This window comes from Enhydra lutris, unplaced genomic scaffold (assembly GCF_002288905.1).
Source record: "Enhydra lutris kenyoni isolate GAN:26980312 unplaced genomic scaffold, ASM228890v2 scaffoldscaffold30, whole genome shotgun sequence".
Lineage (NCBI taxonomy): Eukaryota > Metazoa > Chordata > Mammalia > Carnivora > Mustelidae > Enhydra > Enhydra lutris.
Window position 1 is genome coordinate 1,209,041 of NW_019154114.1, and position 72,089 is coordinate 1,281,129.

The following is a 72,089-nucleotide window of genomic DNA, read 5'->3' on the forward strand; positions in this document are numbered from 1 at the left end:
TTTTATGTTTTATTATGGGTAATGAGGGAAATACAATTTTCATAGGATAATTACATTTTTATATTTATTTTAAAAGAAAACTATACGAGTCAAAGTGTGGAAGATAAATTTGCACTGAAATTGAATGCTGCTATATCAGTATCAATATTGTATCAGTAATATAATAACTGTTTTAATCAGTACAAATATCAGTAGTTAGACTACCACAGTAATTCATGTGTTAATTCTGGTAAGTAATTATAAGTATGAAATAAGACCACAGAAATAGAGCAAGTTACAGAATAGTAAATGGAAAGAAAGCACATATAAAAGCACTTAGTTGGGGGAGGGGCAGTCCAAGAGAGCTCACTAGTTCACTCCATGCAACCTGTATGAGAAGATTTACATTGGAAGCAAGATGTAAAGAAATATGTGTGCTTAGAGGAGTAACAGTAACTCAGCTTGAATTCCCCTATCTGGTATTTTTTGCCCTTCTTATTCTTTTAAAATAGTATATATTTTGAAATCTTTAGATCCTTCACAATTTGTTGAACCATATCATCACTGATAGTACTAGAATTTAATAATATTTGTTCACATTACTGACTACGAACGAGGCTTTTAGTATAATGTTATTAAGGAAATTCTCACACAAATCAATGCCTACTGTTCAGAATGTAATACATTCAAGCAGACACTTAAATCTTACAGAGACAAAAATATGTGTATCGGCTTGTCCTGTCAATTTTTAGTATTTTGTGTTTTTAAAAATTTCTTTTGGTATAAAAATTTTGAAACCCTCCCTGACTCTTTCATGTGCTTAAGCAAAGTAAGTGTCTATGATTCCTTTGGAAGATGCTTTACAGATGGACAGGGCCTCTGTTTTTTGCATTAAATAGAACCAAATGCCGTGCTACATTTGTACAGCAATGAACATTTATGCAAATCCAAAGAGTAGGCAGGTGCAAGAGCAAATTTCTTAATGCCATTTGCTCTGAAAATTATATAAAGCTTCTAAATCTATGCTTTTTATAGTAGCTAAAGGAATTTTGTTTGGTATTTTTAAACAATAACACCTGCTCTGGGCAGAAAAGTAAGTTCCCATACAGCAGGAAGTGGGCAGCTCTTGGTGGGGAGAGGAGTTCCAGAGCTTGTCTCCAATAATGAGACAATAAAATAAAATGTATTTTGAAAAGGCTGGGGTGGGTGTTGGAAGAAGAAGTGAGTGTGTGGCGGCGGCGTGGGGGGGGGGGGAGGAGACTGTGCCTTTTGCACTGACAGATGCAGACAAATGGCAGAAATTTACCCCAGCCAAGGAGATGGCAGAAGTCCATAGGACTCCATCTGGGGCCCGTTTCTTTGGCCTCTGAAACCTGGCAGGTCTAAATTTCCCTTTCTCTTTCCACAGTAGCTTAAAATGAGAAGACCTTTGTGTCAAATTCTCTGATCGACTATCATAAGCTAGTGACTGCCATTTCTCTTTTGCTTGATGAATGTGCCTCCATTATTTCCAACCGAATGCCACAGAATCAATATTGATTAATTAAGGTCAATGATTTGTTCATTCGAATCCCTTTTACCAAAGCTGAATTCTACCTGATAATATATTTTGATAACATCCTTATTTCCAAAAAGATGCAGAATATCTGTTTTTCTTCTTTTAACATAATTTCAATACATAATTTGTTAATTTATTTGTCTGCTTTCAAGGGTGCTAGTAATTCACTGATATGTTCATCCTTCCTTTAAAGAGGTCTTATCTTATGTTGGCAAGAAACAGTGGTGCTAAAACTTAAGAAACTCCTATTTCATCCTAGCTGTGCCATTAACTTCCTTCACTCACTCAGTCACTTAATATAGTTTCATTGATTTTCCTGAGTATAATGACATTATGGCTATGACAGCATTACCCCATGCATGTCAAGGTTTTTCAGCTCTTGCAACCTTCTGGACTGATGTCCCATTCTTGTTAACGCTTCCCTGTACATCCCCCAGGAAACTACAATGCATAATCTTTAGAAGGAGGTAGGTTAGTTACTCTCTAATAAAGGATAAGCAAGGGATAAAGAGGTTATCAAACAAAGATAAGCAAGGAATAAGAAACCTGCTCCATGCCCAACATCACACTAGGTGTCAGAAATTCTGAAATGAGTAACGCTTAACCTGAAATCTTAGGAAGTTGGAATCTTCCTCAGATATGAGTATGGGAATATATCACAATAATAAAATAGAACGTACCTATTTATTATATCAAATGAACGAATAGGCATTCTTGGTGGTGATTCTGTAATGATAGCATAATTTGCTAACTCTGTGGCCTTGAGCAAGGTACCTATTCCCCTAGGCATTATCATTTCTTCCATTTGCCTGCCCAGATCCACCCATGTCTTAATCTCAGCCTTGATATATTTGCTTTTTCAGATCCTTCTATGCAGGGTACATTTAAACCAATTGTTTCCCTCAACTAACAGTCCCAACCCCTTCAAATGTGGTCCTCTCCAGAGGCTTTTCTCCTATATTCTTTAATTACCCTTGTTCCGCTGGAGTCAAGGATGGCATCATCTCAGCTCCAAAGTGCAGGAAGGAATATCTCTGGCATTTTCTATATATTCTATCTGTATCTTTTTAAAATATTCCTTTTAATAAGCCCTCTTAAAATTATAATAGCTTTAGTATGTCAACTATTTTCTACTGGTATCCTAATTAATGCACAGTTTAAGCTGAAAGGGATATAGAGTTACCCATGAAAGAAGGATGGCCCAAAAGGTAGCATTTCAGTCAGAAGTATATAGGAAAATAAAGTACCCGAGGAGAATAGCCAGTAGTTTGAAGTCTTAATCATATTCTTAAAATAAGAGGCTCAGGGATGGGAACTTACATATTAGGAGCATCCTCAAGATCAACACCTGTAGTGGAATAAAGGTAGTGGGGTTGTTCAGAAATAGGAATCTAATTGTGATTGAATTGTAGTAAAAGAATCAGAAATAATATGGGGAGCTCTGGTGACGGATTGGCCTTTCAGAATTGTTCTCTCTTAAAAGTAAAGCAGCTAGACCCTGACAATGACCAGTCAGAGAATACAGGTATGGTTAGGAGGAGGCATCGGCTTGGGTAAGGTGGCTCTGTTTGGCTAAGCTAAACTCCCCAAGAAAAATTAACTGACAGTCTTTGAGGACTGCCATTGAGGAAAGAGTGACTTAGTGCAAAATAGATCTGAAAGGTTGGGACAACACAATATCCATTATTACACTTGGTATGGAAGGATATTTTAGGTCATGTTTTGGGGAGTATCAAAGGAAAAGGGGGAGATATTAAAAAGTGTTTTATCATAAAAAGTCCAGCTAGCTGAAATAACTGATTGTAATTAGTAGTAAGTTATTTACCCTATCAGGGACTCATTTGACCATAACCCAATATCTGGCAACATATCTGAGATTTTTTTAGAATTTTAACTTTTTTCATTGTATCTAGTTGCTACTCTCATGTATGTCAACATGAAAATAAGAATTACAAGATCAAATATGTGTATATCCACTGGTATGCTTAAATGAGCCCTATATTAACCTCCCTGTTTTAAAGAAAACAAGAGGTAAATGGCTTTTACTAAATGCCTACCCAGGCCAGTCACCGTGGTATTTCCCAGCCTGCTTAAGTATGTTGTGCTTCTATATTGGAGTGTCTTTTGTCTCTTTTGTATTATCATTACACGTGTGCATTTTTCAGTCTGGCTCTGCTGTCAAGATAAAACTATTGATTTTTTTTTTTTTTTTTTTTTTTTTTTTAGAAAGATTGACATGGGTTAAGATTCCTATTCTACTACTTAGTTGTTATGGGACCTCTGACTGATTCATTAAGTTAACCTCAGTTTCCTTATATGCAAAATAAATTCTCTCAAATTCTATAATGTATATAAATGTCCTGCAGAGTGCATGAAAGATAAAAAGTACTCAATATTGTATGTTACCTCTCCCCTCTCTTGACACATATTTTCATCTTTCAGTTACTTTTATGCTTCCCTCTTCTCTGGCTTTCTCCTTTTTTCTCTGGTGTGCTTCTTGAGAACAGAATATATGCAGAGTCCATCTTATTTTTACAGTGGCTTAAATAATGTATTATGTTTAACAGTGTTTCTCTAACTGCAATCTTTGGGCCACCAATAACAGAGTCACCAGTGTTCCTAGCTCAAACAACCTGATTCAGAATACTAGAGGTTATACCTATGGGTTTTATCAGCATTCCTAAGCTAGTTTTATATACTTATCTTCTAAAAACTATAAAAAACTGATGAAAGAAATTGAAAACATTCCATGTTCATGTAATGGAAGAAAAAATACTGTTACAATGTCTATATTTCCCAAAGTATTCTACACATTTAATGCAATCCCTATCAAATACCAATAACATTTTTCATTTAGAACAAGCAACCCTAAAAAAATCAATCCCAAAATTTGTATGGAACCACAAAAGGCCTCTAATAAATAAGGCAACATTGAAAAAGAAATCAAAGCTAGAAGTATCACAATTCTGAACATCAAGTTACATTACAAAGTTGTGGTGATCAAAACATATGGTACTGACATGAAAATAGACACAGAGATCAAAAGACCAGAAGACAAAACCCAGAAAAGAACCCACCATTATATGGTCAATTAATCTTTGACAAAGCAGGAGAGAATATCCAATGGGGAAAACGCTGTCTCTTCAACATTGTTGGCAAAATCAGACAGCAACATGCAAAAACTAGACCTCCATACACAAAATAAATTCAAAATGGATGAGAAACTTAAATGTGAGACAGGAAACCATTAAAATCCTAGAAGAAAACACAGGCAGTTACCTCTTTGACTTCGGCCACACTAACTTCCTACTAGACATATCTCAGGAGGCAAGGGAAACAAAAGCAAACATGAACTATTAGGACTTCAAGATTAAAAGCTTCTGTACATCAAAGGAAGCAATCAACAAAACTAAAAGGCAACTTACAGAAGGGGAGATGATATTTGCAAATTATGTATTGGATGAAGTGTTAGTATCCAACATCTATAAAGAACTTATCAATTTCAACACCCCAAAAACAAATAACCCAGTTAAGAAATGGACAGAAGACATGAAAAGACATTTTTTCAAAGAAGACATCCAGATGGTTAACAGACACGTGAAATGATGCTCAATGCCACCCATCATTAGGGAAATACAAATAAGAACTACAATGTGGTATCACCTCACACCTGTCAGAATGGCTAAAATTATCAACATAGGAAGCAACACAGGTTGGCAAGGATGTAGAGAAAGGGAGACCCTCTTACACTGTTGGTGGAAATGCAAACTGGTACAGCCACTCTGGAAAACAGTATGGAAGTTCCTATGACCCAGCAATTTCACTACCGGTATTTACCCAAAAGATGCAAAAATACTGTTTTGAAAGGATACATGCATCCTTAATGTGTATTGTAGCATTATCAACAATAGCCAAATTATGGAAAGAGCCCAATGTCCATGGACTGATGAATGGATAAAGAACATGTGGTATAGTTATGTAATGAATAAATCACAGGAACAAAAGGCACAACATAGAGACTACAATCTTAATATTTTAATAGCATTATATGGGGACAGATGGTAGCTACACTTGTGGGGAGCATAGCATAACATGTAGAGACGTTGAATCACTTTGTTGTAAACCTGAAACTAATGGAACATTGTATATCAACTATACTCAAATAAAATTAAAAAAAAAGGGAATGTGGTATATATATGCAATGGAATATTACTCAGTCATAAAAAGGATGGGATCTTGCCATTTGTAAGGACATGGATAGAGTTAGACAGTATTATGCTAAGTGAAATAAGTCAGAGAAATGAAAATACTGTAAGATTTCACTCATAAGTGTAATTTAAGAAAGAAATGAGTAAAGAGAAAGGGAGAGAGGAAGGCAAACCAAGAAACAGACTCTTAAGAATAGAGAACAAACTAATGGTTACCAGAGGAAAACTGGGTGGGGGATGGGCTGAATAGGTGATGGGGATTAAGGAGTACAATTGTGTGGAGCACCAGGTATTGCATGGAAATGTTGAATAACTATATTGTACACCTGAAACCAATATTATACTCCCTGTTCACTAACAGGAATTTAAATAAAACTTAAAAAAATGACAAAGTTACTATTATATATGTGAAAACTTGAGGATCGCCATCCCAGGTTATTCATGATAAATATTTGCATAAATATGTGTACCAAAGTTCTTCTCTAAGGAAATGCTGGTAGTTAGTAATAAAAAGAAAGATAAACTTGACTCTTTTAATATGCTGGCCCTTTTGTATAAGTGCTATGAAAATAAAATGATGAGCAGGGATGTTCATGCTAGATTTGGTTAACTATGTCCTATGATATTTATTTATTTTTTTAAAGATTTTATTTATTTTATTTGACAGAGATTACAAGTAGGCAGAGAGGCAGGCAGAGAGAGAGAGGAGGAAGCAGGCTCCTTGCTGAGCAGAGAGCTCAATGCAGGGCATGATCCCTTGGGATCATGACCTAAGCCAAAGGCAGAGGCTTTAACCCACTGATCCACCCAGATGCCCGTGTCCTCTGATATTTAAACCATAAGGATGCTGGATCAAATTAGAATGCCCACACAACACCTTATCCAGATAATTTGATCCACTGAACTCTTCTCAAATTTTTCTTATTTAAGAAATGAGAACTAAAACTTCCTAGTGTTTTTGGCACTATCTTAGGTCATTTAAGCTCTTCTGCTGTAAAGAGACACAACATAAATGAGACTCAGAGGTTATAAACTGGAGGCTTACAGACACCCATATTATTAAAGAGTTTTGTTAATAGAGATTTCTGTCATCCCACTTAATCATTTCTCTGCTTTGAGGGTTGAGTGGCTACTGCATAATGCTTTTAAAATCTTGATCAATTTCCCTTCTCTTTTCTGTTTTTCATTTTCTGGTTTTTTTTTTTCTGTTTTGGATTTAAAGGTGTTCCAAGGAATATGATAGATATCCTTCTTGTGTACGCTTGTTGATTTCACTCTAAATTTTGATGTTATATGCATTGGTTTATCTTTAATCTAGAACTCCTTTTTTTAATCTCTTCATATGAAATGAATCTGGTTCTTCAATGCCATATTGTATATTATTTCTGGGACTATGATAATGCCACTTTTGGGAACAGGTTGTTATTTTCCAGCTACACATGATTTAACTTTCATAAAAATAATTAACTACCTTTATTTCCAATACTCTGAGGGATATTTGAAACCAGGAAGTCCTAGAAATTGATGTTGGGACCAGATTCTGCTGCACAATGGAAATAAACCCGACTCTTCCTCAGTAATGTGTATACAAATCAAATGAAAATGAAGATTCTGTTGTCAGAATCAGGAATCATCACCATTACAAACTGAGTTAATGACTCTCTAATATAATGCTGGTCATGCTCAACAGCAGAATAAACCTATACATATGTGTTCCTAATTAAACACTGTCTACCCAAATTTATCCCTAATCAGCCTTATTTTTATTTAATAAGTACTGTTTTGTCCATGATCCCCAAACAGTATGTTTTATATGATGGGTGTTTATTTGAATCTTTTCTGGTATGTAACTTATCTTTCTTTTTTGTTTGTTTATCTAATCCCTATGATTCCCTCCATTCCACAGCCTCAGCCCTATAGAATGCAGCCCACATCATGGCCAGTCAATTAGTATTCAGCTAGAAATGCACCAGCACTTCAAATAAGAAGGACTGTAATACCCATGACCAAATGATATTCCTATTCATCTTTCAATGTATGAACTACATAGTTAAAGGAGTTTCTTTATATATTATCTATTTTCTCATGCTGAGTCCTATTTGAATGCAGAGTACAAAACCAAAACATGTCTTTGAATTTTGTGGTCTAATTGCATCCTCACACTTCACAATGGACTATGTCAAAATCTACCCAGATAGTTCAGCATATGCCATTAAGGCAAGAGACGAGGTTGACCTTGGCATTCTGGACAACTGTTAAGTGGTCCAAATAATTTAAGCAACAAAGTTAATATGATAGGAAGTCTTTACAGTATACTTGAAAAATATCATTCTAGTAAATTATGTTTTCTACAGTGTTGGTTCAAGTCGAGGGAGTTGAAAAAGTTGTATATGGTTTATAAAACAGACTTCAACTGCATTGGGGAAAAAAAAACAACTAAACTGCTAGAAACTATCCATGATAGTATCTTCTTAACACCTTTTCCTCTTGTTCTTATTTTATTTCTTTAAACTACCTTTATAAAAAAATTATGTTATAAACCAACTATATGAGAAATCTTCTAAGACCTAGATATTCAAAACAAACTGTTTGAAAGGAGAATCACAGCACAAATTTTACTTAGAAAAACCCCAGAAATATAAGCAAATTATCATAAAAATATATGTTAAGAAATACATATACTATACAATATAGTATACATACAATGTATGCATATAATTGCAGCACCAAAGCTGTAGTATGGACTCTAGTTGGTAATCAGACTCACAAAATAAAAATAAGTTTTTATCAAACACTATGTTTACTTAGCTTTATAAAAGTATACCAGGCAGTAGATACAACAGGTATAGTACTGTTACCGCACTGAGAGACCGGAGAGTTTCTGGAGTGAGTACACATTTCTTTTGCCTCCTTACCTGTGCAGGCCATATATGGCTTCCATGAATAAGACCCAAGGTGTCTGTGGGTCAATTTGATACAGAGAAGCCATCCCCTCAGTTCTCACCAAACTTTTATAACATTTGAGAGATATAGGTCCAAGACTTGCTTGACTACCCAGCTTTACAAAACCAGGTCTATTTCCAAAGAGGAAGTGAGGCAGAACAACTTTGTATTTTATCTTAACTCTAAAGTTTCTAAGAAAACATTACTGAGTGATGAGGAACACCAACGTCAAGGTTGCTCTCAGCCAGGCCTGCAGAGACTAGGGCTGATATCAACCTGTTAGTCACAATTATAAAACAACAAAGCAATATGGTAAATGCTAATATATAGGCATGTAAAATTCTATCAGAGGAAAAAAAAAAAAGAAAAAGAGTTTAATCCTAAGTGGAACACTTAGGAAAGGCATCATACAAAAGGTAGCATTTGAGGGTTTTTTTGAGAGAATAAAGAGAATTTTTCGTAGTTGGACAAGGCAACTCAATCGCTCAGGCAATTGAGACACAAGATAAAATAGGGAGGAAACTAGAGAGACCTGCAAATATTTAGGAGAAAAGATTTGGGATTTCAAGAGGTTAGAAATATTTTGAGTACAGCATTCAAAGGAAATGAAACTAGAAAGGCTGGGCCCAACTGATTTGACTTTGTGGAATTGAAAACATCAATATCTTTTTTTGTAATTAATTTACATGTTTAAATCTGCCTTGATTTATGTTTACATTATTTAAAAAATCAACCTGGGTCACTCATAATATTATTTATAATTATAGACAACAAAAATAACCTTAATTAACAAAAAAGAAAATATTAAGTATATTTTACCATCTCCACCTTAAGGATCATGTATGTTCATTGACTAAAATGCATGTGATGGACGTATGTAATGAGAGCTGCTACTATACACGCTTTATCAGACCTTCCTGAAATAATCAGGAGTTGAAAGAACCAGAAAAAGAAGCCCAGAAGTACCACAGTTTCCAAATTGGGAGTTATGCTCCCTGATGCTTTATTATCATAAAGAATTCCTTTGTGTCTTATTATTTACTGATGTAACTTGTCTTGGGGCACAATTAGAGGCTTTGTATAAACTAGATATCTGTTCAGCCCCGAAAATATTTTAAAAATATTTTTTCTTACTCTTAACTGAACATTAACATCAAGCCAAATTCCTATGGTTTCTCTGACAGTATTGAAATAAGACTATGTCAAAGGGACAAAAAAGCCCGAGTTTAGCCCCAGAGAATTAAGGTGATTTTGTTCTGAAATCTCCTGCATTGTTATCTTAGTACTATGTCCGTGAAAAATTTATATTGAACTGATGTGATTTCTTAGGAAAATGATTCAGTTCTAATAGATAATACTAAGATCAGTGCATTAATTAAGTATAATTTAGAAGTAATTAGGGTGATACCTGTTACATTCTTCTAATACAAGCTTCCACGACTAAAATAAGGTCTTTATCTAAAAAAAAAAAAAAAAAAAAAAAAAGGTAGTAATTTGGGGGTTTTCACTTCATTCTTTAAAATTCCAGTCAGACAAATTTAGATATATTACTAAAACAAATCCATTCCCTCAAATACATTTAAAAGAAAAATACTTATATAAAGAATCTCCTTTTTCACTTATTGCTTCATTTTAGAAATTAGAAAAATGTGTACTTTTTCTGGCAATTACTTCTATACTTTTTATTGACAGTTTGGGAGTTCAAAAAATTTGAGGTAGCACATAATGCTATCTATACCCTACAACTTAGATGCATTCACATCAATACTTACATGTTTAATTACTGAAATTTTATATTTTAAAATGAATATCTTTTTTCTCACCTAACATGAAGATATATCTTTCACTGAAGTAATACTATTCTTTTACATAAAAACACTTTTGGTGCCTACATAATATTACAGTGGTTGAATGTACCATGCTTTATATTGTGATTTTCAATTTTTTTGATTCATAGGTAATTTTCAGTACTGAACAAGTTGTAGTAAACATATTTGAGAATACAGATATTCTTTTCCTGCTTTATTTTTTCCTTAATATTCATTTTTAAGGTAGCCGAAATATTTATTTTAGAAGTTAGCAAAGCAAAAAAATTATTTTTAAGTTAGCATATATATATACACACACACACACACACACACATATATATATATATATATATGCCATTTGTCATTATGGGTGAATCCTTTGGTTGATGTCTCCTAATTTTAAAATAACTTTTATCAATCCATCGTTTCACTTGATTTACTCAAAGCTGAATACACAAGATTTCTTTACAAATAAAATTACAGTGATTTCATATTGAATACAGCTCAATTTGCTTTACAGTTCTGCATGATGAAGAAAAGTGATTCTGAAAAAAAAAGAGCAAAAATGTAATTTTTCAAATAAAAATACATTTTTTAATTCCCAGTTAAATTTCTTTAGGTTAGTCAAGGTCCTAGCAAGAGGAGGAGACAGATGGATCATTCAAGCTGGCTAATTTGTAACAAACTCAATTAAGTCACTATTTATCAAGATATGGGGCACCTGGATGGCTCAGTAGGTTTAGTGTCTGCCTTTGGCTCACGTCAAGATCCCGGGGTCCTGGGATCAAGCCCCACATCAGGCTCCTTGCTCAGAGGGGAGCCTGCTTCTCCTTCTCTCTCTTCCATTCCCCTCATTTGTGCTCTCTGGCTCTCTCTGTCAAATAAATAAAATATTAAAAAAAAAAAAAAGATGTGATCACAATACAAGCTTAAAAAAAAAAAAAAGAGCGAAATACTCTAGATCTAACAAGCGCAGAAAAATACAATACCAGGGCCGAGGAAACAAGAGGAGATGGTGATAATTGGAACATGGTATGAGCTATGTGGACAAAGGGACCTATTATTAGTCCATGTTAAGGGACACTGTGGCCCACCATCAACTGGCATAGAAGGATTTGTGGTAAAAAAACACTGAGTCTCCTCCCATCCCCTGACCTCATATAGTGTCTCTCTTTGGCCAAACTGATATAGCCGGCAAAGAATACAGGAGATGCCAATATAAACCAGTTTCTGGGGGCAGAACAGGGTAAAGAAGAGTCAAGAATGCATCTGGATTGGCAAATAAAATCTACCTTCATCTTAAAAGATTTCTATTATGCATCCGTTGGGGGAGGGGATTATTGCTTTGTGAACAAATAATTACTGTGTGTATTCTTTGCTTTGCAAATCTGAGTAGAACTCTGTATTATAAAGCAAAATGGGAAAAAATTTTTGAAAGATGCATTGGTAAACTTCAGCTCTGAGAGTAATTAAGATGTTAACAATTATAGCTTTTGCAGATGATTTATTTATTTAGTGCTTGCTATGTACCAGACACAGTGCCGTGTGCCAGGCATGTACTCTCTTATTTGAGCCCACAGAAGTCTTGGAGAGTTTAAGTGTGTTGTTCACAGACACGCAAGATAGCAGAGGCAGAGCCAAAATTATAAGCATATGTGGTGTCTAGCACTAGCACAACTGAATAAATTGCTCTACGTGCATTTGACACTATCCCTCCCTTGGGAAAGACAACTTCACTGTTTTATCACCATCTTTCCTCCATTCATCAATCTCCCTTTCCCAAAAGAAGACAGTGATCATATTCTGTTTTTGTTTCTGTTATTCTTAACTCTCCATCTTTTCCCATTTCAACCAACCCTTCCTTCCAGGCATTTGTTTCTGGTATTTCTCTTTGGAAAGCAGATTTTGAGATGCCTTAACTATGCAGGATTTTTAGAAGAGAGTATTCCTATAGTTAACATTTGAGAGAAGAGAGCATTTATTTGATGGAGAGCTGGATGTCTGTTCAGATATGGGGACTGAGCCTTTTACCCTTTAGTGCTCATTTGCAGTATGGTGGATGCCACAGAAAAGAGGCCTGACACTGTAATTGCCATTTTCTTTAGCTGAGAGAGTCATGAGAAGAAATGACAACTGAGGGCCAAGGGTCAACTTGGCAGCACTTCCACCAGGTGAAAAAATGAGCCTTTCACTCCTAAAAGGAGACTATACAGTGCATGATAGCATCCACTATAGTAAATATGAACCTCATCTTTAATTTACAAGTGAAATAATATAAATTATGCACACATGTTTATACACATGTATTCTACTATATGCATAAATGTATTGTCATAAATAACAAATAAGAAGATTACAGCATAGTCGTTTAGACAAATACAATAACACCTGATAAAATATTTAAGCTACGTACTTACAAACACAAAAATGTATATGTGAATTTCTAGCTAAACCTGTATTATTCCTAGATCGAAAGGACTCATTGAAAAGATTATCAATTGTTCAACCACAGAAATCAATGTGTTTATACACTAAATTTGTTTTAGCTTCTTGAATTAGGGCAATTAATTGTGGTACATTATAGGCACAATTTCTGAATTCCAGTATCCAAATGATTAATGATATTGTAGATTCTACATGTTTATCATTACTTAAGAAAAGAAAACCTCTGTGAGTAGTCCTGATATTCTGCACATAGCTGGACAAATTGTTCATTTTTTTATATTCAAGGTTGCAAACTGTCATGCATGAGTTTGACTCTTCCCTAACTATGGCTTTCAAATAGTTTCTTCTGTAGCCAAGGAAAGTGATATAGAGAAGTCAAGCTGTTCATTTAAGATGAGTTCTGGGAGGCAAAACCAGACCAGAATAAAGCTTAAAGAGCAGAGATTACAAAGAAGAGAAAAGGAAACAGATGTATACTGTATATTTTATTCATTTTAATCTTCACAATATACCCTAATCAAGAGGTATTTTCAAGTGAAAATCTGAGTTAAAGATTTTAGATGAACTTGCTCATGGTCACACATGAAATATTTTTACAGAGAATTTAAACTTCCTCTTATTGACTGAAAGTACAAGTTGTAATCCATTATTCTGGTTCACCTTCTAGAAAACTCTTTGAGATATGCCTGTATTTGGGATAGCTAACTGGAAGGACATATATTATGAGTGCACTAATATAATACCAGTTTGCCTTCTCTTCCCCCTTTCTCACCTCCGATTCTTGATGTGGATTTGTGACTATTCCTCTTTAGAAGAGAATGGGTATAGGTGTATGAAAAACATGAACTCTTAAAAATGTTAAAATCTAGAGCAAATGAACCATTAAAGTGTTCAGATAAAAGTCAAATGAAGCTTCTTGTGATTCACTTGGAGATTTGGTTTAAGATTTTTCCATTTCTGGACAAGCCTGCACCTGTCCACAGATTCTGCTTTTCCTCCTTTAATAATTCAGCTGCTGACAGTTGGAGCTTTGCTTCTGCTTCATTAATCTGCTCCTGGGAAGTAGTATTTTCTCAAAATTTTGGTGACATTTTCATTTCTCATCTTAAAGGATCCCTCTCCACCTCTTCCAGAGGTCGCACATTTCCACCAACTCAGACAGATGGACTGGCTCATTCTTATTCAATCTGGCAGTGTTCAAAATCAAGTGCTCATTTTTTCCCTTTGATTTACCACTGCTCATTTACATCTTTGCCCATTAGATAGAAGTGCCAGTCTCATTCCTATTCCTTTTGTCTCTAAATCACAATCCACTGAGTTTGCATCCTCAGAGAGTTTTTGGGTTTTTCTAAGGATATAAGGGGTTCTTTTCATTATCAATGAAATGTTAATCAAGTGTAAGTAATATTACTATAACATACTGACTCCTTAAACAAATTGTAATGCAAAAAGATCATGGCATATTTCAAATGTATATCAATTTATTTTTCAGTTTCAAAAGACAGTCTATTTAAAACCTGATTTTTTTCCCCCTGTACTTTAGGAGGTTTAATTCTGGGCTCTTGTTTGGACACCAAAGTGTTCAATAAGTAACCTTTTATGTTTGTTTTCCAAACTCCCAAACATACTAATGGCACTCATACTGATTCTTATTTATAAAGTCAAATATTATAATACATGCTGATTTTTCTTTTATGACTAAGAATATTTGAAACTATCAAGCTCCACAAAATAAAGGATGAATTCGGAGAAAAGATTTAGAGCAAGGCTCTGGTGCTTACTGACTATGTGACATTGAGTCAGTAACTTAATCTTTCTAAGACTCGTTTTTATCCTCGGCTCCAAAATAGTACAATTGTCAATGACTATCTCATAGCACCACTGTGAGTACCAAACGAATCACTGCATGTAAATTCTTTTTTTTTTTTTAAGATTTAATTTATTTATTTGATAGACAGAGATCACAAGTAGGCAGAGAGGCAGGCAGAGAGAGAGGGGAAGCAGGCTCCCTGCTGAGCAGAGAGCATAATGCAGGGCTCCATCCCAGGACCTTGGGATCATGACCCTAGCCGAAGGCAGAGGCTTTAACCCACTGAGCCACCCAGGTGCCCCCACTGCATGTAAATTCTTAACATAGAACATGAAACACGGTGGTTTCTTAAAAATGCTATTACGGTTGATATGAAGAGTTTTAGAGCACAAGACAGATTGCTCTCCAATGATAACTTGGTTATCCACTTTGAGTTTCAGAGTTTCCATCTTTGACTTGAGAAAAAGTAAACTAATGTTATTGGCTGGATTGTGTTCCTCTTCCCCATTCATATACTGAAGTCTTGAACCCCCACTACCCTAGAATGTAACCACATTTAGAGATATAGTCTTTCTTATATTTTTAAAATTTGTTTGAGGGAGAGAGAGAGTCAGTGAGTAAGAGAGAGAGTGAGCCTCAGAGAGAAAGCACAGGCATGGGGCAAGGAGGGACAGAGGCAGAAGCAGACTCTCCACTGAGCAGGGAGCCCAATGCTGGGATTAATCCCAGGATGCTGGGATCATGACCTGAGCCAAAGGCAGACACTTAGCCAACTGAGCCACCCAGGCACCCCCAGAAATATAATATTAAAGAGGTGATTAAATTCAAATGAGTTCTGTAGGGTGAGCTCAAAGCCAATATGATGGGGATTAGTATAGGAGTATATATGAAAGCAACTGATTTCTGTACATTGACTTTGTATCCTGCCACATTACTGAATTGCTGTATGAGTTCTAGTAGTTTGGGGGTGGGGTCTTTTGGGTTTTCCACATGAAGTATCATGTCATCTGTGAAGAGAGAGAGTTTGACTTCTTCATTGCCAATTTGGATACCTTTTATTTCTCTTTGTTGTCTGATTGCTGTTGCTAGGACTTCTAATACTATGTTGAACAAGAATGGTGATAGTGGGCATCCTTGTCGTGTTCCTGATCTCAACGGGAAGGCTGCAAGCTTTTTCCCACTGAGGATGATATTTGCTGTGGGTCTTTCATAGATAGATTTTATGAAGCTCAGGAATGTTCCCTCTATCCCTATACTTTGAAGCGTTTTAATCAGGAAGAGATGCTGGATTTTGTCAAATGCTTTTCTGCATCAATTGAGAGGACCATGTGGTTCTTCTCTCTTCTCTTACTGATTTGTTCTATCACATTGATTGATTTGCAAATGTTGAACCATCCTTGTAACCTAGGGATGAATCCCACCTGGTCATGGTGGGTAATCTTTTTAATGTGCTGTTGGATCCTATTTGCTGGGATCTTGTTGAGAATCTTAGCATCCATATTCATCAGTGATATTGGTCTGAAGTTCTGTTTTTTGGTGGGGTCTTTGCCTGGTTTGGGGATCAGGATACAAAGCCAACATACAGAAATTAGTTGCTTTCTTATACACTAACAATGAAAATACAGAAAGGGAAATTAGAGAATCGATTCCATTTACTATAGCACCAAGAACTATAAGATACCTGGGAATAAACCTAACCAAAGAGGTAAAGGATCTGTACTCAAGGAACTACAGAACACTCATGAAAGAAATTGAAGAAGACACAAAAAGATGGAAGAGCATTCCATGCTCTTGGATGGGAAGAATAAACATTGTTAAAATGTCTATACTGCCTAGAGCAATCTATACTTTTATTAATGCCATTCTGATAAAAATTCCACCAGTATTTTTCAAAGAGCTGGAGCAAATACTCCTAAATTTTGTATGGAATCAGAAGAGACCCTGAATCACTAAGGAAATGCTGAAAAAGAAAAACAAAACTAGGGGCATCATGTTACCTGATTTCAAGCTTTACTACAAAGCTGTGATCACCAAGACAGCATGGTACTGGCATAAAAACAGAAACATAGACCAGTGGAACAGGGTAGAGAGCCCAGATATGGACCCTCAACTCTATGGTCAAATAATCTTCGACAAAGCAGGAAAAAATATACAGTGGAAAAAAAGACAGTCTCTTCAATAAGTGGTGCTGGGAAAATTGGACAGCTATATGTAGAAGAATGAAACATAACCATTCTCTTACACTGTACACAAAGATAAACTCGAAATGGATAAAAGACCTCAACGTGAGACAAGAATCCATCAGAATCCTAGAGGAGAACATAAGCAGTAACCTCTTCGATATCAACCACAGCAACTTCTTTCAAGATATGTCTCCAAAGGCAAAGGAAACAAAAGCGAAAATGAACTTTTGGCATTTCATCAAGATCAAAAGCTTCTGCACAGCAAAGGAAACAGTCAACAAAACAAAGAGGCAACCCACAGAATGGGAGAAGATATTCACAGATGACAGTACAGACAAAAGGTTGATATCCAGGATCTATAAAGATCTGAAACTCAACACACACAAAACAAATAATCATGTCAAAAAATGGGCAGAAGACATGAACAGACACTTCTCCAATGAAGACATACAAATGGCTATCAGACACATGAAAAAATGTTCGTCATCACTAGCCATCAGGGAAATTCAAATTAAAACCACATTGAGATACCACCTTGCACCAGTTAGCATGGACAAAATTAGCAAGACAGGAAACAACGTGTGTTGGAGAGGATGTGGAGAAAGGGGAACCCTCTTACACTGTTGGTGGGAATGCAAGTTGGTGCAGCCACTTTGGAGAACAGTGTGGAGATTCCTTAAGAAATTAAAAATAGAGCTTCCCTATGACCCCGCCATTGCAATACTGGGTATTTACCCCAAAGATACAGATGTAGTGAAAAGAAGGGCCATCTGTACCCCAATGTTTATAGCAGCAATGGCCACATTTGGCAAACTGTGGAAAGAACCAAGATGCCCTTCAACGGACGAATGGATAAGGAAGATGTGGTCCATATACACTATGGAGTATTACGCCTCCATCAGAAAGGATGAATACTCAACTTTTGTAGCAACATGGATGGGACTGGAAGAGATTATGTGAGTGAAATATGTCAAGCAGAGAGAGTCAATTATCATATGGTTTCACTTATTTGTGGAGCATAACAAATAACATGGAGGACAAGGGGAGATGGAGAGGAGAAGGGAGTTGAGGGAAATTGGAAGGGGAGATGAACCATGAGAGACTATGGGTTCTGAAAAACAATCTAAGGGTTTTGAAGGGGCGGGGGTGGGAGGTTGGGGGAGCCAGGTGGTGGGTATTACGGAGGGCACATATTGCATGGAGCACTGGGCGTGGTACATAAACAATGAATTCTGTTACACTGAAAAGAAATTTTAAAAAAGGAGTAAATATGGGCACAGACATACAGAAATCAAGCAACCATGTAAGGACAGGGTGAGAAGGTGGCCATCTGCAAGCCAAAGAAAGAGGTCTCAAATGAAACCAAATCTGTCAACACTTAATCTTAGATTTTAATTCAAAACTATGAGAAAGTAAAGATCTGTTGTTTAAATGACAAGTCTGTGCTGTTTTTATGGCAGTTTTAGGAAATCAATATTATAATTATGAGGTATACCATATTTCCCACACATAGGAGGCACTTAATATTTATTTCATTTCCCCAAATTATAAGATTTATGACTTTCTTTATAACTATTTGTGTAAAGTTTTTTCTCTTAAGAATGTAATCTCTTGATGTCAATAATTATATAACCCCTACTTAACACTCTTCCTTCCATAGCAAGTCAGTGACTTGCAACTCGTGCATTGATGATTATTAAGTAAATAAATGGACATATGAATGATAGTGATGCTGAATTGTCTATGGGAAAACTAAAAGTTCTGTTTGGACCTCATGTGGTTAAATTTAACAACTTTATCTCCAGCATTCTGAAATTGCCAGATGGTTGTAGCCATTTTAACATAATACTAATTGGCAGCCTAGAAACAACACATTACAGGGATATTTTCCCATGTAACTCTTCCTATTTGCACAGTGTGAAAATGTTCACCTCACATTTACATAAAAGCCACAGGAATATGGCCTATTTAATATTTTATCTATGTCTTTTCCTTTGTTATTTGGGGTGAAATTATTAATGTAGTACAGTTAAATATTCTTGCCAGCCACAAAATAAATGCAAACATGCATAGATTGGTAATGCCTTACTTGAAGTGTTCTATCAGTACTTTGTAGAGAAAATGAAGGGGTTTGTGCAACAAGTCTGAATTGACTGGAGACAATCAAAGAATATCAACATAGCTGATACCATGCCTGTACATGTATAGCCAATGAAAGGTTAAGAACGCCAATACACAGAATACCATCTATAACACTGGGAATTCACAATCTTTTTGTGAAATCCCAATTGGAAAATAACAATCTTTTCAAATTGATTCAGCAGACGTACCTGAACATTGTGAAAGAGGTATTTGATTTTATAAGATCATAGTTTGTTTTGCCCATTTGCAGGTAAATCAGTTGTCAATAAGTTCATTTTTAATCTGGCTACATGAAAAATTTTATAATGTAGGCATCCACACAGTATTTCCTGATGTGTGTCCATAGAATACCAATTTCTCCACTTATAAGTTAGCAAAACTAACTAACTTCTAGCCAATTCTATCTGGGAGATTATGACTTGGTATTAAGCTTAATTCTGACTTCATAAATTTGCAGAAATTTTAATGTATGAATATATGTTAAGATTATCCAGACATGTCATTTTCAAAATGTACTTGACCATGAAACCCTAAATTTAGGTGACTTACAGACTCATCATACTGTGCAATGCACAAAGAAACTGCTAAACATAATAGTAAACATTGCCAGCTAGGACATTAAAAATAAAACTTTCTTTCTTGAGAATCCCAAATCCTCTTGGGTTTGGGACAAGACTGGTTTTCTTTTGGGACAAGACTGTTTGGTTGGTTTGTTTCGCTTTGTTTTGGTTTCTGTTTTGTGGCTTAGATGTGACCTTACTTATGACTCCATCTTCTTGAAGGACATATGAGGCCAAATAAGTGTTACTTGTTTAAATAATCCAAAATGGAAACTAAAGCATAATCCAAAACCAACTAAAAGGGAGGTAAAGGACTGTGGAATAGACTTTCCTGTTAACAAAATAAGGTCTCCTCCAGTGGTTGAACCATTACTCAGTGTGACATAACAGTGATAAGTACTGGAGGTATCTATTCTAAACTTGTTCTTAAATGAATTTGTTAACCCAACTGCCTAGCACACTCTGTGTGTGTGTGTGTGTGTGTGTGTGTGTGTGTGTGTGTGTGTGTATCTTTATTGAAGTATAATTTTAGAATAATTTTATCATCCATAAAAGAAATACTGTACTTTTTAATTGTCACCCTCTACTTCTCCCTCTCTGACCTGGGTCTAGGCAACCACCAATCTACTTTCTCTGTATATTGATTTTCCTATTTGGAATATGTCATATAAATAAAATTATATAATATGCAGTCATAATTGTCTCCTTTCCCTTAGCATAATGTTTTCAAATTTGTCCATTTTATAACATATATAAGTACTTCAGTTTATAGATAAATAATATTCTAAGGGTTTTAAAGATTTAGCTCTTACATTTAAGTCAGTGATCCACTTCTAGTTAATTTTTGTGGTTGGTGTGAGGTACGAGTCACCTTCATTCTTTTGCATGAGGATATATGGTTGAATTATTTGTTGAAAAACTCTTTTTTTCCCAATTGAACGGTCTTGGCATTTTGTTCAAAGTCAGTTGACCTGGGATGTCTGCGTGGCTCAGTGGTTAAGCATCTGCCTTCTGCTCAGGTCATAATACCAGGGTCCTGGGACTGAGCACTGCATTGGGCTTCCTGCTCAGTGGGAAGCCTGCTTCACCCTCTCCCACTCCAACTTCTTGTGTTCCCTCTCTCACCGTGCCTCTCTCTGTTGAATAAATACAATAAAATCTTTTAAAAAAAAAAGTCAGTTGACCATAAATATATTTTATATTTCTTTCTATCAATTCTATCTTATTCATGTATATGTTTACCTTTATGCTAGTATTATACTATCCTGACTATTATTGAAATCAAACTATTATTTGTAGTAAGTTTTTAAATCAGGAAGAATAAGTTTTCAATTTTTTTTTTTCCAGATTGTTTTGGCTGTTCTGGGTTCCTTGAGTTTCCATGTGAATTCAGGATCAGCTTGTAAATTTACAAATAAGCTAGCTGGTGTTGTGATAGGGATTGCACTGAATATGGAGATCAATTTGACAAGCATTTCCTTCTTTACATTATCAAGCCTTCTAATTTATGAACATAAAATGTCTCTTTCTTTATTAACTTTTTGGTTTCTTAAAAAAATAATAATTTTTATAGTACGGGTTTTGCATTTCTTTTGTTAAATTTATTCTCAGGTATTGTATTCTTTTAGATGTTGAAAATTGATAGTTTTTTTAATTTTAACTTTTGGATTGTTTATTAAAAGTATATGAAAATTTAATTGATTCTTATATTTTGATCTTGTATCCTGCAAACTTCATAAACTTGTTTAATAATTTTAATAGATTTTTGAATAGATTCCTTAAGAATGTCTATGTAAAGATCTCATTATCTTTGAATAGAGTATTGCTTTTTCATTTCTAATATAAATAATTTTTATTTTATTTTCTTGACTGATGTTGCTACAACTTCTAGTATAATGTTAAAGAGAAGGGTGAGAGCAGACATCTTTGTGATATTTGTTGTGGGTATGCATAGATGCAGATGCTCCTTATTAATTTAAGTCCCTTTTATACATAGATTTTAAGTGTTTTTATTCAGGAAGAGTGTTGAATTTTCATAAATGTTTTTCTGCATCTATGGATATGATCATGCTTTGTTTCTTTTGTTTTTTTTGTTTTGTTCCTTTTTTATTATATTAATATGCCATATCACATCATTGATTTATAAATGTTAAACCAACATTGCATTTCTGGGATAAATCAATTTTTTTAAAGATTTTACTTATTTATTTGAGGGTGAAAGAGAGAGAGAAAGAGAGAGAGAGAGCAAGCACAAGCAGAGGGAGGGGCAGAGGGAGCCCAAGATAGGATTTATTCCCAGGACACTGGGATCATGACCTGAGCCAAAGGCACAGGCTTAACTGAGTGAGCCACACAGATGACCCCCCACTTGGTCATGTTATATAAAACTTGCATATGTTGCTGGATTTTATTGCTAGTGTTTTGTAGAGAATGTTTGTGTCTTTTGAGGGTAAACATTATTAATTCAATCTCTTTACTAGTTATAGGTCTATTTAGATTTCCTCTTTTTTCTTCAATCAGTTTTGGTAGTTTATGTCTTTCTAGGAAATACTCCATTTCATCTAAATGCCTATTTTATTGGCATACTATTGTTCATAGTACTCCTTTATAGTACTTTTATTACTCTAAGGTAGTATTATCTACTTTTTTTATTCTGATTTTTAATATGTTGAACCTTGTATTATTTTTTCCTGATCAATCTACCAAAATATTGTAAGTTTGATTTTTCAAATTAAAAAACAACTTTGGTTTCCCTGACGTGTCTCTATCATTTTTTTTCCTCTATCATTAATTTCCACTGTAATTTTATTATTCCCTTTGTTGGCTTTGGATTTATTTTGTTATATTTTTCCAGTCTTTTAGGGAGGAAGGTTTGGTTTTTGATGTTTAGATTTTTCTTTTTTTTATTTTTAATATAAGCATTTACAGCTATAAAGTTCTCTTTAAGAATTTTGTTCCTGGGGTGCCTGGGTGGCTCAGTGGGTTAAAGCCTCTGCCTTTGGCTCGGTTAAAGCCTCTGCCCCAGGGTCCTGGGATCGAGCCCCGTGTCAGGCTCTCTGCTCAGCAGGGAGCCTGCTTCCCTTCCTCTCTCTCTGCCTGCCTCTCTGCCTACTTGTGATCTCTGTCTGTCAAATAAATAAATAAAATCTTTAAAAAAAAAAAAAAGAATTTTGTTCCCTGCATCCTAGAATGTTGTGTTTCATCTTATTTCTCTCAAAATATTTTCCATCTTGTCTTGCTATTTCCTCTTTGACCCATTGCTTAAAAGTATATTGTTTAATTTTTACATATTTGTGAGTTTCTTAAATTTTCACATATTAATAACTTTTAATTTTATTCCATTGTAGTTGTGGAACATATTTTGCTATTTTTTAATGGATTCACCCTTTTGTTATTATTACTGATGCAACTGGATATAATTTTACTTTCATTTTTGTTTCTATATGTGTTATGTTTTTGTTGTGTTTCATCCTTCTTTGGTGCCCTTTTTTAAAAGTGATATTTATTTATTTATTTATTTATTTATTGTTATGTTAGCCACCATACAGTACATCATTAGTTTTTGATGCAGTGTTCAGTGATTCATTATTTGTGTATAACACCCAGTGCTCATTACAATACATTCCCCCCGCAATACCCATCACTGGACTACCCCCATACCCATTCTCCATTCCATCCCCCACCCCTCCTCTCCTCTCAGATTATTTCCTGGAGTCCACAGTGTTTCACGGTTTGTCACCCCCCTCTGATCTCCCCTCCTTCAGTTTTCCCTTCCTAATGGTCTTCATGCTATTCCTTATGTTCCACATATGGGTGAAGCCATATGACAATTGGCTTTCTCTGCTTGAATTGTTTCACTTAGAATAATCCCCTCCAGTTCCACCCATGTTGATGCAAATGGTGGTATTCATCCTTTCTGATCGCTGAGTAATATTCCATTGTATATATGGACCGCATCTTTATCCATTCATCTGTTGAAGGGCATCTCGGCTCCTTCCACAGTTTGGCTATTATGGGCAGTGCTGTTATGAACATCGGGGGGCGTGAACCCCTTCTTCTCACTACATCTATATCTTTGGGGTAAATACCCAGTAGTGCAATTGCTGGATTATGGGGTAGCTCTATTTTTAACTTTTGAGGAACCTCCACACTGTTTTCCAAAGTGGCTGTATCAGCTTGCATTTCTGCCAACAGTGTAAGAGGGCTCCCCTTACTCCACACCCTAGCCAACATTTGTTATTCCCTGCCTTGTTACACAGAACACTTACAAAAGAAATTGAGGAAGACACAAAAAGATGGAAAAATATTCTGTTCCCATGGATTGGAAGAATAAACATTGTTAAAATGTCTATGCTGCCCAGAACAATCTACACTTTCAATACCATCACTATAAAAATACCACTGGCATTTTTCAAAGAACTGGAAAAAATAATCCTAAAATTTGTGTGGAACCAGAAAAGACCCTGAATTGCCAAGGGGATGTTGAAAAATAAAAACAAAGCTGGGGCATCACATTGCGGGATTTCATACTATATCACAAAGCTGTGATCACCAAGACAGCATGGTATTGGCAAACAGACAGACACATAGATCAATGGAACAGAATAGAAGCTCCAGAAATGGACCCTCAACTCTATGGTCAACTAATCTTCCAGAAATCAGGAAAAAATACTCAATGGAAAAAAGATAGTCTCTTCAATAAATGGTGCTGGGAAAATTGGGTAGCTATACACAGAAGAATGAAACTGGGCCATTCTCTTACACCATACACAAAGATAAACTCTAAATGGATGAAAGACCTCAATGTGAGACAGGAATCCATCAAAATCCTAGAGGAGAACATAGGCAGTAAGCCCTTTGACATTGGCCAAAGCAACTTCTTTTATGACACGTCTCCAAAGACAAGTGAAACAAAAGCAAAAATAAGCTTTTGGCATTTCATCAAGATCAAAAGCTTCTGAAGAGCAAAGGAAACAGTCAGCAAAACTAAGAGCCAACCCACGGAATTGGAGGAGATATTCGCAAATGACATTACAGATGAAGGGCTGGTACCCAAGATGTATAAAGAACTTCTCAAACTCAATATCCAAAAAACAAATAAGTCAAAAAATGGGCAGAAGACATGAACAGACACTTTTCCAAAAAGACATACAAATGGATAACAGACACATGAAAACATTTTCAACATCATAAGCCATTAGGGTAATCAAAACCATATTGAGATATCACCTTACACCAGTAAGTGATAAATGATTGATTGATTGATTGATTGATTTTCTTTTTTTTACAGAAGTCTTTCAGTGTGAGGGCAACTCTTGCAACAATTTCACTGGTATGGCTGGAAGCAAATGATTATATATTTTTCCTGAAGCTAAAAGAAATACTTATTTTTACCCACAGATTTCTTGGGATTTATGGAAATATTTGGTGAGTGGGTCCCCAGGAAAAGATTAGGTTTTATGCCATTATGTGTTGGTGGGGACTAAAAATCATTGTAATTTGATTAAAAAATAATATATCCTAATTATGTATTCTAAAATTGCCAATCAAGACATTTTACATTACACTAACTTGAATAATTTTTTGCATGGGGTTTCCATTTATTGAGATAAGTCCTGCTGCTGCTGATAAGTCTGGTTTGGGGGAAAGGATCTTGTGTTCAAGTTAAAGGAATGTAGAATTTACAGTATTCTTGGTATATAAAAAAAATACCTATTAGTCATTAGAATGCTATAGTAAGGCATTAAGATAACTAAGAAGAGGACATCTGTGGCCACTCAACCAGGTACCTATAATCTCAACTGGGCTTCAGATAAAATTTATGTCTGCAAGATCATTCCTAATCCTCACTGGAAACATTATTAAATGTATAGTTCTCAGCATTATCCTGGTCAGGTTTGTCTAAAAAGCCTGGACAGAGATAATTTTGAGGAGTCACAGGACAGTGACATTGGATGAGATAAGGCATTACAGAACAGGGACTGATGTTTCCAATTAGTTTATATTTATTTGGTCTAGATAAGAAAATGTTTGATGGGGAGTTTTGTGCTGTGGCTGAGTACAAAATGTTGTTATCACTGCATTTAGGGTCTCCTGTGAAAGTCAATATGTATCAACAATGCACTTCAAGTTCTATTTGTTGGAGGAACAAAATAACTGTAGATTCTTCTTCTTCTTCTTCTTCTTCTTCTTTTTTTTTTTTCTCCTGAGGGCAGTTGTTTCTGATGAACAGGCATTAGTGTTTCTTCCATTAGGAACTTTAGAAAATATAAATTAATGTCTTGGTATTGTGGCTTCTGTAACAGTCTCTTGTGTTTTAGAAGAGCATGAATCAATTCACCAAGGCTACAGCCCTCTCACATTGTAAACCAGTGAAATTAAGTTTGTGAATCTGAAAAGCTGAAAAATTACTCCTGGGACCAAGGAAAATGTGAGAATAAGACTGAGAAGCCATGATTCCCTATCCATCTTCCTACACACTTACATAGCCTCTGTCATCTGGGAAAGAAAGAAAGGTTTTCACCATGCCAGTTAAAAACTGTGAATGTGACCTAGATAATTCTTGAACAATTTAGGTTGAAACACTGCTTTTAATGTCTACTGGAAGGAAACTAAACTTCCTTTCTTAGAATGAATTGTGATGAAACACGTGTATCAAAAGGACTAAGCTGAGATTAAAAAAAAAAAAAGATTATACTTTCAGGTAAGCTGTCTGAATATATTTGCCATTCTTTATAAAATAGACTTATCATATTTAAAACATGTGAAATACTCTGTGTGTGTGTGTGTGTGTGTGTGTGTGTTGGTAGTTTAAATAACAACCAAACATTATTCTCAGCCATAGGAATAAACAACCTCTCCACGGGAATAAGAAAAGCTTCACATTCAAGAAATATCTAATCTGGGATTATAATGCTATAAATAATGTATCACTAAAAATATGATACTTTATTTCTTACTAGAGTTCTCCTTCACTACTTATTTCAAAAATTATGTAATAAATTTTAATATTCTTAGGTTCCTGTGTAATTAGAACAGGAACAGAGGATAAGCTGGATGATTGTCTGGCTTGATGCCTAGCTCTTTTACAGATTTCCAAAAAAGCTTTTGTGAATGATTCAAAGTTGGTATTGAAACATCAGAGGAATGAAAGTTGAAGAAACTTGAGCTGTCCAACACATAAACATAAAATCTCCATGTTGGCATTCCCAATATCTACAATTTAATGGGAAAGAGATATTGGACAGATTTGCCCTACTTCTAAGGAAAGCAAATTTAAAAGAAGGAGGGATTTGGTTCATTATAAAGAAAAACAATAAAAATTGCACCACAGTAGTTTAACTTTTTGGCCTTTACCCAGTAGTGTGGCTCACTGATTAAAAAAAATGAAATGCAATTTTTTTTCTTTAGAGATCTGGACTGGGTGACCTAAAATGTTCCCTCTATTATCAAACCTATAAAAATTTAAATATCTCATGCTTTCAATTAATTTGCTTATTCACCCATTAATTCACTCACATTTAATTTTGAGTATCTACCCCCCCCCATATGTGTTAGTTACCAATGATCAGAATATTGGAAGATATGCATTGCCCTCACCCCCTCGTGGCTTCAAGAACAGTAGGGCAAACAAGAACTAAACTGACAGTGTCGATATCATGTGATAAGAGCTGTAACTAAGAAAGGGGAACTTATGGAAGCAGAGAAAGGGAGCATTTCAGCCCCAATACTCTTCACAAAAGTGTGGAGGATTCAAGTACCACCAAGGAAATTTCACACTGCTCCAGATACTTATAGCAAATACCCTGGGACCAAAGTAAAGTATGGACCATCAAAGAATCAAGAAGCTAGGGTCATGTTTAGAGAGACTGAAGAGCCAGAACAGAAAACTCATTTTCACTGAGACCCCTATCATTCAATTAATTCCTCTAGAGGTTATTCTAATATAGTAAAGTATTTTCTTTATAAAAGATGTATGCTCCATTGTTATACTCATTACTGAATTCCTATGAAGTAAGTTGATCTTAGATAATGAAGAGATGGAACTTTGAAGTTTAGCCGTGCAAGTGTCTTCTGAGATTTAATTGACTTGACATTTGAGATTTACACAGTCTACATTATACACCTTTGCACCACCCAAAGGTTTGATAACATCAATTTTGAAGTCTCCCTATCAAAGGATGGAGAAAGCTCCATTTAAAAAAAGCCCCCAAAACCAAACCAAACCAAAAACAAAAACAAAAAAACCCCCATCCATTTAGACTTTCTGTAAATACTTTCCTAAAAAAATGTTTCCAATATAATAAAATAATTTTTTCCAGATGGAGGTATGCAATATGTCAAGATAAAAGATTTTACCCCAAGTAGCTACAAGAAGTAGCAAAGTAGAATGACTATAGGCATCCTTGTTCTGTGTACACTCCTTGTATACTTCTATTCTTATTCATGTCCACAGTCTTTCATAAATGAGCTATACTATGCATTTTCTTATAAAATACAGTCACAGAAGTCTATATGAACACACTATAAATAATAGCACATGATGGACTTCTACCTTCCTTTTTTTTTTTTTTAAGATTTTATTTATTTATTTGACAGAGATCACAGAGAGGCAGGCAGAGAGGGGTGGGGGAGGCAGGCTCCTTGCTGAGCAGAGAGCCTGATGCGGGGCTTGATCCCAGGACCCTGGGATCATGACCTGAGCTGAAGTCAGAAGCTTAACCCACCAAGCCACCCAGGTGCCCCTACCTTCCTTTTTTTTTTTTTAAAGAAAAGATTTATTTAGTTATTTAATTATTAGATAGAGAGCAAACAAGCACAAGGTAGGAGGGATAGAAGGAGACGAAGACTCCCCGCTGAGCAGGGAGCCTGATGTGGGGCTGGATCCCAGGACTCCAGGATCATGACCTGAGACTAAGGCAGCCACTTAACTGACTGAGCCACCCAGGCACTCTGACTTCTACCTTCCTAATTTCAAAAGTTACACGTATATGAAATTAGGTTGGTGGCTTAGAAAATTTACTTTACAAATGTTGAGTAGATAGTTGGGGTGGGGAAAATTACACACACACACACACACACACACACACACACACCCATATTAAGTTTGGACAAAATTTGCAATTCATTAGCTAAGGATATTAAAAACAGATGACAGTCACAGGAGATTGGGCCATATTTATACACTTTTACCTGGCCTCAGAATTTTAAAGGAGACATCAGTCACATATGTTATCCACATAGAGGAGAGCCAATGAGAGGTTAAATATATAAGATATATTGGCTTTTCGTGCCCCTTTTATGTTTGTAGCTTAACAAATCATGTACACTACTTGAATCATTATTTGAGAATATTTACAAATAACTAAGGTTTTCTTCTTTCTTTATTTTCCTTCCACTCCAGTTTTATTGAAATATATTTCACATAAGATAAACTGACCCAATTTAAGTAAACAAAACACAGCCATATCTATAGCCAATTTAAAAATATTTCTATTACCTGCAAAAAATAAATTTAAAAACTATTAGGGATTATATTCCTATCCTCTCACCCCCGATCTTAGAAAAATACAAATCTACTTCTTGTCTGTATGGATTTGCCTATTCTCAACATAATAACATAATATGTGGTTGTTTTCTTTCATTTAACAAACCAGTTTCAAGGTTTATCTGTGTTGTAATATGTATCAGTACTTCATCCCAATTTATGGCTGAATAGTATTCCATTGTGTGAAAATACCACATATTATTTATTCATTTTTCAGTTGGTAGGTATTTGTTTTTATCTCTTGGATAATACTTTTTGGAACCTTTGTGTACACTTTTTTTTTTGGTAGACATACATTTTTGTTCACTTATGTGTTATACCTAGAAGTGGATCTGCTGGGTTATACAGTATCTTTATAATTAACATTTTGTGCAACTGGCAAAATCTTTTCCAAATTGGCATCATTTTACATGCCCACCAGCCATGCTTATGGGTTCAAAATTCTTATCATAGTCAATATCTGTTTGGTCTGTTTTCATTTTAATGATCTTAGTGAGTATGGAATGATATCTCATTAAGGTTTTGATTTGTGTTCCTTAATGACAAATAATTTGAACACCTTTCCATGTGCTTATTAGACATTATATATCTTCTTTGGAGAAATGTCTGTCTAAATCCTTTGCCTATTTTTTACTTGCTTATGTATCTGTTTTTGAGTTGTAACACATATTTCTATATATTATATGCAAGAGCCTCATCAGATATATGATTTGAAAATATGTTCTTCCATTCTTTAAGTAACCATTCCACATTCTTGATGGTATCATTTACAGCATGAAAGTATTTATTTTTGATATGGAACCATTTCCCTGTTTTCTTTTGCCAATTGTGCTTTTGGTGTCATATCTAAGAACCAATGACTAATTGGAGACCACAAAGATTTGTACCAATATTTTCTTCTAATAGTTACTTAGTTTTAGCTCTTACACTTAAATTACTGCTTGTTTTAATTTTTGCCTATGACATTCCATAGAGGGAATCTTCATTATTTTATGTATAAATAATCAGTGGTCACTATATCATTTGTTGAAAAGAAGAATCTTGCCTTCATTGAAATGTCTAATCACTCCTCAAAAAATTATTGACTAGAAATTTAGGTGTATTTTTGGACGGTTGATTTTATTTTATTAATATAGATATCCATTTTTAAGCCAGAATTATCCTGTATTGATCACTGTAGCTTCATTGTAAATTTTAAAATAGGAAGTGTGAGACCTCCAAGTTTATATTCTTTTTCAAAATGAATGACTCTTCTAGATCAATTATATTTCCACATGAATTTTGGGATAAGCTTGTCACTTTATGCCAAAAAGCCAGATGGGAGTTTGATACAGATTGCATTGAATCTGTAGATCAATTTTAGGTATGTCCCCATTTTAACAATATTAAGATTTCCAATCTGTGAAAATGGGATATATTTCCATTTATTTAAATCTTCTTCAATTTCTCAGCAGTCTTTTGTAATTTTCAGCCCTTAATTATTAGTTTTATTCCTAAGTATTATATTTTTTAGAAGCCATTGTAAATGGAATTATTTTCTTTATTTGATCCTCACACTGATCATTGCTTATATATAGAAATACAACTGATTTTTTACATTGATTTTGTATCCTGTATCTTAGCTTACTCATCAGTTCTAATTGTGTATGTGTGTGTGTTAGTGAACTCCTTATTCTACATAAAAGATCATGCGATCCACAAATAGAGATGATTTATTCTTTCCAATCTGGATGTCATTTATGTTTCTTTCTTAATTGTTTTAGAATATCCTGTACAATGTAAAAAGAAAAGTGGTGAAATCAGGTATTCTTGTCTTGTTCCTAGTCTTAGGAAATGATACCCATTCACTTATTTTGAGTAAGATTTTAGCTATGGTGTATTTTTCCTTAAAGTCTTTAACCAGTTGAAATGTTTCCCTATTTTTACCAGTTTTTTGAGTGTAAGTATCATGAATGGACGCTGGATTGAGATGAGCATTTAATGGTTTTTTTTTGTTGTTTTTATTGTTTTAATATTATATATTGCATTCATTGATTTTTAGATATTAATTGGTTTTTAGATATTAATTGGTTTTTAGATATTAAATCAGCCACAGAATCCGGGGATAAATCCCTCCTGGTCATGGTGTAAAATAATTTTATACAGTGTATTCATTTCTTAATTCTTTGTTGAAACGTTTTATATCCATTTTCACACAGAGCATTGGTTTGTTTTGTTTTCTTGTGCTATTTTTATCTGTTTTGGATATGAGGATAGTCTGTCCTCAAAGAGTAAATTCAGAAATGATCATATTTAGTAGTTTGATAGAATTCACCAAGGAAGCCATCTGGTGTTGGACTTTACTCTGTGGAAAGTTTTAAATTACTAATTTAATATATTTCTTTTATATGTGTATTTAGAGTGCATTCTTCTTGAGTCAGTTTAGTTAGTTTTCATTCTCCTAGGAATTTTCCCATTTCATATAATTTATCTAATTTGTAGGCATGAAATTCATTTATGTGACCTTGTATATCCTTTTATATTTCTAAGATTAGTAGTTATGTCCTTTTTTTTTTTTTTTTGGTAGGATTTTTGTAATTCTAATCGTCTATATTTTTTCTCCGTCAGTTCAAGTAAAGTTTCATCATTTTTATTACTCTTTTCAAAAAAACACTTTTTTTCCTGATATTCTCCAGTGATTTTCTAAATCCTTTTAAATTGGGATGCCTGTGTGGCTCAGTCGGTTAAGCATCTGCCTTTGGCTCGGGTCATGAACTCAGAGTCCTGGGATTGAGCACCACATTGGGCTCCCTTTTCAGTGGGGAGTCTGCTTCTCCCTCTTTGTCCTGCTCCTGTTCTCTCTCTCTCTCTCTCTCAAATTAAAAAACAAACAAAAAAACAAAAAACAAAAAACCCTAAATCTTTTAAAATTTATTTTCCTGTGATCTTTATTATTTCTTTTATATAATTGCTTTGTGTTTACTTTGCTTTTATTTTTCTAGATTCTTAAAGTAGAAGACTGTTACTATTTTGATTCTTTTAGAATACTGGGGTTAGGGAATAAGTTCCCTCTAAGTACTGTTTTAGGTACATCCCATAAGTGTTGATATATAGTATCTTCCTTTTCATTCATATTAAAGAATTGTTAATTTTTTTTATGATTGTTTACTTGACAGATTGGTTCTTCAGGAGTATGTTGGTAATTGTCACATGATATACATGGATGTATAGGTAGGTAGGTAGACAGATATTATAGTCATTATTTTGTATAGTCTTATGTCCCTCTAAAAAGTTGAGCAAAGAATAGGAAACAAGCATATATTTATAGAAAATGTTGTATTAATATTTTAATTTACCATTTCTAATTTCCTTAATTTTTTAAATGTGAATGTGAGTTTTCATTTCCTTACTTCAATACATCTTTTTTATTTTTTCCCTACTCACCTCAATGTGCTTTTACTCTTACATAAATTTAGGTATACCACACATTATTTACTGTAATTATTATCTAAATCATTTGAGAATAAGTAAAATAAATATATAATAATTGTACTGTCTTTTATAGTAATTTATATAATTATCTTTCTAGGCTTTTTTTTTTTTTTTTTAATTTATTAGGTTGAGAGAGACCGAGAGGGAGTGAGCACAAGCAGGGGAAATAACAGGCAGAGAAAGAAGACTTTCTGCTGAGCAGGAAGCCCGTGGGACTCGATCCCAAGACCCTGGGATCATGACCTGAGCCGAAGGCAGACTGGTAACCGACTGAGCCATCCAGGTGTCCCTCTAGGGCTCTTTTCTTGATGTTGATTGAAACTGCTGTCTGATACCACTTTTTTTTTTTTTTCCTCTTTTCAGGCTTAAAGAACTTTCTTTGTATTTCCTTTAAACCAGATCTCCCAGTTACTAATTCCCTATGTTTCATTTATATAAGAATGTGTTATTTTGATTTCTCTTTTTGAAAAACAAGTTTACTGGATATAGGAATCTTAGTTGGCATGTCTTTTTAATACTTTGAAAAATATGTTACTGTACTGTCTAAGTAAGATAATAGACAGATTTCCTAAATACCTCAAGCAAAAGAAGATGGAGAGAGGGAGAGGAAGAAAAAGGTCAGGGGAGCGGGGAAAGAGAAGGAAAAGAAAGAGGAAGGGAGGAGAGGGAAGGGAAGGGAGGGGTAGAGAGGGAAGGTGAGGAGAGAAATGAGAGGAGAGGAAAGGAAAGGAAATAACTCCATTATTTGCAAATTAGCTTTGTGTTGAGGTATTCCTCCAATGCCTAGCAGGCCTTTAACACCTCAGCCTTAGCCTTCATATACTGCTTGCACTGAGCCTGATAATCAGCTAGAGGTAAAGCCTAGGTTCTTCTCAGTTCTTTCAAAAACATGCTTCCTGGGGCGCTTGGGCAGCTCAGTCAGTTAAGCATCCAACTCATGATTTCAGCTCATGTACTGATCTCATGGGTGGGCATCTCATGGGTTACAGGATTGAGCCTGAGTCAGGCTGAGCTCAGTGGGAAGTCTCCTTAAGATTCTCTCTCTCTTCCTCTCTCTCTGCCCCTTCCCCCTCTTTAATCAATCAGTCAATCAATCAAAAAACATTCTTCCTGCCATGGGCATGCACATAGATTTCTAGATACCAGATATAGATGGGAGTTTCTCAATGCTTTTATTCTCCAAATTCTGTCATTCTCCAGTTTTACCTCCCAGGCTTTCAGCATGTCAACTGTTTGCCCCAACTGCAATCTTTTGTTCAAGTGGAAGCAGCTCTTTCATTTGGTTTTCCGTGTTTTTCAGGAATATCCTCCATGGAGCCATGTTTTACAATGAGAGAGTCCGATTTAAGTGAAACAAAGTCAAATCCTTTGCCATCAGTCCTTATGGGATTCCTGACACATATCAAAACACTATATTGAGAATAAAGTCAGCTCTGCTACCTCCAGATTCAGGGAACCACACCAGGAATGGGGGCTGCTTGGAAGGCAACTTATTACCTTCCAGACAGCTATAGAGGCAGGGAGGGGGTGAGGTTAGAATAGGTTAAAATGCCCCAAAGTTCTCCTAGCATGTTTCAGTCACCTTACACTTAACTCCATGTTTTCTTGGTTGTAAATTTTGATGATTTCCCACAGTTCTGCCAACAAACTGAGTTTTTGTCTGCTTTTCTTCCCTGCGGAGGGACGGACCATTGGAATCCCTTTTTGTGCCATTATCACTCAGAGACTTTTCTTAAGCCATATTGTGCCAGTGAGACTTTTGTCCTTCATTGATGGATTTGAGTATGGCGTGGGCAGTGCTTCACATATTCCCATCCTACTCTGATTGCTCCTGAATGAGTACAGCCTAGTACATTCATACAGTCTCCTGACCCCCAAATTTTGTGTGATCCTATGAGGGCTCTTTATGACTATATCCCCTTTTTCCTCTTTTATCATTCTGAATTCTAAGTTGTCTGTTATTTATTTATTTATTTATTTATTTATTTTGGAGGGGGGTTCTGAATACCATGAAGCTACCAGTCCCCTATTCATTGTACTCTACCAAGTACTTCATCGTTTTCAATAATTTTCTTACACATGCAATTAATTCTCTGTAGTCTGCTTCAAATATAACCAGTTCCTTCAGTGAGATACATACATTTCAATCCTTAATGTTGCCCTTAACCCTTAATGCTCCATCACTGCACCAGAGCTATGGACAGAGACATTAACATCTTTCCTCAAGAATGGAACCTCTGCGGGGTGCCTGGGTGGCTCAGTGGATTAAGCCACTGCCTTCAGCTCAGGTCATGATCCCAGGGTCCTGGGATCGAGCCCCACATCGGGCTCTCTACTCTGCGGGGAGCCTGCTTCCTCCTCTCTCTCTGCCTGCCTCTTGCTGACTTGTGATATCTGTCTGTCAAATAAATAAATAAAATAAGTCTTTAAAAAAAAAAAAAAAAAAAGAATGGAGCCTCCGCTTATGAGCCAAAGTCCGGCCATGATGTTATTCCTTGATCTTGGCTTGCCTCTTTCCATCTGAAGCCTTTGTCCTATAAGCATTTGAGAGTGAGTGTGATCAGAGCTCCATGTTTCTTAGATTACCACATTTAACCTAGAGTTTACATCCTAAGATTAGGAGCTACATTAGATAAAAGAACCATAGTCCTCTTGGCTATTCTCATCAAAACCACAGTTTCTACATCATGAGGCTGCGGGTGATGAGAAACCTCCAGCAGCTTGCTGTACCCAGAGTGAAAATACAGGTCTGTGCTGTGAGCCAGAATGAAAGGGAACCCTCGCATTTTGGCCACATCCACCCACTACACATCTCCTGGTATAGAGCTCTCATTACCTGTGGCTTGGAGGGTTGGGAGGAGCATTCTCTGGCATACATGTCACAAACTTTCTGTCTTTACTAAGAATCATTAGGATTTTCTTGAATAAATATTTTGATAGTTGCCGTTTGCCCTTGGGACAATTTCTAGAGAATATAAATGGTTTTGATTTTGTGTGTTTGCTTTTTTTTTTTTTAATACAATCTTTTACTAAGGTGGGTGTTTTACTGGAAAGAAGGTTTACTGAGCTATTCATTTTGTCTTTCTGAAAGTTGCCCCATTTCTAGCTTCCCACACACTTTTTAATGCAACTCTTGCAGCAAAAAGATTAAGCATAAGGATGGAGATTTTGGGGTACAGGGACAAGGGCCTTAGGAAGTACATCTAGAGTACTGATAACAAGGCAAACTTGAGAGGTGATTTCTCAAGGTGACCTTGAGTTCTCCAGTAACCCACAGAGGCATTTTCCTACAGTGATCAAACATTGGCTATTTACTTCTATAAATATATATTTTGAGATGACCTGCTATATATTTACTTGTAAAAAATAATAACTTAATTTCTTTTGGATATCCATTCATCCACCACTCTGCATTCATGGATGTTCCATGATATAGAGCTCTCCAGTAATACTAATAATGATAATAATAATAATAATAACAGCAACAACAACAACTATATAGTTGTTCAAGACACTCTTGTACCAGATGTGCTAGGCAATTTCTATGACTCAAACACACAATTTTGATAAAACAATCTATGATTCAGGTATTGTTATTATCTATTATTATCTACTCGCTATAAATGCAAATAGAAAACAAAAGGATTAAGTAATGTGTTCAAAGCAATACTGTTATCAAGGTCATCAAAATATCATAGGTTATCAAGATACCAAAGTTATCAAAGTTCAAGGGAGCCAGGTTGGAGTCAGGCAGCAGGATCCTAGAGACTAAACCATGGCTTGCCCACCTACAATCTTTCTTTCCCTGGGAATTTAGGAATAAGTTTATACTGAAATGAAACCAATGGGGCTAACTGATATTTGGCTTTCAGAAAAAAACTCTTCCTGCATGCATATGTATCTCTGAGTATGTTAGGATCCTTCCCTCATCTACTATGTGGCTATAGAGACTAAGACTGTGGAAAGGAAAGCTGCTAAAAGTTGGAACTTACTTGAGACTTGTTGCCACCATTTGAACTTTGAATCTGGATGCTTTAATTCATGAGTAACTCAACAACCAATAGTTATTTAAGATAATACACTTATACTAGTTCTTTCTGTTTCTTGAGTGTCTTAATTGAGGTTCACAGAATCCAACATTCAATGAGATGCCTTTAAAAACACAATCTTGGTAGCTTGCCCTATTAGTGAAAATACAATACTTAAACAATTATATTATGACAACATTGTCATTTCCCTCTAAAGAAAAAAGAACATGTGTATATTTGTGTGTGTATGTGCACGTTTACACAAATGTACAGTCATGATTCTTGTTTTTGTCATATTAATAAGAGAAAATGATGCATTATATGCAGCATATGTTTGTGTGTCTGTTTATAGACAAATAAAATAAATTTTATTATGATTTTTTAAAAGATGTATTTATTTACTTTGGAGAGAGAGAGAGCACACACAAATGGTGGGGGGAAAGGGAGAGGGAGAGAGAATTTCAAGCAGACTCTGCACTGAGTGCAGAGCCCAGTGCAGGGCTTGATCCCAGTACCCTGAGATCATGGTGTGAGCTGAAACCAAGAGTCAGATGCTTAACCAACTGCCACCCAGGCACCCCAGTTACTATGATTCTTCTTTGTTTGCTTTCATGTTGGCAAAAACAGAAAATTCAGGTCATGATATTGCTTGTGAACACCAATACTCTTCCCACACAATCAAGAAATACATCTTTTCTGAATGATTTACAAAATTAATGAGGCCCATTAATGAGTTGGAAGACTGCTATTCTCCATGTTATTATATATAAGAAAATGAATACATAAAATGTAGCTTGTAAGCACAGTTTGTTTGCTTTATCTCACACTGAAAAAACAGAACGAGCAAAGTTGGAAGGAATATGCCCTGGAGTTATTTGCTTATCCTGTCATGGAACATTTAATTTAAAGTTCTGTATAACTTGGAGAAATACTTCCATGTTTGTTCTGTTTGACTTCTGATATGTCTCTCCTAATCTTGACAACAAGAACAAGATTGTGGGCAGATCAAAATAAAATGTATATCACTTATCATGTTACTTGCTAGAACCACAGAAAAAGGAACAATCAGTTATGGTTTCTGATTCCCTATCTCTGATACCTTTCTCCCACTTCTTTTCCTATGCAGCCTAGTAAGAACACAAACATGTTTTTAACGGATGAACCCTTTGATGCAGATGTAAACAAAGTATTAAGAATGTTTGCATACCCCACAATACCTCTCTCAGGGCTTTTTACAGAGGAAGAACTGACTAAATGGTGGTTGATTAATATTTGTAAAATGCACTGGGTTTACAATTCCAGTAACAATCCACTACAATGATAAACCTGTTTCTATGTCCAAAGACTTCATATGGAGTGAGGTTTATCTGTCTGCCTATCATCTATCCCTATTTTTGTATCTATATATTTATTAACATCTACATATATCTTAGCTTGAAAGTTTTTTTTTCTTTAATTTGGAAAAATCTTATAAAGATAATGCTTTCCCTTCTTATCTTTTTATTTCAATTGAAATCCAATGGAATCATCACAGCAACCATTACTACATGATTTTCCTCCAGCAGGTAAACTGTTTTATATATATAAAGAATACCAGTTGATCTGTTACATTTGTATTTCTATATTTTATCTCCTAATCACCAAAAAATTCTACCTAGGTCTTATTTTTCTTCTGTTTTAAGGACAGTCTTATAATTTGACAGACTGAATAATAATCCAAATTTTTTTCATTGTGGTTTAGGTCATTCCCTTTTTGGACTCAAACAGAGGTAACACAGACCTTTAGATGCAAACACCTCCATCTTTTCCACTATAATAATTAAAAGGAGTATTATTACCCACTGTGTATATGGCATGAGAGACCTTCTGGCTCCAAAGTTCCAAGTCAATTATATTTCTAAACTCGAAATCAAGAAGAAAGAATATAATATCAGCTTCACACAAAAAGAATCCTCACTTATTAGAATAATGCTTGATTCAATGTCAGGTCATCAAGACTCTAGTCTTGATGTTAGCATTAATTCACTAATGATCATGTACAAGTACCTATATCTCTTAAGAAAAGGACATTGGCAGTGGCCAGACAATCTGCTGTTTGAATCCTCCATTCATTCATAGGAGGGGACAAATGACCTTGTAGGTCTCTACCTCATGTTTTGATATTCCAATTCCTAATAACTTCAGTTATTATGTCAACAATATTTTGTCTCATTGGCTGTACATAGACTCATTTCAAATAAGATGATGAATATGAAATTACTTTAAGAATCATAAAAACAAGCTTTGTTTTTCTGATGATAACTTGACAACAAAGGTAATTGTTAAAAGAATGAATGAAAGTATGATTTCTTGTGTCTTTACAGTGTATGACAAGCAAAGATTTCCAAGATAACACAAGAAAGTGTTAACTGTGCAACACTTATACATTATGCCAAGTCATTGAGTCAAGTGGAACCATGCCCAACTTTGCTTGTTTGTGCATTCAGGCTTGGGCTGATGGCTGTAGAAATTTCCATCCATATGTTAGGCAATGGCCTGGAGTAAAACATGCTCAGGATCAGGGTTATTTGCCAGGTTAGGCTGCTGTAATACTTTGTAGAGCAGCTGGATTATGTTTTCCAAGAGTACACAATAACACCTAAATAGCTGTCGTGCTGTGATTTAGAGATTTTAAATTCATTCCCATGTTTAATTCATCATACAACTCTCTTCTGATATTTTGATATGCACTTTTTTCTTTTTTTCTCTTTCTTTTGTTTTCTTTGTCTTTGTTTCTGTTTGTTTGTTTGTTTGTTTTTTGATGAAATCTATTTCTTGCAAGTTGCCTTTTCCATTTTGGTATATTCTTTGATGGACCTCAATAACAATAACATCATTTGGATTACTTCTAGAGAAGAAAAAGGCACCAAAGTGACTAAAGCAGACAGGAGGATTTGAGAACCCAGTGGTAGAACACCAGCAATCCGGAGGTAAGGGAAAAGGTGAGTGTTCAAGGATACCAGATTAAAACAAAACAAAATAAAACCAGATTTGGCAAAACCAAATTTGAAATTCTAGCTCCTCTAAACTATTGGGTGCCCGTATAAGATGAGATAGAAGTGACTGCATTCCAAAATAACTTTAGATTCATTTTTTTTTTAGGTGGTGGGAGGGGCAGAGGGAAAGAGAGGCAGATAATCATAATCAGGTTGCATGCCCAGCACAGACCCCAATGTGGGGTTCAATCTCATGATCTTGGGATCATGACTTGAGCCAAAGTCAAGAGTGGGATGCTTAACCAACTGAACCACCCAGGTGTCCCAACTTCAGCTTCATTTAATAGGAGTTCATTAGTCTTTATAAAATTCAAAGTTGCAGAGAGGCAAGATGGCAGAGGAGTAGCGGACTGAAATGACATCAGATCCCAGGAGTTCAGCTAGATAGGTATCAAACCATTCCAAACACCTACAAACTCAACAGGAGATAGAAGAGAAGAAGAGCAGCAATTCTAGGAATAGAAAATCAACCACTTTCTGAGAGGTAGGACATACGGAGAAGTGAATCCAAAGAGATGGGGAGATAGACTGCAAGGGGAGGGATGGCTTCTGGCAAGTGGCAGAGCAGCGGAGCACAAAATCAGAATTTTAAAGTCTGCTCCACTGAGGGACATTGCTCTTTTTTTTTTTTTTTTTTTCCTGTGGACTCCAGGACTTTTAATGAAGCATAGAAAATTTACATGAACATGGCCTTTAAGTCCTAAAAGTACTGTCCCATCTCAAAGTTGTATTTATTCTATTCTTGTTATCAAGATTTTTTTTTTTAAGATTTTATTTATTTGACAGACAGAGACCACAAGTAGGCAGAGAGGCAGGCAGAGAGAGAGGGGGAAGCGGGTTCCCTGCTGTGAGCAGAGAGCCCGATGCGGGGCTGGATCCCAGGACCCTGGGATCATGACCTGAGCTGAAGGCAGAGGCTTTAACCCACTGAGCCACCCAGGCGACCCTCAAGATTTTTACTGTATTATGTGATCTTAATTTATAATCAATTTAAATAAATAATTTTTTTTCTCCCCAGGCCTACCAATCATCTAAAAATTCATAAATTAATTCACAAAATTTATTTGAGGGACTGCTCCATCTGGGCTTAGGGCTAGGCCTGGATTTTAATAGTACACAAGATAAAATATTCCCATCTTCATGGAGATTTCAAGGGTCACAGGGTCACAGAACGATTGGGGGTATCTGAGTGGGGAAGAGCTGCCAGGTATCAGAGTGGGGAAGCCGACTACAGAGATAGACCCAAAAAGTGAGCTTTCAGATCAGGGTTACATTAAATCCTGATCCAAGACATAGTTGGACCATTGCTCTTTGAGCAGGGACCCCACAAGTGGCAGATCCGGGGAGACTCACCTTCCTACTCTGGGAGGAGCAGTGCAGCAGGAATCTGCTTGGTTTGGAGACTCCAAACGGGGCCATGACCAGAGACAGAAACACTTGGTCACATGACAGGTGAGCTCAGAGCACAGCCAGACACCAGGGAGATGGGAGGGTTTGATTGCTTATCTCTGAGGGTGCACTGAGGACTGGGGCCCCAAGCTCTTGGCTCCTCTGGGCCAGAGATGGGGACGTTGCCATTTTCATTCCCACCCTCCAAAGCAGTACGGAAAGTGATCAGGGAACATAAGCTCCGAGAGCGAACCCCAGCAGATTACTTAGCCCAGTCCCTGGCAAGGGTGGTGCAATTCTGCCTCAGGCAAAGACATTTGAGAATCACTGCAACAGGCCCCTCCCCAAGAAGATTAGCAAGGACATCCAGCCAAGACCAAGCTCACCAAACAAGGAGAAGAGTGGAACTCCAGAGCTAGGAGAAAGCAACACATAGAATTCGTGGTTTTTTCCCCATGATCTTTTAGTCTTGCAAAGTTAATTTTTTTTTATTTTTTCTTATTTTATTTTTTAAACTTTTCCACTTTCCTCTTTTAACGTTTTTTAACTAGTTTATCTTAACAATACTTTTCTAAAAAAAAAAAAAAAACAACTTTTTGAACCTTCATTATGTTATAGTCATATTTTATCCTTTCATTGTATTTAACCTTATTTTTTTGAATACATATAGGTTTTTTTTTTTTCTAAAAAATTTTGGACTACAATTTCTTCTAATAGATCAAAATATACACTAATCTAGCCCATGGCTTTGTTCTAGTTTCCAGCCTGAGCACATTCCCTCTTTTTTTCTTTTTTCTTTTTCCAACCAACTTATCTTATCAATTCCTTTTTTAGAATTTTTTTAAAAATTTTCATCTTTACAGTCATATTCCATCCCTTCACCGTGTTTACCCTTATTTTGTATATATATATAAGTTTTTCTTTCTTTTAAATTTTGGGAGGTAATTTCTTCTAAGAGACCAAAATACACCAAAAATAAACAGGGTGGCTCTGTTCCATTCACCAGTCTAATACATACATACGGGCATGCACGTGCACACACACACAGACACACATATATATAATTTTTTATTTTTAAATTTTTATTTATTTTTTCCTCCATTCTTCTCCCCCCCAATTTTGGATCTCTTCTGATTTGGATAGTGTACATCTTTCTGGGGTCTTTGCCACCCTTTTAGTATTTTATTTTCTTGTTCATATATTCTTATCTGGATAAAATAACAAGGCAGAAAAACTCGCCACAAAAAAAAAAAAAAAGAAAGAAAGAACAAGAGGCAGTACTGATGGCTAGGGTCCTAATCAATACGGACATTGGTAATATGTAAGATCTAGAGTTCAGAATGACGATTCTCAAGGTGCTAGCTGGGCTCAAAAAAGGCATGGAAGATATTAGAGAAACCCTTTCTGGAGAGATAAAATTCCTTTCTGGAGAAAGACAAGAACTAAAATCTAACCAAGTTGAAATTTAAAAAAGCTATTAATGAGGTGCAATAAAAAGTGGAGGCTCTTACTGTTAGCATAAAGGAGGCAGAAGAGAGAATTAGTGATATAGAAGACCAAATGATGGAGAATAAAGAAGCTGAGCAAAAGAGAGACAAACAACTACTGGACCATGAAGGGAGAATTTGAGAGATAAGTGATACCATAAGATGAAACAGTATTAAAATAATTGGGATTCCAGAAAAAGAAGAAAGAGAGGGGGCAGAAGGTATATTGGAGCAAATTATAGTAGAGAATTTCCCTAATATGGCAAAGGGAACAAGCATCAGAATTCAGGAAGCACAGAGGAACCCCCCAAAATCAATAAAAATAGGTCCATACCCCATCATCTAATAGTAAAACTTACAAGTCTTAGTGACAAAGAGAAAATCCTGAAAGCAGCTCAGGACAAGAAGTCTGTAACATACAATGGTAGAAATATTAGATTGGCAGCAGTTTTATCCACAGAGACCTGGCAAGCCAGAAAGAACTGGCATGATATATTCAGAGCACTATAGGAGAAAAACATGCAGCCAAGAACACTATATCCAGCTAGGCTATCATTGAAAATAGAAGGAGAGATAAAAAGCTTCCAGGACAAACGAAAACTAAAAGAATTTGTAAACACCAAACCAGCCCTACAGGAAATATGGAAAGTGGTCCTCTAAGCAAAGAGGAAGCCTTAAAGTAGTAGACCAGAAAGGGAACAGACAATATACAGTAACAGTCACCTTACAGGCAATACAATGGCACTAAATTCATATCTTTCGATAGTTACCCTGAATGTAAATGGGCTAAGTGCCCCAATCAAAAGACACAGAGCATCAGAATGGATAAAAAAACAAAACCCATCAATATGCTGTCTACAAGAAACTCATTTTAGACCCCAAGACACCTCCAGACTTAAAGTGAGGGGGTGGAAAACAATTTAGCATGCTAATGGACATCAAAGGAAAGCTGGGGTGGCAATCCTTATATCAGATCAATTAGATTTTAAGCCAAAGACTATAATAAGAGATGAGGAAGGATACTATATCATACTCAAAGGGTCTGTCCAAGAAGAAGATTAACAATTTTAATATCTATGCCCCTAACATGGGAGCAGCCAACTATATAAATCAATTAATAACAAACTCAAAGAAACACACCAACAATAATACAATAATAGTAGGGGACTTTAACACCCCCTTCAACAAAATGGACAGATCATCCAAGCAAAAGTTCAACAAGGAAATAAAGGCCTTAAATGACACACTGGACCAGATGGACATCACAGATATATTCAGAACATTCAGTTCCAGAGCAACAGAATACACGTTCTTCTCTAGTGCACATGGAACATTCTCCAGAATAGATTACATCCTGGGTCACAAATCAGGTCTCAACCGGTACCAGAAGATTGGGATCATTCCCTGCATATTTTCAGACACAATGTTCTGAGGCTAGAACTCAATCACAAAAGGAAAGTTGGAAAGAACTCAAATACTTGGAGGCTAAAGACCATCCTACTAAAGGAAGAGTGGGTCAACCAGGAAATTAAAAATTTCATGGAAAAAAATGAAATAGCTAGAGAAATGTTGAAAAAGAAAGCCAAAGTTAGTGGCATCACAATTCTGGACTTCAAGCTCTATTACAAAGTTGTCATAATCAAGACAGTATGGTACTGGCACAAAAACAGGACACATAGATCAACGGAACAGTATAGAGAGCCCAGAAATAGACCCTCCACTCTATGGTCAACTAATCTTTGACAAAGCAGGAAAGAATGTCCAATGGAAAAAAAAAAAGTCTCTTCAACAAACGGTGTTGGGAAAATTGGACAGCCACATGCAGAAAAATGAAACTGGACCATTTTCTTACACCACACAAAAAATAGACTCAAAATTGATGAAAGACCTCAATGTGAGACAGGAATCCATCCAAATCCTTGAGGAGAACACAGGCAGCAACTTCTTTGACCTCAGCCGCAGCAACTTCTTCCTAGAAACATCGCCAAAGGCAAGGGAAACAAGGGCAAAAATGAACTATTGAGACTTCATCAAGATCAAAAGCTTTTGCACAGCAAAGGAAACAGTCAACAAAACCAAAAGATAACTGACAGAATGGGAGAATATGTTCACAAATGACATATCAGATAAAGGGCAGGTATCCAAAATCTATAAAGAATCAAACTCAACACCCAAAGAATAAATAATCCAATCAAGAAATATGCAGAGGACATGAACAGACATTTCTGCAAAGAAGACATCCAAGTGGCCAACAGACACATGGAAAAGTGCTCCACATCACTCGGCATCAGGGAAATACAAATCAAAACCACAATGGGGTACCACCTCACACCAGTCAGAATGGCTAAAATTAACAAGTCAGGAAATGAGAGATGTTGGAGAGAATGCAGAGAAAGGGGAACCCTCTTACACTGTTGGTGGGAATGCAAGCTGGTGCACCACTCTGGAAAACAGCATGGAGATTCCTCAAAATGTTGAAAATAGAGCTACCCTACAACCCAGCAATCACATTACTGGGTATTTACCCTAAAGATACAAATGTAGTGATCCGAAGTGACACGTGTGCCCAAGTGTTTACAGCAGCAATGTCCACAATAGCCAAACTATGGAAAGAACATAGATGTCCATCAACAGATGAATGGATAAAGAAGATGTGATACACACACACACACACACACACACACACACATGATGGAATATTATGCAGCCATCAAAAGAAATGAAATGTTGCCATTTGCAAGGATGTGGGTAGAACTAGAGGGTATTATGCTGAGCAAAATAAATCAATCAGAGAAAGACAATTATCATATAATCTTCTTGATATGAGGAATTTGAGAGGCAGCGTGGGAGCTTTGGGGGGTAGGGAAGGAAAAAATGAAACAAGATGGGATCGGGAGGGAGACAAACCATAAGAGACTGTTAATCTTACAAAACAAGCTGAGGGTTGCTGGGGGGAGGGGGAGTGTGGAGAGGATGGTTGGGTTATGGACATTGGAGAGGGTAAGTGTTATGGTGAGTGCTTTGAAGTGTGCAAGCCTGACAATTCACAAACCTGTACTCCTGGGGCAAATAATACATTATATGTTAATAAAAATAATTAATAAAAAACATTCAAAGTTGCAAGGAGACTATCCAGATCTATATAGAACAAGGATTGAATGGTATCATCCAAGACACTACCTCCTCTAATTATTCTGTTCTATCATCTTAAAAGTTATGGCTTTACATCTTTCTGATTTTCACCTCATAGTTCTATGACATTACTAAAGGTGGTTGTTGTATCTCTGAATATTTATAATTTCTATAACAGGAAGGAAGAAGTATGGCAAAATGCACCACGTTTATTCTAGGAAGGGGTTATATTTTCGTGTCAGAAGAGAAGTTCACCCTACCTAATTTATTCTTATTTCATATTAGATAGAACTGGGTAAGATATATGTCCTTAGACCAACTGGTCAAAGGAATACAATTTCTAAAATAATAGGACAGGTTAATGGTTCTTTAGGATGAGGACCAGAAGTCTGTATTTCAACCAAAGCTCCAAGTGATTCCGATGCTAGCTAAAGTTTGAAAAACACCCACATATGATTGAAGGTTGGGTAGGGTCTATGATTGCTAAATTAAGAGCACTTATGACCTAAATAGACCATAATTGTAACAACAAGCCAGAAAAAGGGCTGGAGAGGCATGGGCTAGTAGAAACCTAGATCTAAAATACTTTCATGAATGCATCTTAACTCTTTAGTTTTCAGGAGTTTCTTCCTATTTAATATGAGATTTGGAGTACCTGGGTGGCTCAGTCAGTTAAGCATCTGCCTTTGGCTCAGGTCATGATCTCAGGGTCCTGGAATCAAGCTCCACGTCTGGTTCCCTGCTCAGTGGGGAGTCTGCTTTTCCCTTTTCCTCTGCCCCTCCTCCTTCTCATGCTCTCTCTCTCTCTCTCAAATAAATAAATAAAATATTAAAAATATGAGATTAATTTTCCTCATATAACATTTTAAGAGCAAAAGGAAATAATGAAATGGTAGTATACTCAATATTAACATTGAATGATGAAATGATAAACAGCAAGCAAACAGGGAAAGAAAGAAACCTGATGGTACTACAGTGGAGTTCTAACATGAGGGTGAGATCAGAGTAAGAAACATAAGAGATAAATAGATGTTAAAAGATGATAGATAAGAAGGGTTATGGTATCCAAGAGTTTTTATCATTCTCCAATAAGAAATGAATCGTTTAGCCTGAACAACATTCAGAGTATAATTCTGCTTTCTATAGCATGAGGCATATTGTGAATCAACCCCCAATCAATAGAAAACAATTAAGTTATAGAGAGAAGACTTTTCCTAAGTGAATAGTGAGAGCAGAGTATTTTGTTAAATTAATTGAAGAAGCAAATATCCACTTAAATCAGCTGATTAAATGCAACATTGGAAGGGAACATTTATAAATTATAGTTGAGATTAAAGATAAATTTCCAATAGGAATAAATGCTTTTAAAACTGGCCAATATAAACACAGTTAGTATGGGAAAAGAAGGTCATGGGGCACAAAAAGTTGACAGAGGAACATGGGCAAAGGAATAGAGACTACACTGTGCGTTTTGGGGCCATATTGTTCAAAAATTCCCATTAGTACTTTAGTAGACGAAGAATTAAAACTTACTGTCATAACACCTTGGATAATGTTAAAATTTTTCATTTTAATTTTAAAATTATGCAACATTAAGTGCATCATGAATTTTGTCTCATTAACACTCTAAAGTGAAAGTGAAGTCATTCCCAATTTATAATTTTGTTATCTTTATAATGCTGGGAATTAAAGAATCCCTCCAAACGGCACAGGCAATAACAGTGAGAAGCACATACGAATACTAAGTATAAATCCAAGTGCTTAGATGGAGTTAAAAAGGAGAAACAAAGCCCCTCCACCCCCAACAGAATATGATTCCAATAGGTTTATTTCCAACTGAACTTTTTAAAAACACTTAGTGAATTTTAGAATAGAACATAAGAGATAAATGGTTAATATTTTAAAACACCATGAAATGCTAGTGTAGACAGTAAAAGGGAACTCTTTGTGGTCTTTCTTGACTTACATAATGTGAAAAAAAATCCCATGGATAAATGTCTTTCTAATTATTTCAGTCAGAAAGATAGTTTACACCTGATCAGCTTAGTAACCAGCAGGAAAAGAAATCCATAGACACTGTGATACTTGGTCTATTTTGTGCCTGACCAGTCTGATTTGTCAAGGACAATCAATTTGACCACTGAAGAGAAGCAGGGCATGTCTAAGGAAAACTTGTAACATACTTGTACTTCAGAGCTTATACCTGTCAAATAGGATTTTTTTTTTTTATAGTAAACTCATTCTTGCTTTGATTTTAAATTCTTTCCACAGTGGAAAACAACTTTTATAACAAAAAAAGTATAGTAGTTTTGAAAATGACATACTAAGTGACGCTATTTACTTATGCTTTACTCTCTATTATTATATTTGGAAACCAAAAATAATCATGTGATATAAAAAATAATGCAGAATGTTTTCTGCAGAAAGAAATGCATGAATGCAATACAATCCGATGGGATTCTGAATTGTATAAATATGTGCAATGCACAGAAGCAACTTTCATGGGAAAAATATCAACTTCATAGAATTCCAAGGTCACAATTATCTTCTTACCTAGATCATTGTCCTACATCAGGACCTAGAAGAGGCTCCTTCTTTATTATTAAATGAGAGAACTGGACCCACATAATCTTTCTCTCAATTCCTCCAGATTTGTTTATGAATATTATATTTGGAAATACATTTGAATGTATGTGTGCTTTAAAATATAGTTATTTTCTTCCAATCCATGAGCATGGAATGGTCTTCCATCTTTTTACATCTTCTTCAATTTCTTTCATGAGTGTTCTGTAGTTCCTTGAGTACAGATCACTTACCTCTTTGGTTAGGTTTATTCCCAGGTATCTTATGGTTCTTGGTGCTATAGTAAATGGAATCAATTCTCTAATTTCCCTTTCTGTATTTTCATTGTTAGTGTATAAGAAAGCAATTGGTTTCCGTACATTGATTTTGTATCCTGCCACATTACTGAATTGCTGAATGAGTTCTAGTAGTTTAGGGGTGGAGTCTTTTGGGTTTCCATATAAAGTATCATGTCATCTGCAATAAGAGAAAGTTTGACTTCTTCATTGCCAGTTTGAATACATTTTATTTCTCTTTGTTTTCTGATTGCTGTTGCTAGGACTTCTAATACTATTTTGAACCAGAGTGGTGAGAGCGGGCATCCTTGTGGTCCTGATCTCAAAGGGAATGGAAGGCTGTCAGCTTTTTCCCATTGAGGATGATATTCGCTGTGGGTTTTTCATAGATAGGTTTTATGAAGTTCAGGAATGTTCCCTCTATCCCTATACTTTGAAGCGTTTTAATCAGGAACGTATGCTGTATTTTGTCAAATGCCTTTTCTGCATCAACTGAGAGGACCATGTGGTTCTTCTCTCTTCCCTTATTGATTTGTTCTATCACATTGATTGATTTGCGAATGTTGAACCACCCTTGCAGCCCAGGGATAAATCCCACCTGGCCATGGTGGATAATCTTTTTAATGTACTGTTGATCCTATTAGCTAGGATCTTCTTGAGAATCTTAGCATCCAATTTCATCAGGGATATTGGTATGAAATTCTCCTTTTCGGTGGGGTCTTTTCCTGGTTTGGGGATCAGGGTAATGCTGGCTTCATAAAAAGAGTCTGGAAGTTTTCATTCTGCTTCAATTTTTTGAAACAGCTTTAGGAGAATAGTTATTATTTCTTCTTTGAAAGTTTGGTAGAATTCCCCAGGTAATCCGTCAAGTCCTGGGCTCTTGTTTTTTGGGAGGTTTTTGATCACTGCTTCAATCTCGTTACTAGATATTGGTCTATTCAGGTTGTCAATTTCTTCCTGATTCAGTTTTGGTAGTTTATAGTTTTCCAGGAATGCATCCATTTCATCTAGGTTGTTAAAATGTCTATACTGCCTAGAGCAATCTATACTTTCAATGCCATTCCGATCAAAATTCCACCGGCAATTTTCAAAGAGCTGGAGCAAACAATCCTAAAATTTGTATGGAATCAGAAGAGATCCCGATTTGCTAAGGAAATGTTGGAAAAGAAAAACAAAACTGGGACATCGTGTTGCCCAATTTCAAGCTTTATTACAAAGCTGTGATCACCAAGACAGCATGGTACTGGTACACAAAATAAGACACATAGACCAATGGAACAGAGTAGAGAGCCCAGATATGGACCCTCAACTCTATGGTCAAATTATCTTCGACAAAGCAGGAAAAAATATATAGTGGAAAAAAGACAGTCTCTTCAATAAATGGTGCTGGGAAAATTGGACAGCTATGGGTAGAAGAATGAAACTCAACCATTCTCTTACACCATACACAAAGATAAACTCGAAATGGATAAAAGACCTCAACGTGAGGCAGGAATCCATCAGAATCCTAGAGGAGAACATAGGCAGTAACTTCTTTCAAGACATGTCTCCAGGGCACCTGGGTGGCTCAGTGGGTTAAGCCTCTGCCTTCGGCTCAGGTCATGATCTCAGGGTTCTGGGATCAAGCCCCACATCGGGCTCTCTGCTTGACAGGGAGCTTGCTTCCTCCTCTCTCTCTGCCTGCCTCTCTACCTACTTGTGGTCTCTGTCTGTCAAATAAATAAATAAAAATCTTAAAAAAAAAAAAAAAAGACACGTCCCCAAAGGCAAAGGAAACAAAAGTGAAAATGAACTTTTGGGACTTCATCAAGATCAAAAGCTTCTGCACAGCAAAGGAAACAGTCAACAAAACAAAGAGGTAACCCATGGAATGGGAGAAGATATTCGCAAATGACAATACAGACAAAGGGCTGATATCCAGGACCTATAAAGAACTCCTCAAACTCAACACACACAAAACACATAATCATGTCAAAAAATGGGCAGAAGACAAGAACAAACACTTCTCCAATGAAGACATACAAATGGCTAACAGACACATGAAAAAGCGTTCCTCATCACTAGTCATCAGGGAGATTCAAATCAAAACTACATTGAGATACCACTTTGCACCAATTAGAATGGCCAAAATTAACAAGACAGGAAACAACGTGTGTTGGAGAGGATGTGGGGAAAAGGGAACCCTCTTACACTGTTGGTGGGAATGCAAGTTGGTGCTGCCACTTTGGAGAACAGTGTGGAGATTCCTTAAGAAATTAAAAATAGAGCTTCCCTAGGACCCTGCAACTGTACTACTGGGTATTTACCCCAAAGATACAGATGTAGTGAAAAGAAGGGCCATCTGTACCCCAATGTTCATGGCAGCAATGGCCACATTTGCCAAACTGTGGAAAGAACCAAGATGCTCTTCAATGGACGAATGGATAAGGAAGATGTGGTCCATATATACTATGGAGTATTATGCCTCCATCAGAAAGGATGAATACCTAACTTTTGTATCAACATGGACGGGACTGGAAAAGATTATGCTGAGTGAAATAAGTCAACCAGAGAGAATCAATTATCATATGATTTCACTTATTTGTGGAGCATAAGGAATAACACAGAGGACATAGGGAGATGGAGAGGAGAAGGGAGTTGGGGGAAATTAGAGAGGGAGACAAACCATGAGAGACTGTGGACTCTGAAAAACAATCTGAGGGTTTTGGAGGGGAGGGGCTGGGAGGTTGGGTGAGCCTCATGGTGGGTATTATGGAGGTATGTATTGCATGGAGCACTGGGTGTGGTGCATAAACAATGAATTCTGGAACACTGAAAAGAAATTTAAAAAATAAATTAAAAAATTAAAAAAATAAGGAAAAAAATAAAAACTGGAAAAAAATAAAATAAAATATCTTTATTTTCTTATAAGAAATTTCTATAAGGAATAAAGCAGGTGGTTATTTAAATTATATATATTTATATATGCATTTTAGCAAGGAGCAGATGAAACACAGAAATTACAAGACTTTAAGAATTTATTACTAAAGACACTATTTAAACACACATAGGGAAGTTTCAGTTATATCACAAAGGATAGTGCATTACTCCAAGGTTTTAACGACCCCTACGTATAAAAAAATAACTGAATAGAAGAGGTTAAGGAACACAAAGAAGACAATGTCCTATATTACAAGAAACCCTGAGAGGAGTTTTCATTTAATTCAGAAACAACCAGTCAGAGGTAATTCTTTAGAGAGGAAATAAATACTCTGATCACACTTTCTTCACTGTCCCTCAATCTTCTGCCATGGCTCCCAATTGGCCAAGGCCAGTGGAAAGCCAGAGTGTAAAGGAGCTCCCCTGGTAAACTCCATACCTGGCAGTCTTAGTGGGGGTAAAGTGAGTAGGGGGATAAACAGAGTATATTGGAGAAAAGTAAGTGGTGGATCTGGAGAGGCAAAAGAAGATTATCTTGCTTCATTGGTTTTGTTAGCATTTAAATTCAATTATTGGACTATATCCAAAGGATTACTGAATTACTATTTGATTTTCTACAAATTGTTTTTGGGTATAAATTTGTGTGGATGAATATCAAGGTATATTCTTATTATCCCAAAACCATTTGTTTCCAAAAAAAGTAAAAACTACTATGAATACATTAATATGATCCTTGGAGCCCGCCTTAGACCTAAAACTGTTCTTGGAAATGCACATGCAAACACGCACACATGGCATATGCAGATCACATACATACACTTAAAATAATTACTTCAAATTCTGTGGCTTTAATAACAATAATGGGTACTCATTATTACACATTTACTGTACAGAAATCTACAGAACAAAATGCCTGAGTGTAGGCTTTGGATTCACATTACCTGGATCTCATCCTACTATTGCCAATAACTACCTGTGTGCTCTTGGTCAAGTTATTCAACATCTCCAAGCCACAGTTACTTTATACACAAATCGGGTATGTTAATAATCCCAATTGATTTTCGGTGGAAGTAACATAGGTAAAGACCCCAGCATGGTTCAGTTTTAGGGATGCTAGTTTAATTAACGAGCAGGGCTAGAAATAACAATTCTCTCTTTACTGTATTTGTCCTACTTGTATTACTGGCATTACTACTGCTTTCTATGAGAAAAGTAGACAAAAGTATTGGATATATGTGCTGACTCTACCTCTATTATTATAAACACTTAAAAGTCAGGTAAGAATAATACCTAGCTGGCTCAGTTTGTACAGCATCTGACTCTTGATCTCTGAGTTGTGATCTCCAGCACTATGTCAGCTGTAGAGATTTCTTTAAAAAAATAAAAATATTTAAAAATCAAGTAAGAATAAATGTCACTGTGTCTCCTGATGTGATTTTACTGAAATCTGGAATGCAGCTAAAATGGAGTAACATGAGAATTCCACATATTGTTATCCAACTGAAAAGTAGCAACGTAGAATAGATTTTACTAACTAAAAGAATTTTCCTTATATATTGTTACATTCCTTAAACACTGAAAAAAAATAAAGTCTTTAGAGATCACACTGTACACTCATTTGAATGCTTACTTGCAATTCCCAAAGTGCTCCTACCACAGTATTGGGTAAAGATGAATTCAATACCTCTTTCACTAGGGAACATTTTCTCTTAGGTTTTTGTTTGCTTCTTTGTTTGTTGTTTGTTTGTTTTGGTAGGGGGTTGTTTTTGTTGCTGTTGTTATCTTAATTCTAGAAAGTTAGAGAAGATCAGGAATATTCATGAAGTACAAATTTGAGATCACTGATTTGGAAACAAGGCCAAATAAAACAAGTTCTATATCACCGAGTGTTAACAGAAGTCATTGAACATCTAATTGCAGAGCAGAGAGAGCTCTGAGGTCTGGACTTCTGTTCCAACTTAATGAACTGGTAGGTCATGTTTAAATGGAAACTGAGGTCATATAGATTTATGGATATATTTGAAACATGGATATAGCCCAGTGCAACACATCTTGACAAGATAAACCTAATTCAATTATGGAAAGAACTGTTTTTCTGCTTCCTACTTCCTCTGTAAATCTTATGAGGAAAAGGAACTATGTGTGTGTGTATGTATATATGTGTACATATACACATACACATTATATGTATTATATATAACATATATATGTATATTACATATCATTGTTCAAACACAATGATAACTATTTTATATACAGAATTTTGCTTGAAAGGGTTTAAATGAGGGGCACCTGAGTTGATCAGTCAGTTGATGTATTACATGTTGGCTAATTGAATTTAAATTAAAAAAAGTAAAGGTGACTTGATACATTAAGCAATACCCAAAACATTACACTGAGCAAAAGAAGCAAATCAAAAGAGTAAATACTATAGGATTCCATTTTCATGGCATTCAAGAAGACCAAAATAAACTATGGTGACAGAAATAAGAATACTAGTACTTTTAGCAAGGCAAAACTAATTGGAAGGGAAAAGAAGGAAAATTTCCAAGATTGACAGAAATATCTTATATTTTGGTTGAGATTATGATTACACGGGTGTCTGTATATGAGCACACGTGCACACGTGCATATGTGTTTTGTGTATATGTTTATCTATGAGTACTAAGATCTGTACATTTCAATTAGTATAAATTTTACTTGAAAAACAAATTAAAAACATACTGAGTAATAAATAACCCATGTACCTTTCTACAATTAGGCAACAACAAAAAATGAACAAAAAAGAAACAAGCAAATAGTAGTGGCTAAAATGCCACTGTTGTTTGTTGCTGTAAATTTGCAAATTCATTTTTTAAATGAATTTTTTAAAAGTAACTCTTTAAGTTTACTATCTATATCACCATTCTCAACACACTTGAACATAGAAATTCTATTCTCCTTGGTGGAGAAATTTCAGAACTTTTCAAAAAATGTACACGAGATACAATGTTTTTCAATTTCATTGAGGTATATTTGACAAATAAAGTTGTAATATATTTTAATTGGATTTTTTACACAGGTAACTTAAATATCATGGTTTTCATCCATATTTTAAAGCACATTTTACACTTTGCCAAAACACTCACTTTTCAGATTTAACCCAGAATTACCATCCATTAATTGATAATAATTCAACAAAAAAGGTAATAAACTTTATGAGTGTTACTGGCTGTCTATACTTGAGGAAAAAAAAAATCACTAGGTCATGTCAGCCATTTCCAGGATTGCTCTGAAACTTTAGTGAAGATTGAGATAGTCCTTCAGTTTTAATATAATTCAATGTGGCTCAGCCCAATTTTGAACTTTAAAAAAAATTTAATACTTTCATTCTCAAATCTTTATACTGCCTGAATCCTGAGTACTAAACCAAGGCAGATAACCTGAAGACATGAAATACTATATGCTACCATTTTTGCATAATCAACTCTGAACATATTGTAATAGTGTCCTACAGTTTAATTTGTTGGTTTTGAATCATTTAGCAGAAACTTAGAGCAGATCTGGATATTTAAATATGTTTTCATCAGTGACATACTGAAAAAAAAAAAGAATTGTATTTTTATGAGAATCTAGTAAATTTCAAAATGTTGTTAAATATTCACTTTCGGTTTCTAGAGAATCTTAATTATTTTAACTGCTACTTACAAGCCAAGGGACCCCATTTGCATGAGTGTTGTTGTTGTTGTTGTTTTAACTCATTTTATAGAAGTGATCTTTCACTGTATTCAGAAATTGAACTTATAGCGCAGAACTTTTGTCCACTTAGAGAGCAAACACTGTATCTGGGAAGTGACAAAGTGATATGGGTAGAGGTGATGATAAATGTGACTAAAAATTATATAATGCAATATTCACCTTTACTTCCTTATTTTCATTTCCTTCCTTCCCTCCCATCTTTTTTCCCTCCCTCCCTTCCTCTCCCCTTCCTTCCTTCCTCTCTCCCCTCCCTTCCTTCATGAGTTTCTTCTTTAGGACCAACCTCTCCTACACAGTATTCACACACATTTGAAGGGGGAAAAAAGAAAAAATAAAATAAATTTTAACATTTCTGTAGTTGTTACATTTTTGTTTCCTTCTTTTCTTCTTTTTTCCTACTCTTTCCTTTAGTTCCTTCATTTTTTCTTTCATCCATCCAAACATTGCCCTTACGATTTTGCTAAAACTTACTATGTTCTAAGCTCTGTGCTAAATGCTGGCAATATAAGGATTTGTTATGGTCCCTGAGCTTTAGATGTGTATTCTGTGGGCTTACAAATGTATAAAATGGTAAGCACTGCATACAATGATACACACTGAAATTGGTTTATGAGCAAGGCTTGTGAATCCAGAAATACTGAAAGGAACATTGAGGGTCATACAGACTCAGGTTCATGCATGTTTTCATACCAGAAGCAAGTTATTTCCCTTTTCAACTTTCACATCTCATGCGGATGTAAGGATCAATCACTGATAGTACATGCTGAGCTAAGGGTAACTAGTTACTCCACCTTCATTTAAGGAAGAGATAGTGAACAGACAGACTTTACATACCTTTCTGACCTTAATCCCAATTATGAATACTTTCTTCCTTGGTCCTGAAAATTACAGAAGTTGGTGTACTAAGGATAGTATATATTTTAATCTGGGTGGTGGTGCTGTACGTTTACTCATGTTAACTCATTCAGCTATACACTTAAGTTTAGTGGTCTTATGTGATTTGTGTGTGTGTGTGTATGTGTGTGAATGTTAATTCAAAATAGATGAAGAGAGATACAGATAAAGGGGGAGAGGAAAGAAGGAGAAAGATGAGAAGAAAAAAAAAGAAAAAATCTTGGTAAATACGAGTTCTGAAGCACATCGAATAATTTTATTTTATTTTTAAATTTTTTTAGATTTTATTTGTTAGAGAGAGAGCAAGAAAGAGAGAGAGAGTGGCACAAATAGGGGGATGCGTGACAATCTCAGGGTCCTGGGAACATGACCCAAGCCGAAGGCAGATGCTTAAGTGACTGAGCCACCCAGGTATCCCATAGCACAATTTTTAAAAGATACTCAGATGTCATCAGAGTTGGTTTAATGGAGAGCTAATATGGATTTTGGTATAGTTAAAATATCAAAATATTTGTGAACTGTATTTATATTTAGATTTGTTGATTTTTCAAGCCAAGCATAAAAATGAGACTTAATTCATGGCACTGTCTCATTTGATTTAATCAATCTTCCCACCATTCAGGTACCAGAGAGATTAACAACTTTGTTTATGACTACAATGATGCTCAGGGATATGATAAGAGAGGAAATGACAAGAGGTGACAATACCTGGACTGGGAAATTACAGTGTTGATGGAGAAAAGCAGGTAACATGTCTCTACTATCACAGAATAAGGTGCACTCATTTTGATATTCTTCTTCCTTTGGGTCTACTCAAACATTGGTCTTTGATGTTCTATTTTTTGGGTCTTGGTTCAAGGAAAAATCTAAAGTTACCTTCAGTTTTGTTTCTTTGTACATCACCTACTTACTTTAAAAAAATGCATGTGTATTTATAGTTATTTCTCTTTATCCTGAAATCCATCATTTTTATCAAGGCATGTCTTAAGTGGTTGATTTCATCAAGATGCCTTTGTTTTCTAGGAAGAATGCCAAGGTAGTTCACAGATTGAAAGGAAGACTGCAGACTCTTTCTTCTCACAGTTTGGAACTGGGTCATGAAGCGATAGGCCTCCTTCCGTCTTCTCTTTCTGCTTAGCTCTACCCAGTTTTACTCTGAAAACAAGCTTTCCATGTATAGCAGTTGAAAAGGATGTCACAGCTCTATAGTCACACTCCTGAGCCTTAGAATTTGCCATGTAAAAATAGTTTCTTCATCCAGTTGCTGCTGAGAAGACTCCTCTGCTTGGTTTAGCCTTGGTGATGCAATGGTCTTTGAGTTAGTACTTGAGTTAACAATGAAAATCAAGTGGGGGTAGAGGGGGCGGTTGCACTGGGTGGCTAAGTTGTTTAAGCTTCTGCCTTTGGCTCAGGTAGTGATCCCAGGGTCCCAGGATGGAGGCCCAGACCAGGCTCCCTGCTCAGAGGGAAGCCTGCTTCTCCCTCTCTTTCTGCCATTCCCCTTGCTTGTACTTGGTCTTTCTTGCTCTCTCTCTTCAACAAATAAATAATCTTGAAAGAAAGAAAGAAAGAAAGAAAGAAAGAAAGAAAGAAAGAAAGAAAGAAAGAAAAAGAAAGAAAGAAAGAAAGAAAAGGAGGAAGGAAGAAAAGGAGGAAGGAAGGAAGGAAGGAAGGAAAGAAGGAAGGAAGGATCGATCACTGGGGGAATGGAGAGAGTGTTTTACCAGGTGCTATATTTTGGTCTATTTTCACAGAGCTAAATAGGTTGCTAAGATTGGCAGCTCAATTAGGACCACATGGAATGGGAGAAAGATAGTTTTCTGAAGGATGAAATGTTGAAAAATTGGAATGAATATATATCTACTAAGGTTATCAAGTGATAACTTACCTACTATGGTATCTAACACGTTCAGGTCAACTTGCTCCCTAATAACATAAGATCTTATTGAATTATTTATTTATTGTTATCATTTTTAGCATAGAGGGTATACTTGTATTATTTCTTTAAGTATTTTTGTCTTCCCATGTTTTCTGATCTCTCCTTTTGAAATAAAAACCATCAGTGCATTGGTTGTACTGGATACAGCCTCCATGTTTTCTTTTATACTCCATCATTTTAAACACTCAATTTATTCTCATAGTCACTGCCCATGTCCTAAACATAAACATTTTACCTGGATTGGTGTAATTCATTCTTTCTCTTTACTTCCTTCTTCTTCTTTAGTCTTAGGAAGAAAGTATCAGATGTCTAGTGCAAGTAATAAGAAATAAGCTTAGTGGTTTGGATAGATATTAATTCAATCCTGGAAATTTGCTATTTGAATAACCTAGAGAAATGTACTTTATTGCTCATTTATAAAGTGTAAAAATTTTTTTAAGGAAATAAGTGAGGTAGAACACTTAGCTATTGCTTATAAATGTCTATATAGCTACATCTATAACATATATGTTAAACAAATTCTAATAGTTTTACTGAAGTGATCCATTTAAAGACAAAAATGTTTATTTCTTCACTCACCTTGACACTTTGGAAGTTCTCTCTATAGATAGGACAAAGTCACAGCTTCTTTGTATGACTTATAAGGAACTCAATATAATGCCACCATATTTTATATTCAAGACACCAATCAATTGCTATCCATTGCTGTGTACCTCATCTTTACTGTATTTGTTTTTCTTTTGAAAAGCTTTTGTTTTTTCCTGAAATGTTCTTGCCTTCTTTTTCCCCAAATTCTTGTTCATTTTTCAGCTAGATTGTATGACACTTATTCCACAAAATGTTTCCTAATGTCCTAATCCAGTTGCAAGTGTTGGTGAGGAAATACTGAACAGGTCTTATGCCATTTAACAATTTGAATCGTATTTATTCTAATATATGTGTATCTCTTCCTTAGGTAGTTAGTATGCTTCATTTATTTTTATCAAGTGCTACTTACAATATATTATAGTTAAGAAAGTGGGTTATGAATTGATAAATTCTCTATCAGAGGGAGGAACCTAAAATAAAGTATGTTGAACAGCTAACTAAATAGGTGAATGCATAAATAAATACATAAATGGATAAATACTTCCTTGATTAAAATAGCCTTAGGTATATGTATTAATTCAGTAAATATTCACTAAATTCATACTTCAAAGTAAGCCCTGTTTTTCTTTACTGATATAAGAATATCCTCATCAGTCTACCATAAGATATTAATCATTCTAATTATCTTAGAAGATGAGTCCTTGGGGCGCCTGGGTGACTCAGTGGGTTAAGCCTCTGCCCTCGGCTCAGGTCATGATCTCAGGGTCCTGGGATCGAACCCCGCATTGGGAACTCTGCTTAGCAGTGAGCCAGCTTCCCCCTCTCTCTGTCTGCCTCTCTGCCTACTTGTGATCTCTCTCTCTCTCTCTCTGTCAAATAAATAAATAAAATCTTAAAAAAAAAAAGATGAGTCCTTTTACAAAATTTCATTATGAGATTTCCTTAGATTTTGAACTCATCCACCAATTCCATCTGTCATTAATGTGCATTGCACATCATGGTACAGAGATATACAGGTTTTCTTTTCTCTGCCACTTTTGGAATAGTGAAGAGATGCCAATGTTCAGCCAATGGCCTCTTGATCCTCTTTATGCTATGCTCTCAGTACTGGCAAAGAAAAGAAACTGAGCTTCTTTCTGGACCCTTAGGGAGTATTTTGAGGGTAGTTTGCCCTGAAGAGTCTTATCCAAACATGACATGCATCTTATTACCTAAGAGGATATTACACACAGAGAATACATAACTTAGCAAAATAGAAAAAAATAATTTTAGCATATTTTTAGGAGTGACAATTTTTTTATCAATTGATTAATATAAATCTATATAAACACATTACATATGGCATACTTTTATAGGGAAGATTAATAAGTTATTAATAGAAATACAATAATTCTTAATTTCAAAGCAAAATTATTTATGACCCTTTAAACAATAAGCCCATGGAGAGGAATACTAAAGAACCATGTATATTTTGTGAATCATCTGAATTTTGTTGGCCAATGAGGACTATCTAAAAAATGGAGGAGAATACAGTTGATGATTAGAAGTTGGACCCTCAACTTTACAATTCGGCCATTGTAACAGCATGTGTATATCCTGAATTGGATCCGCACCCACCCTCAGGCATCTTTACAGTACTGTGGTTGCTGGTATATTCAAAACAATGGTTTGTTTGTTCTTTTACTTACTGTTTTAGGTAATTGATCTACAGTAGTTAGTAAAATAAAGATCACCTCTGACCTTACAGAACACAATGTTTACTGAAGAAAAAATGCCCATGCATAAGTCAACCAATAATCATTTGGTCAGATTGTGAAAAAATGAATGCTCTGATGTTAATAAACAAAATGCTATTCTGAATGGAGATCAATTAAAGAAATCTACTAGAATAAGTTTAGCTTGAAAGACGTGATAAGAGAGCAACAACAATAAAAAAAAATCAATGGAAGATTTATAGAACAAGAGGGAAATGGAATTCCAAGATGAAGAGAGTATGTGCGAAGTATCTGAAACAAGCAAACAAAAAAGTTATTTTAAAAATTGAAAGGAAAATTGAAGAACTAGATTACAGTGAAGGAAGGAGGAAATGGCTCAAATTTGCTAGAGAGTTTCAAGATTATATGAAAATTTGTTGCTGATAAGGAATTTGAATATAAGATTATATGAAAATTTGTTGATGATAAGGAATTTGAATATAATCTTATGTTCTAAGAGATTGAGATTATTTTTATGTAAAGCCAAGGAAGGGCATGAGCTAATTTATATGTTAAAATATAACTCTGATTCCTTTGTAGAAAATGATTTAAAAAGAACAAAAAACAATAAAAAAAAAAGCATAGAGACAAAAAAGTAGAAAGAGAGAAGTTTGGGTCTGTCCCTACAGATTTCAAAATCAAGAAAAGGAACATCAAGACATTAATAGCCAATCCCTTTGAATTTTTGTCATTGGAAGGTAGCTTAGAAGGGACATTGACATCAGGATGAGAATTTAACAAAATACTACTAGTCTGGATCTTACATATATTATATTTATTTATAATAAATATAAAATATATTTACATATATTTTTTGCCATATTCTATTACCTGAGGCTGAAATCAAGACATTTCTCATCTTTATGTGGTCAAAGGAATCTCTTATGTTTCTGCAGTCTCAAAGGGATCTAGATCTTTTAAGTTATTCTTGAAAATTTATAAGGCACAAGTCTTGGATGGAAGAAACCAACACTGGAATAAACCATTATCTTGGGAAATAATTCATTTGTATTTCCAAATACACTGGAAGTTCTAAGACATTTTGTGAAAGACAAATTACACCCTATCTTGTTAGATTTCTATTACCTAATATCAAGTATAAATAGCGTTATTTTGAGCCTATTTGGAAATATAAATGTTATTAACTAGCTATGTTTTCTTTAGTAAAACTCTTAAAACTCATTATTAATTTGTTTTTCTTCCCAAAGAAGTGTTGATGTTGACAACATACAAAAAAATCACTGAGCTTTAATTTTTGATTAATTTTTTTAGACTAAAAAGGACTTGTCCCTCTTCTGCTTTACAGCTTGAAAATATTTCCCCTTATAAATTTCCTCATGTGAAAAATCTTGATTTATAGGATTGCTGAGAAAAACCAAATGTGTGGAATGAGAACATATTCTGTATTTTCCAAGGCTCTAAAGAATGCCAGATTCCTTACTCAATTTAACCTACATTTATAACTCTCTACTGTATGTCAACATTTGAGCGCATAAAGCATCAAAATACAGCATCTATTCTGAAGGTGTTTGTGATCTAGTAGGAATAACTGATGAGTAAATGATAATGACAGGCCAGAGTGATAAGGGGAATCATTGAGCTATTAATAAAATCATGATTCTATGAGATTGCATGCATAGATTTTATTTTCTTGGAGTTTCCAAATAAATATGATTCTTCTGGAGGCTATACTAGACTAATTGCTTTCTTAGCAATTTTCCACCATCTCTAATGACAGCTCCTATGTAAAAAAACAAAACACTGATACGAGAACTATCTCTAGCCACAGAGAGTTGAAAGTAGTTTCGAGGTCATTTTCTGCGGGCTGATCAATACAAATTGCACACTACATGTCTACCCTGAATTTATTCCTGTAATTTATCTTAGCGTTGAGTGTAGCCATGGTTAATTGCTAATCCATATTCATTGAACATCACAAATGAGGGCACAGTCAGGAGATACTTCATGTACCATCTCATCTACTATAGGAAAAAGTTATGGGCTCAAATTTCCATCTTCTTTTACAGTTGCTTGGTCTCTCTACCCTTCTTAAAATTAAAAAAATAAAAAGAAGGAATTACTTCTGGAGATCACATAATTTGCATGGTGATGCTTAGCAGGTAATGAATTCATTAAAAATAGGAATATAATTTAAATTGCCACCATATAGCAATTGAATTGGTTTAACTGGACTGAGTTAAAGATATATTTTTACTTGTAAAATTATTTGTACCTCCAAAGGCATCAATTCTAACACTGAACATGTAATTATTTGGATTATTTCATGAACTCTACTTGAAATGATCTCTAAATTAATGTGTGGCATAATGGGCATAATGATATTAAGTATATTATTTTAAAAAGTCTCCCACAAATCTCTAATCTCTACTTGAAGATATTTAATCGAATATTGGAAAGTGATGCAAAGAGAGAGAGGAGAGAAAGAGTGATAACTGATAATATATAATTTAGACTTTTGCTTAATATTTACCATAAAAAGTTCATATTAATATATTTTAATAATCATCAATTTAATGATATTTACCTATGGCCTATAAACCTCTTGGAATTCCCTCTATTTATGAAAACTTAATTTTTAACGGTAATAATAGTAGCCATTACATGTGAGCATCTAGTTCCGTACAGAACATCTATATTAATAAACTTATTTATCTCCAGGATTTGAGACCACAGCCCTTTTTCAGATGAGGAAATTAGAGCTTAGAGAGATTAATTAATATGTCCATAGTCACTGAGGAATTAACTCGCAAAGCCCAGATTCAAGCTCAATTTTGTCTGAATATTTTTATAGATCATGTTCTTAACCACTTCACTATATTACTATTATTTCAACTCTTTTATAGGTATCACTAATGTAGCATCTCCTTTCTTTTTAAAACTAATTTAGATTCAACATATCCCCTACACTGTGCATTTGTTATTTTATATGAAAAGCATTATAGAGATGACCCTTGAACAACAGAGGTTTGAACTATTTGACTTTTGAACAGGTTCACTTGTAAATGGATATTTTTCTGTAAATACAGTATGACACTGTAAATGTATTTTCTCTTCTTTATGATTTTCTTAATAATATTTTCTTTTCTCAAGCTTACTTTAAGAATGTAAAATATAATACATATATGAAAATATGTGTTAACTGACTATATTATCAGTAAGACTTCTGGTCAACAATAGGCTTTAGTAGTTATGTTTCTGGGAAGTCAAAAGTTATAAATGGATTTCAACTATGTATTGGGGGAAGTTTAACACCCCTAACTCCATGTGATTTAAGCATCAACTACATTCTCAATCTTGATTTGTAGTCTACTTTCCAGAGAAACGTAAAGTATTTATAAAATCACTACCAGAATCCACATTTTTTTAGTCTCTCCACAACTTCAAATGAAGCTTCCCTAGATAGCTGTAGTTATATCTCATTTAGATATTCTCTCATCAAATATATTTATTATTATTTTAATTTCAACCATTAGGATCATAAGGTGCTCCCCCAGATCAACTGAATATGTTGCAGATTGCTGGTTCTTGCCATATGAAATGTAATCCCTTTTAAGTCTTTACAATTATCTTGCATGTTACTGATTCACCAACAATTCTCGATTCTACTCAATCTAGGCTTCCTGAAGCCTTGATTAGTAAAAGTCCTACACCCATCTCTGCTTTCAACCATGTTTCCATTTTCCTGATAGGCTGACTCATCAATGTAAAGAAAGCAAATAGAAAAAAAAAAGAGAGAGAGAGAGAAATGAAATGAAAGCCATTCACCCAACATTGCATAAGCAACATTAACCCTTTGATCTTCTCTTATCACCCTTATAAAATTGTCCTGTCTAAAATTTAAGACCAAAAACAAGCAAACAAAAATCTCAGTCTTTTGGCTTTCAGTGTTATACACATAAATCTCTCGGGCCCAAAAATCTGAATATAATTTTTTTGACATTGTAAAACAGACAAGGTATCCCTTTGCTTATAAAAGTAGCTTCTCATTGCCTTGTGGACAAAGTCAAAACTTTTTTCATGATTTCCAGGTCCTGTGACATTACAGATGAGAAGATTGAGCTTTAAAGAGACCAGTATAAACTGCTCACAGTATTAAGCTGTACACTGAACATCTTAACTTGAGTTTATTTAACTACAAAGCTAATATTCTTCATTGTTGTAATCTACAGACTATAGAGGTCATATCTTTTAAAAAAAATTCTCTCATCTGGAATTTGAAAGGAAATCATGGCACACACAGAATGATTTAACTAAAGATAATGTAACTGAGAAATTATTTACAGAGTTGTAAACAAGGCTATGGAAACCAAGAAGAGACGATGAGTTACATGAAGACTTATGATATCTTGAAGCTGTTATCACTGCTAGAATGGATAATGCAAGGGGAATGACTGAGATGTCTAGAACTAGTATGAAAGAGAGTTTCGGAAAGAGGCCACCCAACTACATTTATGGGAAAATTAAGCCATTTCCAGAGCCACAGAAAGCACAAATGAAGGCAGAGGCATAATCCCTATACTTTCTCTTCTTGTGCCCTTTTTATGTCCTGTTGATGCCTCCCATTGGTTAAACCCAACAGAAGTTAGAGAGTATGGGAATTCAGTAGATACCATCTTTAGACAGCATAGAGCAAGACAAAACAGAGGAGGGTGGAAAATGGATCTGGGGAACAAATAAAGAATAACTAATCCAGAAGACTTTCCTTTTACTCCCTGGTGGTGTTAGGTGTCCCTGCAAGGAGCTTTCTTTGCCTCTTGCCTTTCTTCATATAAATTCTTATCATATTCTATAAAAATGTACTCTTTTCTAAGATTTTATTATTTATTTATGTATTTATTTTATAGAAAGAGAAAGAGAGAGCATGCAAACACAGGGAGGAGCAGTTGGGGAGGGTGAAAGAATTTCAAGCAGACTCAGCACTGAATGTGGAGCCTGATGGAGGCTCAATCTCAAAACCCCAAGAACATGACCTGAGCTGAAACCAAGAGTTGGCCTCTTAACCTACTGAGCCACTCAGGTGTCCCTAAAAATGTACTTTGCAATTATCCTAGCTCTCCCCTCCTCCAACAGGTGAGATCATTAAGAAAGTAGATGGATTTTGACTTTTATTTTATTTTGACAATTACATCTCTTGTGACTACAATAATACATGGGATGTGTTTATTACTCAAGCAATGTTGATTTAAAAAATGAATGAGAATAAATACATGTAAATAACAAAGAACCTTTCCAAACTTTCAAAATTCCAAACTTTCCAATGTACAAACAAATCTTGTCTTGATCAGTGTTAATAGCTCATTAGGTTTAGAGACTCTAACATGTCTATATAAGAGGAACTCAGAGTTGTCAATTTGTTTATTACTGATTTTTCCTGGAGGCTACATTTGGATAATAAACTCTATTATTACTTAGAGTATTTGTTTATCTTGCATGGATTGGGGAATCAGCACTGACAAAATTACAAGAGTTGCTGCTACATTACACTGCATAACTCCAGGAGGGGCCATTCATATTATAATATGCATTAGTGGTACTCTCTTAACAGTAATGTTGGAGTCCTAATAAAGTAGCTAAAGCTCTCCCAGACTACCCTTTGGCCACTATCCCTAGTACCACTATTTTCAAGGAAGTGCTGACAGTGTTTCTATGTATTTGCTAAATGAATAAATGAACTAGTACTTTGGTGCAGATAAATCCATACATTTAATTTAAATAACTTGGTACCTGGTACATTCTCTACTAACTTGTTACTTACATAACATCTTAGAATCTACCTAATAGTTACACTTTTATCATAATGTAGCCCCTTGACCAAATCCCAGTTTTTCTCATGTTAAAAACTGGGGGGGGAAAGGTAAGAAAAAAGTTAAGCCAACCAAACTAGGTTTGGTAATAATAAAAATCAGATAACACTTATAAAGTAAACAGCCCAATTCATAGAACCTAATATAAGCACAATTAATACCATTATTCTCTTCCAGATCATTTCTAAATTCTAGAAAAAGAAAAAAATTAAATCACATTTAATAGTAAAATACCTCTTTAACACCACCACTCCCATTTTTTCTGGTTAAAACAGCCTGATAAAACACCGTAACAAATCTCAGTCATTTCCCATATCCAGGCCATTTGTTTACCTCTTTTATTTTCTAATGATTTTGACATGGAAGACTATCAAAGACATTTATAGTCAGATAAGTAATATTTGTTCCAGAATATCCCTGCATCTTATTCTGTGATTAAACTGTGAATTTGCCATATATATAAAATATATAAAAATTATTTTATATATATAGTATATATAGTATATAGTATATATATAGTATAATATATAGTATATATATAATATAGTATATATGGTATAATATATATTGTATAATATATATGTAATATATATAAGTTGTATATATAATATATATACAATTTTTATATATATGTGCATATATATATACATATATATATATGTATATATATATACATAAAATCTTCTAAGAACTTCTTTTTTCACTTACCAGTACTTTGAAGAATTACTGAGCTTACTTCTTTGAAAAAAGGAAGGAAACAAGCAGATTGGGGAAAAGTCCATTTTATGACTTCAGTGAACTGGTTGTGTTCTGATTAAAGAATAATGCTTAGAACTTCATATTGTCAACACAAGGGAAATTAGCATGTCCATATTTGAATTTAGTGCATCATTTGGCATGCAGTATAATACCATAAATATGCTACTACATGCCTAGATAACAATTTGTGGCATGAATCACATGTAATATTTTCTCTGAGTTGGTTATAAAGTACATTTGGAAACCAAAATTAACCAGATGACATTTTATTATGCAGTTGGACTGATGTAATGTAAAATTTAATTACATAATATTTCACACACAGCTGTGACAAAACACATATGAGCTTCCCAGATTCACCAGCAAAGCTGAAATGGAGATCTTTTGGGGAGGTGACTGAAGTGGGTTGTAAGCAAGAACATCTTCCAAAGCTGACTCTCCTCTGGATAAATGAGAATCTATTTATATGTCCTGAGGCTCTTTTCTTAAATACTCAAATGCCACTTTCACCAAGTTCCTCTGAGAGAGCAGATATGCTTCAGAAAATCCTTTACAACAAAGCAAAACAAGCAATACAAAACAAGATAGTTCATCTGAATCACTTTGAAAAGAATCACAAATAGTTGGTGAGCTCACCCTACTTTAATCCCCCTTGTGTTTACAAAAGCTTCATATTTTTGGTATCTAACTGCTAGCAAACAGCAGATAATAAAATGTGCTCATCAAACCAAACAGGATTTGAGTTCATTTTGTGGTTGCATTGTTTCTGTCTAAAAAACTCTATATGAAATATGCTCAATGAAAAGCCGTTTTACACCCAGAGAGAGAAATTTAATTAGAATAAATTGAATGAGTTGCCAATATCATCAATTAAACAAGCATTTATTGAGTCTTACTATTTGCCCAGCACTGTGCAAAAAGATGAAGAGATATGGGAGAATGTTTCATCTTATATATCTTGTATATTTCTTTTTTGAGGTTATGTGGTACTGTGGGAAATGTTCTCATGGGCCACACAAGAGGACATTTAATGCTTATGAAATTCGTATTTTAAAACAAGACTTTGATGAGCCCCTCATCAAAGGGGCTTATATGCTCTCAGTCAGTATCCCTGTCTAGTACAAGGGCTTCCTTTTACCTTTCAGGTCTTCTTTCAGATGTGTTTGGGCAGGGGATGGAAAGAATTGAACTAGAAAAGCCAAATCACCCTTACGGTCTTTGCACAGGGAGCTTCTTCTTGTCAACCTTAGGGCATCTTAACTTGCAACTCGAAGATACAAAGCTGTCTGGTAAATATGTCAGTACAGTTGGCTCTCAGTGGAATTCTGGGGTGAAATTATTATATACAAAGTTTTCCCAATTCATTAAAGGTAGCAAAATTCTGATAGCAAATTCATAGTGAGATTAAGGGGAGCCAAGGCAGGCTTCATTGTCAGTTTCTCCTTACGGACTATCTTAATTCAATTAATCTAAATGTTCATTGGAGTAATTTATTGTCTCTCACCCCAAAACTATCCCTGCAACTACAAAACTGACCTCAGCAGTTCTCTAACAGTGTATGGCCAAACCTGTTAATCTCATGCCTTTATTCTATTTGTAGTGTTTATTCTCCCTATAATATTCATTATATGGAACTCAACTCCTTATTAGGATGCAATAGCACATTATTTCTTTAGGATACTCCTCACTGAATGTTTCTCAGGAGCTCCACAATTAAATCTTGTTATGGTTACTATAATAAGACATTGATGTTGCTTATTTTCTCTGTCTCTGCTAGGACACTGTAGACCTCTTAAGAATATTTCAGCCTTTTCTTCTATGTGTCGCTAGTTTTAAACACCATGCCTGGCACAAGCTAAGTGCTGAACTGAAGAAAAAAATCAACTAAGATATCTCTTCAGCAGAAGTTGTCTTGCAGCTTTATAAAACTCCAACCCCCAAAGGAAAGGTAGGGATCATTGCATTTAGAGGTTTTCAGTCATTCCGTTTGCAAGACAAATAACAACCACATTTGCAAACACCACATATGGGAAATGTCTATGTGGGTAAAAAAGCAACATTATAAATCACTACAGTGATACCTAATAACTACACTCTTTAAGAACAAACCAATAATATTGCTCTGTTCACTGCAGACCTAGATAATGTAAATTTCAGATTTTTCACAATTTAAATTTTAATTATAGATCTACGTACTAAGACACCATATCCAGATGGCCAGCCATTGCCTATTTGATTTTTTCAGTTTACAGGCCCTATGTAGGCAACTTTGTGTACCAGAAAATTAATTAGCTTAATAGGTATTTGTATAATTTTCTCTATTGAGAATGTAAACTAAGTTGTACAAACACTCAAATACATGTGGAATAGGGACTAAGCCATATATGAATTTACGCAGTGCAAGGCAGAAGAAAGAGTCACATTATGGAAAGAAAAGATAGAATGTACATCTTAAGAGAAGGAGAAAATGTCTGATCAGAGATAGTGTTCCAGTTTCTATATCCTCTAGCTATAATACTTCCCAGCATTTGGAGTCTGTGAAATTAAGAAGTAAATATTGTTATAATAAAATCCCTTTTTTTCTTTTTTTTTTTTAATTTTAGTTTTTATAAACATATAATATATTTTTATCCCCAGGGGTACAGGTCTGTGAATCGCCAGGTTTACACACTTCACAGCACTCATCATAGCACATACCCTCCCCAATGTCCATAATCCACCCCCCCAACCCCCCTCCCCCCATTAACCCTCAGTTTGTTTTGTGAGATTAAGAGTCACTTATGGTTTGTCTCCCTCCCAATCCCATCTTGTTTCATTTACTCTTCTCCTACCCCCTTAACCCACCATGTTGCATCTCCTCTCCCTCATATCAGGGAGATCATATGATAGTTGTCTTTCTCCGATTGACTTATTTCGCTAAGCATGATACCCTCTAGTTCCATCCACGTCGTCGCAAATGGCAAGATTTCTTTTCTTTTGATGGCTGCATAGTATTCCATTGTGTATATATACCACATCTTCTTTATCCATTCGTCTGTTGATGGACATCTAGGTTCTTTCCATAGTTTGGCTATTGTAGACATTGCTGCTATAAACATTCGGGTGCACGTGCCCCTTCGGATCACTACGTTTGTATCTTTAGGGTAAATACCAAGCAGTGCAATTGCTGGGTCATAGGGTAGTTCTATTTTCAACATTTTGAGGAACCTCCATGCTGTTTTCCAGAGTGGTTGCACCAGCTTGCATTCCCACCAATAGTGTAGGAGGGTTCCCCTTTCTCCGCATCCTCGCCAGCATCTGTCATTTCCTGACTTGTTAATTTTAGCCATTCTGACTGGTGTGAGGTGGTATCTCATTGTGGTTTTGATTTGTATTTCCCTGATGCCGAGTGATGTGGAGCACTTTTTCATGTGTCTGTTGGCCATCTGGATGTCTTCTTCGCAGAAATGTCTGTTCATGTCCTCTGCCCATTTCTTGATTGGATTATTTGTTCTTTGGGTGTTGAGTTTGCTAAGTTCTTTATAGATTTTGGACACTAGCCCTTTATCCGATATGTCATTTGCAAATATCTTCTCCCATTCTGTCAGTTGTCTTTTGGTTTTGTTAACTGTTTCCTTTGCTGTGCAAAAGCTTTTGATCTTGATAAAATCCCAATAGTTCATAAAATCCCTTTTTTCTATGTGAGCCAGCGTAAAGTGTTCCCTTATTATCTCAAATAACAAATACTTTAGAGTGGAAAACTGAATCCAATCATTTTCTTTAAAGTAAAAACCATTTAGAAATCTTGACAGTTTTACTTTTATTATTTTGTTGTTATTTCATTATCTTTGGACTCTTGACAAATTATCTCACCATATTAGTGCAGTGTTCCACCTTCAAAAATATTGATTTCCCCCAACCCATTCACTTTGTACATGAAAAAACTGAGATCCAATAAGGTTGGGTGGCTTAACAAGGCTAGCCGGATAACACTAAAATGTGAGTTATAGTGCATTATCTCATGCTTGGTGCTGAGATTTGGCATATAATGTCCGTTCCTTGTTCTTTATTAAATTACCTCTCAGTGCCAAGTCTTCTCTTCCTTGTATGAATAGAGACTGGGAACAGAGGATGAAGATATATTTTGCATACTTGAAAATTTAAAAAAAATAAGATAGAAAACATATTGGAAGAAATGTGATTTCATTTTTTTTTAATGTTCCAACACCAGATAATCTTGATATGTAAAGAATATTGCAAGCTTTATTTTGTCAGATGTAAGAAAAGAGAATATAGCTGAAATCTACTTTTCATTTCAGTCCACTACTGCATGGGGACTTCACTGGAAAGAAACTGAGTGCCTGAAAAGTAATTTATTAATAGTGGATGAATTCTGTGTGTTGAGCTCCAGCTGGCACAGCTTACCCTACCCCTGACTGAGTGCTGAGGAGAAGATAAGCTGATAATGCTCTGTGAGCAGACTACCCTTGTTCCTAGACAGTTACAGACAATAGAGCATTGGTGTTAACCATATTTATGGAGAAGGGTTTATTTTTAAGTGTGATGAAATTAAACTAGACAAAAGAGTGCTAGATGCCCATCCTCCTTCCTGCCTAATACATAGATAGATAGATGATAGATAGATAGCCAGTGAAAAATTCTCTTAACAGATTGTTGTCAGCCCCGCATTGTGTTATCATGGAAATGTCCACCTGATCAAGTGATGCCCTGAGATCTAAGGGAAAGAAATGGTTACTATAACAAGAGATGCCCACAAGTAGATGGGGACCTTTCTGGGAAGTGGTGTTCAATGCTTCTTAATGCTGTGAATCCTCCTGCTTCTAACAAATGTTTTGAATCAGATAGATCTAATGTCATACCCTAGATTTTCTAACTCTCTGCGGTGTAAACTTTGATACATTATTCAACTACTCTAAGGATCAGTACTTGCCTTATAATTCTGCTATAATAATTGAATGAGGTAATAGCCACTTCTAGCATAGTGGTTGATGTAAAATAAATGTTGAATAAGGGGTGGTGGTAGCTTGTAATATAAATGAGGATATCACAACTGTAGTGAAATAGCTCAATTCATACCTTATTGAATATGT